At 49.3% G+C, this 68,363-nt stretch overlaps 3 protein-coding genes across 5 annotated transcripts; 2 read left to right on the top strand and 1 right to left on the bottom strand.

Annotated features, from left to right (window-relative positions):
• The first annotated feature begins 718 nt into the window (after window positions 1–718).
• On the top strand, window positions 719–31,303 carry RRP12 (ribosomal RNA processing 12 homolog). Of its 3 annotated transcripts, XR_004972169.1 has the most exons (35): window positions 804–942; window positions 1,477–1,706; window positions 4,034–4,117; window positions 5,195–5,271; window positions 5,807–5,912; window positions 6,068–6,184; window positions 7,282–7,420; window positions 7,511–7,638; window positions 8,846–8,944; window positions 9,526–9,617; window positions 11,291–11,402; window positions 11,608–11,705; window positions 12,672–12,786; window positions 13,917–14,059; window positions 14,292–14,413; window positions 15,488–15,552; window positions 15,644–15,806; window positions 16,489–16,643; window positions 16,907–16,974; window positions 17,493–17,586; window positions 18,512–18,670; window positions 18,787–18,867; window positions 19,081–19,186; window positions 19,309–19,416; window positions 19,836–19,993; window positions 21,389–21,480; window positions 21,673–21,837; window positions 21,932–22,104; window positions 22,326–22,460; window positions 25,321–25,370; window positions 27,344–27,416; window positions 28,116–28,183; window positions 28,457–28,539; window positions 28,887–30,226; window positions 30,887–31,303. XR_004972169.1 is itself a non-coding variant. In XM_036336455.1 (34 exons), exons 1-34 carry the CDS (start codon window positions 804–806, stop codon window positions 28,987–28,989), a joined length of 3,900 nt encoding a protein of 1,299 aa, XP_036192348.1. In that variant the 5' UTR covers window positions 720–803; the 3' UTR covers window positions 28,990–29,340. The 3 variants fall into 3 exon arrangements, 2 of the variants coding, with proteins under 2 accessions (XP_036192349.1, XP_036192348.1); XM_036336455.1 differs by lacking the exon at window positions 30,887–31,303 and having other exon boundaries at window positions 720–942; window positions 28,887–29,340; XM_036336456.1 differs by lacking the exons at window positions 21,932–22,104; window positions 27,344–27,416; window positions 28,116–28,183; ... (1 more) ...; window positions 28,887–30,226; window positions 30,887–31,303 and having other exon boundaries at window positions 719–942.
• Window positions 31,304–41,094: 9,791 nt separating this feature from the next.
• FRAT2 (FRAT regulator of WNT signaling pathway 2) lies at window positions 41,095–44,056 on the top strand. The gene is made up of 2 exons (XM_036336457.1): window positions 41,095–41,126; window positions 41,616–44,056. Exon 2 carries the CDS (start codon window positions 42,013–42,015, stop codon window positions 42,682–42,684), a length of 672 nt encoding a protein of 223 aa, XP_036192350.1. The 5' UTR covers window positions 41,095–41,126; window positions 41,616–42,012; the 3' UTR covers window positions 42,685–44,056.
• Window positions 44,057–52,476: 8,420 nt separating this feature from the next.
• FRAT1 (FRAT regulator of WNT signaling pathway 1) lies at window positions 52,477–54,829 on the bottom strand. The gene has a single exon (XM_036336458.1). It carries the CDS (start codon window positions 54,625–54,627, stop codon window positions 53,794–53,796), a length of 834 nt encoding a protein of 277 aa, XP_036192351.1. The 5' UTR covers window positions 54,628–54,829; the 3' UTR covers window positions 52,477–53,793.
• Between the last annotated feature and the right edge of the window lie 13,534 nt (window positions 54,830–68,363).

Here is a 68,363-nt window from a genome sequence, read left to right on the forward strand (position 1 = left end):
AGGAAATATTTCGCTTTCAGAGAAGAAGAAAAGTAAGTTTATTTGTGATATGCTTATTAATTGGTGCAGTTATTCAGTGTCTGGTAAGTTAATGTTCAAGAACAAAAATTAATTTTTATTAAAATCTTCTATTATTTTATGTTAACAATTACTGTTATTTCTGCCCTTTGTATTCAGCATGTCTCTCATCGAATTAAACCTACATTTCTATGAAAATTGAAGCTTTTGTTTTTTTGCAGCCCACATAAATTTAAACCTTGTTTATTTGGCCCGTGTTAGCCTTTGAGTGTGACATGCTTGGCTTAGCCATTGGGTATCGCCAGTAATAAATGAAAATAGGTAAGCAGGTTTAGAGCATCACTCACGGTTTTTTTCTCTTTTCAGCCAAACTGATTTTTTACTTTCAGGTTTGGCCAGGTTTTGACTCTTTCAAATAATGTTTCTATGCTTAACTTTTGAAATTAGGTTTTAAAAAATATAAATGTAAGTTGGTTTGTTTTTTAACCTGCAAAGGAATTCCAGTTTTATATGGCTCACCGCTGTGTCCAAGAACCGTGGCCCTGGCGTAGGAGTGGAGGGGATTCCTTAGCAACACAACTTCCTGAGCGACAAATCTCCGAGCCCCTCGGATGAATCGGAGTCTGGAGGAAACGTAGAACCGGATGTTGACTGTTTTGCTATGGCAACGGACGCATATCCGGAAGTGACGCCAGAGGAAGAGGAAGCGGAGCGGGCTGAGAACCCACGTGGGTTCTCCGCGTGTAGCTGCGTCCCTGGCAGCCGGTCCTTTAAACTTAGTCGACATGGGTCGTTCCGGGAAGCTGCCCTCCGGAGTCTCGGCCAAGTTGAAACGCTGGAAGAAAGGCCATAGCAGCGACAGCAACCCCGCCATCTGCCGCCACCGCCAGGCCGCCCGCAGCCGTTTCTTCAGCCGGCCCTCAGGTAGCGGAGTCCGCCCCGGGCGCGCCGGCGGCGGGGTTCTGGACGGGCCTGGGGCCGGGTGGGTCTGGCCCCTCTGGCCCAGGCATTGGTCCTGTCATGGACTGTCAGGTCTGTCAGGTCTGGAGCCGGCTGTACAGGCCTATTTAACAGCTGCGTAAACTGAGTCCACAGCAGGGAAATGACTCCAAGGGTGTCGGAGTTGGCGCTCGTGGCTATAATTAATCTGGTGGCTCTTCTCAAAGCGTTTTCACCTTCATTTATATTCCATGCCTCCGAGTGCAGCCCCCAGCCGGTTCCCACCGGCGCTTCTGCCGTCAGGACAGGAAAGCAGAAACTTTCACCAGGAGGGTTCCCTTTTTGGCTTTTCTAAGTTCTAGGCGCACAGTGGGCTGATGAGAAAGACCGGTTCAGAATTCAGCCTCTTGGGTTGGGTTGGGGGCCTGGACTCCACCGGTTCGTTTCTTACAGGTGATGCTTTTTCTCCAGGACAGAAAGGTAGAAGTTGGGGTCTTATTTTGTGCCTCGGGTTTGCAGGAAAGAGTGACTTGACAGTTGATGCGTTGAAGTTGCATAATGAGCTGCAGTCAGGGTCCCTGCGCCCGGACAAGAGCGAAGCCGCGGAGGCGGCTATGGAAGACGAGGAGGCGCCGGCTCTCACGGAGAAGTCCTCGGCCACCTTCCTAAGCGGCCTCTCCGACTGCACTAACGTCACCTTCAGCAAAGTGCAGCGCTTCTGGGAGTCCAACTCGGCCGCCCACAAGGAGGTAGCGGGGAGGGTCAGAGGGCGTGGGATGGGGAAGAGCGGCCAGGCGCCTGCTTGTTATTTCCTTGGTGTCTGGTGACAGCAGCTGGGATTTCTGGATGATGGGTCACCTCTCCGACCCTTGGTGTTCCCTACGTATTACTTCTCCTGGGGCAGGTTCCACTTTCTGCTTTTTCTAACAGCATCTCCCCTGCTCAAGTGTAAAGTCCTTCATGGGAGAAGTATTTCCCATTCTCCTCTTCAACTGTACCTAAACAGGATTTTTTACAAAGAATATTTTTGAGAAACCTTTGTCGAATATTTCATGCCAAGTAACGGGTTGGAAAATGTTGCTTATATAACAACTAAATTTACTATTTTTAGTTTATATTTTCAAATTATGTATATTTATACCTTTTCATTGTTTAAATGAAAAATGGCAGCATGCTCCCCTTCTCGGGAGCATGCTGAGCCTTTCCAGACCCCTTTGGTTTCCATCTCCTAAGCTCCAAGGGCCCTTCTTTTGCTTCTGTAACTTGTTTCCTAAGCTTAAGCAGCCCATCTGGCTCACTTCTATCTTTTTAACTTTCTAAATAAACTTTCTCTTATAATTTAAAAAAAAAAAAAAAAAAAGAGCCCTGGTTGGTTTGAGTTGCAGGTTCAATTCCCAGTCAAGGGCACATACCTGGTTGCAGGTTCTATCCCCAGCCCCGGACAGCCAATTGACGTGTCTCTCACATCGATGTCTCTGTCACTGTCTCTCTCTCTCTCCCTCTCCCTCCCTCCTCCCCTCCCTTACACTCTCTCTAAAAATCAGTGGAAAAAATATCCTTGCGTGAGGATTAAGAAAAAAGAAAGAAAAATGTCAAAATTATAAATGGTACCAAAATGATGTGAGTAGAATGAAATGTGAAAGTTGTTCTACCAACTTCGTGGTGGCTACTGTTAATGGATCATTGTATATCTCCCTAGGCCCCCCTGTCCAACAGAAATGTAATACAAGTTATAAATATAATTTTAATCTCCTAGTGGCCATGTTAAAGAATGTAAAAAGCAGGTGAAATTAATCTTTTCTAAAATCCCCACCTGGGGGTTATGTTCTCACTGATTTTTTTTAGAGAGAGAAGAAGGAATGGAGGGAAGAGAGTGAGGGAAAGAGAGAGAAACATCAGTTGGTTGCTTCATGTACTCAGGGATCGAGCCTGAAACCTTTTGGTGTACGGGACAATGCTCCAACTGACTGAGCCACCCTGCCAGGAAATTAATCTTAATAATATATTTGATTTTACCCAGTATATCCAAAATACCATTTCAGTATATAACCAATATAAAAATAATGAGATGCTTTAAATTTTTATCATACTAAGTCTTCAAAGTCTAGTATGTATTTTACCCTTAAAATCTCCATTTGGGTGCTATATCTTTGTTGGAAATACTTGATTTGTATTTTTTTTTAAATGTATTTTTATTGATTTCAGAGAGGAAGGGAGAGGGAGAGAGAGAGATAGAAATATCAATGATGACAGAGAATCATTGATTGGCTACCTCCTGCATGCCCCCTACTGGGGATTGAGCCCACAACCCGGGCATGTGCCCTTGACTGGAATGGAATCTGTGCTGCAGGCTGATATTCTATCCACTGAGCCAAACCGGCTAGGGCTTGATTTGTATTTAGAGTTTATAGAACTTACAGTTGCAAAAGTAGATTCATGTGTATATACAAGTTCTAAATCTGTTTTCCAATAACTAGATCAAGTACTCGTTTTTACATTTAATTAAAATTTTAAAATTAAAGATTCAGTTCCTCCATTACACTGGCCACATTTCAGATGCACAGTAACCTCTTGTCAATATTACTGTTCTAAAATTTTTTGTATATTTTATCTACATTTTGTTGAGGTTTATATTTTATATGCAGTGATCTGCAACTTTCCCCCTGACTAAACAGTAATGCTGTGTTAATGTACATAGTTGTTCCTTATTCTTTTCAATAGTTACATAGTATTTGAGTCTATCCTTAGTTATTAAGTGATAATAGTATCATATTAAATCCCCTTGGTGGCTGCTTGGTTGTTCTAATTTGTTGCTCGGTAAACACACTTGTACATAAAACGCTCACACATTTGTGCAGGTATTTCTATAAGAGAAGGCATCATAGGGGTGGAATTTTGGCAAATATGTTCTCAGCTTCCTGTGTGCTGGCTCTGTGGTGTGTACCTCTGTCTCTGAATGCTGCTCAACCTCTGGGCTACCCGAAGATTAATCTGTGAAGGAGCAAGGAAACGAGGCGACCGTCGGGTGGGTTAGATGTGGAACAGATGTCACAGGTGCCTTCTCCTCCGTGCGCAGATCTGTGCGGTTCTGGCTGCTGTCACAGAGGTGATTCGCTCCCAGGGCGGGAAGGAGACGGAGACTGAGTACTTTGCAGCTCTGGTGAGTGGGTGTGACTTGGGGGTGGATGTTCAGAGCAGCCAGTTACTCAGGCTCTAAGACGGTGCCCCTGGCATGTGGGGAGCGAAGGACCACCTGAACAGGTGAAAGTACGTCAGTCATTCTCCCGTGGCTTGGAAAGGCTAGTGTTATTTGCTGCATTTTCGTGTAAAACAAAAATTCACTACTTTGGGTTTTATCCCCTTGATCTATGAAGCTGAGTAAGGCCCAGGGGATCCTCTAGAAAAATGCTTCTCAAAGTGTGGTCTGGGGGGTCCCCAAGACCCTTTTGGGGAGTTGACTAGGTCAGAATTATTTCCATAATAATATTAGAACATCATTTATCTCTTTCTCACTCTTGAGTGTACCATGGAGTTTTCCAGAAGTTATGTGATGTCTGATGACATGATTTTGACAGCTAACTGAATTGTGCTTTCATATTCTTGTGGTTTGAAATTTTCTCAGTTTTAATTCTATTATGGCAAATATCAGTAGGTATAACCTACATAAGCAGAACCTTTGGGGAATCCTCAATCATTTTTAGAACCACTACTTTAGAGTGGGCTTGGCAAACTACTGCCCAAAGACGTAATCTGACCCATGGCCTATTTCTTTACAGCCTGAGAGCTAAGAGTGGTTTTTATGTTTCTAAAGGATTGTTAAAACACTCAAAGAAGAATATGCAATAGAAACCGTAAATAGACTGTAAAGCCTAAAATATTTGTTATCTGGCCCTTTACAGAGAAAGCTTGCCAATCTCTGCTCTAGAAAAATTGAGTAAATTACATAGCAGTATAAGGTTTTTATCGTGTGCCAGGCAGGATTCTAATTGTTTCACATGTGTTAATTCAGTTAAGCCTCACAACAACTTTTAAACACTATTATCCCTATTTTATAAATGAGGAAACTGAGTCACAGAAAGGTTGTTTCCAGCCCAAGACAAACAGTAGCATCTCGGGGATTTGAACCTTTGACTGCCTTCTTGGTCATAACTGTTCTGCTGGGCATGGTGCCCCCCAGCACCCAGCTTGCCCAGCATGGCACATTTCTTGCTCACACCCCCTGTGATCCGGTCCTCAGATGACGACAATGGAAGCGGTGGAGTCCCCAGAGTCTCTGGCTGCTGTTGCTTACCTGCTGAACCTTGTCCTGAAGCGGTGAGTCCTGGGTTCTGTCTGGACCCAAGGCTCTTTGTGGAGAGGAGAAGGGAGTGTGGACGGGAGGAGCAGGATCAAGGATTGCTAAACAAAACAAAAGGATACTGGAGTATCGGTGGCATTCTGCATCAGGCTCGGGGGCGGCTCAGGAGCCTATAGACAGAACCTGAGTGTTGGAGCCTGGCAAGGGGCAGCCCTGGTGCAGTCAGTAGGGCAGGAGTGATGGGATGGAATGTTGGTGTCAGGGGCAGGTGGGGAGAGGAATCGCGTGAGTTTATTGGGCCCGTCTAGTGGGTAGTTTAGAGAATGGGTAGTGAAGAAGGCAAGGGGGGCAGGCAGCTCAGGTGCCATGGAGATCTCACTGTCCTGGGTGTCAGGAAGGGTGAGCTCTTGTCTTGACTGTTGCTCACGTGCTGAGTGACAGGCCAGTGCTGCCTCCCTCTGTCCAGCTTCCTCCTTCAGACCAGGGCGGGGCTGTACCAGCTGCTTTCGGAGGCCCCTCTGGAACTCTGACTTTTCCTGTTCTCTCCTGCAGCGTGCCCAGTCCTGTGCTCATTAAGAAGTTTTCGGATACCTCTAAAGCCTTCATGAGTATCCTGTCAGCCCAGGCCAGCAGTGGCTCCACCTCTGCCCTCCGATGGGTTAGTAGTTGGTTCTCGGGTTCTCCGTGACGGGTGTGGGCACTCTGTGGACCCTCGGGTGGATCCCTTTGGGATTGGTGGAGTCGGTGAGAAGCTGGGCTTTTTCCCTGCCTGGCTGAAGAGGGTGGAGCTGAGAGACCTGACTCCTCTTCAAGGTCCTCTCGTGCCTGGCCACCCTTCTGCGGAAGCAGGACCTGGAGGCCTGGGGCTACCCCGTGACCCTGCAGGTGTGCCACGGGCTGCTGAGCTTCACCGTGCACGCCAAGCCCAAGGTGAGACTGCTGGGCCCCCAGAATATGGGAATGGATCGGCCACTCGGGGTGGGCGGGGCAGGGCCAGCTTGTCTGAGTGGGATGGGGAGCGGGCCCAGAAGTTCTGTTTCTTGCCTCTGAGGTCCCATCTGCCAGCTCCCAGCAAGCGAGGGGCAGCTCCTACAGGAGGGATGTTCACTGTCAGGCCCTTCTGAGTTTCTGCCGCCTCACTGGGTGGTGACAGGTTAGTTACAGTGGCAGGAGGGCTGAGGGGGCTTTGGAGTCACACCGAGTTGGATACTGGATTCACCGCTTGTGCTGCAACCTTGGGCAAGTTACTTAATCTCTGAGCCTTGGTTTCCCAGCTGAGAAAGAAGGCTAATAATATTGTCCTTGCTGTGAGGGCGCGGGGAGGCTCCGGTGGTCCTCACAGGCCGGGTGCTCAGTAAGTGCTGGTTGGCCGTCATTTCCTCCTGAAATAAAGGGCAGGAAGCATGTAATAGTGATACCAGTCATAGTCATCGCTCACTGGGCTGAGCTCTGTTATCCCAGGTGGCTCACTCCTCTTTCCGTGGGTATCCGTGTGAACTTGCCATTTCTTCAGGTCTCTGCTACAATGTCACTTTACTGGAGTGACACCTTTCTGACTGTCAGATAAAGATTACTAGCTCTGCTTTGTTGTCTGCAAAGTACTTTTGCCTCCTGGTGTATAGCTGTTTGTTTCTGCCTCCCAAGTAGAACACGAGTTGTGTGCTCTGTTCGCTGCCACGCTGCCAGCACTGGGAACAGTGTAAGAACAGTGCTGGCTTGGGGGACACTCAATGTTGCTGATGACTGAATGATTGAATGGCTCTCTGCTGTAAAGATGAGGACATGGAAGCTCAGAGATTAAGTTGCTTGGCTTGCTTCGGGCTGTGTGGTGAGTTAGGAGGATAGCAGGAATTAGAGCCAGGGTTGGTCTCACTCCATAGCTCAGGTGTCTGTTCTTGAAGCCCAAGGTGTAGCATGGACCATGTGGGTGGTGTGTGATCGCTACTTCTTGGTGGGCGGTTGTGCCGGCCACCCCAGCTGCTGGTTGAATGCTGGCCCTGCCCTCACCCCCTTCTTATACCCCTCAGATCCGGAAGGCTGCCCAGCATGGCGTGTGCTCGGTCATCAAGGGCAGTGAATTCATGTTTGGTGAGAAGGCTCCTGCCCACCACCCTGCTGCCACGTCCACTGCCAAGTTCTGCATCCAGGAGATTGAGAAGTCTGGAGGTAGGAGCCAGGCTGAGGGTGGGGCCTGCGGGGAGGACAGGGCCCGCAGCAGTGAGTGGGCTGGAGTCTCAGCTCCCCTTGCTCTGCCAGGCTCCAAGGAGGCCACCACCACGCTGCACATGCTGACACTGCTGAAGGACCTGCTGCCCTGCTTCCCGGAGGGCCTGGTGAAGAGCTGCAGTGAGGCTCTCCTCAGGGTCATGACCTTGAGCCATGTGGTGAGCTCAGGCTGAGAGCCAGAGGGCAGGGGCACACTGAGGGTGGTCTGAGGGTGGTGGGGGTCTAGCTGCAGACCCCAGGCCCGTGGTGCTAGCTCTCGGGGAACTCCCTGGTCAGGCCAAAGGCAGGGCCTGAGTATCTCCTTGCCCTGGCCCTGCTCTTAGCTACAACCAAGGACTCCATCTCATCCCCAGTGTCAGGCAGGCTGGGCTGGCTTCTGGGTTCTAGTCCAGTTGGGAGCTGGCCTCAGCGATCAGAGCAGAGTGAGCTGGAACTGTGGTGGGGCTGGTCAAGTGTCCGTCCTCTCCCGCCTTGAGCTCTACTCGAACCACAGTCACAGTTATTTCTCTTTTTCCCCCCTAAGTTACTGACGTCTGTGTGATGATGTTAAAGATACATAAGAACGATCCCCTACATTTCTGCCATCCTAGCACAATTCTGTTCATCTTTATGTGTTCTCTTGTAGTGTTTACTCATACACATATTTTAAAGTATTGGTTATAAAAATAGCATGATCACCGTTTAAAAGGGAAAAACCTTTCAGGAATTTATAAAGTAAAAAATACAAGTCTTTGTTTTCCCTTCAACTCTCACTTCCTAAGATAAATAGTGCCAGCAACTTACTATGTATCTTTTCAGACATTTTCTCTTTGGATAAGTTAACATACATGAAATACAGTTGTGATGATGGTATCCAGACCACTCATCACCTGCTCTTTTATCTTTTAGCCCTTTATGTTAAAAATACTTTGTTTATGCCCTAGTCAGTTTGGCTCAGTGGATAGAGTGTTGGCCTGAAGGGTCTCGGGTTCGATTCCGGTCAAGGGCAGTCTTGATCCCCGGCCCCGGTTGGAGTGTGATTGGGAGACAACCAATTGCTGTGTCTCTCTCGCGTCGAGGTTTCTCTCTCTTGTCTCTCCCCTTCCACTTTCTCTAAAAATCAACGGAAATATATCCTCGGATGAGGATTAACAACAAAAAAATACTTTGTTCATGTTTCTAGATTGTCTTTGTTTAAGTCATTTAAAATTTTTTATTGGCTGCCAAGGTTTACTAAAGTGACAGCGCTCTGAGTGTCCAGGTGCGGGGGAGGGGGGCATGTTTGAGGTTCAGGGGTCGAGCCTTCCCCCAGCTCACTGGCTGGAGTGGGAGGTTGAGGAGCCCAGGGCTTGCAGGTTGCTCTCTAAGCTTATGTATCCTCTCCAGCTGGTGACAGCCTGTGCCATGCAGGCCTTTCACAGCCTCTTCCATGCCAAGCCTGGCCCAGGTACCCTGCCTGCAGAGCTCAATGCCCAGATCATCACGGTGAGACTTGGCGATAGGGACGGGCATGGCCGTGTTGGGGTGGGGTGGTCCTGTTACTTGTCTGCAGGGTGAGGTTGAATGGGCTGGGTTGCAGAAGAGTGGTAGACAGGCAGCCAGATGACTCCACCAAAGCCACATCCGTACCCACAGGAGCTGGAGAAGCTGACTCTTGACTTGGTGGTAGTTAATGATTCCAGCAAGGTCTCATGGTGTTTTGAGCAGGGGTTCTCAACCTTAGGGACCTGTGGGTGGATTTGGGGAAGGAGCAGAAACTCCCCCACATTGTTTGCAAAATGTGTGCTCATGTTCATTTTTCCGGAGAAGGGCTCTGTGGCTTTTGTCAGGTTCACAGTGGGTTTTGTGACCCAAGTTATACTCCACTGCTCCTAGAAACTTCTATAGAATCAGAACCGGAAGGGTTCATGGAGCTGGGAGGCTGAGGGGGCGCTGCATTCTGGGGCCGCATGTGTAGGCCTATCAGTGGGACACACTGGGGCCTCGGGATGGAAGGGGTCTTTGTCACTGGGCTGCTGCTGAACGCATTTGCTCAGACACCTGCTTATTTCCTGTCTTGTCTCTAGGCCTTGTATGACTACGTTCCCAGTGAGAATGACTTACAGCCGCTGCTGGCCTGGCTTAAGGTCATGGAGAAAGCTCACATCAACCTGGTCAGGTAAGGTGAGGTGGAGGCGTGGCCCAGGGCCCCCAGCCAGGCTACCTGCCCTGCGGTGCGGATGGGAAGGACATGAGCTGGAAGCTAGAGAGGGTTCAGCTTCCTGGGGATGGTGGCAGTTCCATGTTGAGTGTGTAGCAGCCACCTCCTATTTTATGAGGCACGGGGCTGGGTGGCACAGCCTGTGTTAGCTGGGGCTGATGCCTAAGTGTTGGCCAGCTAGCCACAGGGATGGGTCGAGGGTACTTCTCTCTGGCGGGGCCCAAGTGCCATCCTGATCTGGTCACCCCTGGCTGCATCCTGTGCAGTTGGTTTCCTGCTCAGAGGATATCATCCACTTTGCAGCTCTCTCCCACTCCCCACCGGAGTTCATGGTCCCCTCTTCTGGGACAGTCCTGTGAGCCCAGTTTCTGCTTTGGTCTGTCATAACACTCACAGTTGAACTTGACCATTTAATAGCAGTAGCCTCTTGGCAATTCCACTTTTCACAAGTATGGCTGAGAGGACTCGGTGTGTCAATTGGTGACTTGCATTTTGCCTGGAAGGAGGGTCTCTCAGGCCCCCGAGGCTCCACCTGGGTGTCTGTCCTCCCTCCACTGAAGGGCTCCGTTGGCCTGTTCTCCCCCACCCCCACCCACCCCCGCACTCTGTTTCCCGGCATTGATCACGACCACCCCACGAAGAAGGCCTTAGCCCATTTCATAAACCAGAAACGGAAGCACTGCGAGCAGCTGGTCTTGAGGCTATTCAGGGGCATAGCCAGGTCTGCCAGGCCCATGTCCTTCCTGCACCAGACCCTTCACCTTTCACCTGACGGTGCTTGAAAATGGCAAAATAGCTTTGCGCTTTGCTTCTCAGGATTTATCCCACAGGACTTCCACACTGTGTCGGGATGTTTGTGGTAGCATCGTGGTTAATGGCAAAAAACCTAGAGACAGCCTAACCGTGCCCCGGGGGGGACTGGTGACATATAAACCGTGAAATACGAGGCAGCCGTCAGGGATAATTGAGGTAGATGTGTGCATGCTGATGTGGAAAGACCTTCAAGATACATTGAGAAAAAGCAAGATGCAGAGCAGCGTGCATGCTGTGATTATTTGCACATCCTGGAGCCAAAGTACCAGGGTGTGGGTCCTGACCCGCCCTCCACTACCTGGGTGGCCTTGGGCAAGGTACTTGACTTTTCTGTGCCTCAGTTTCCTCGTCTAGGAAATGTTAAGTGTAATAACGCTTATCTCAGTTTTTGCAAGGCTTCATGTTCTGTGTTTTGTTTGCGGGGGCTTTTGTAGGCTTTAAGTGACTGAATGCAGGTTATGTCAGTACTTGGCATGTGATACATGTTACATAAATTTAGTGATTGTTATTATTGTATACATATAAAAACTTCTGGAGGAGTACTGGAGAAACTTAACTTTGATTTTCCCCTGGGAAGTGCATCTAAGTGTCAGTTGGTAGAAAGGTTTGGTGAGGAAGACATTTATTTCATACTGCGAGCACCTGTTTGGATTTTTTTACCACCTGTAGCTATTTCTTGAATGACAGCACTTTCTAAAATTGCCCACAAGAAGGGCCCTGTAGAGCTCCCCACATCAGTGACTGTCATTGGACCGGAGCCATCCAGTCCCCCAGGCTCAGGGCCAGCCTAGCCCCACGGAAGTGTTTTGTCTTGACAGGCTGCAGCGCAACCTCGGGCTGAGTCACCTCCCTCGCTTTTTTGGAACTGCCACGGCCTGCCTCCTCTCTCCGCACTCACAGGTGGTCACAGCTGCCACCCAGAGCCTCCAGGTACCGCGCCCCCTGAGCCCCAGCTTTAGTGGGGGCAGCAGATTGCACAGGGGTTCTGCCAGTTGCCTCAGGCTCCAACTGCATCCTGGGGGGAGGTTCTCAGGGAGGGATGGCTTCCTAAACGCTTCAGGAAGCATGCCCATAGGAGGGCCCAGTGGCACTGGGGGCTGCCTTGGGCTTAGACAGCTGCGGCCTCTTTTTGCAGGAGATCCTGAAGGAATGTGTCGCTCCCCACATGGCTGACATCGGCTCTGTGACCTCCTCAGCCTCAGGCCCTGCCCAGTGTGTCGCCAAGATGTTCAGGTGAGAGCATAGTATCTGAGATAAGAAGGAATAGGGTGTACCTTGTGGAAAGTTCCTTGTAATGAAAGGTCTCTGCTTGTCACTGACTGGCCATTTGCACAGTGCCAGAGCAGCTGCTTTGATTTGAGCCCTGGCCATGTTCCACGCACCACAGTGTGGTGCTCATGAGTGTGGACTCTCAGGCCAGTCATCTGGGACAAGCTCCTCCACCTCTCGATACCTCAAGGTCATCATCCGTTAAAAGGGGCTAATGCAGGAGAGGATTAGATGAGGTAATATGTGCAAAGTGGTCAGAACAGTACCTGGCGCCCAGTTAGGTGCTCAATAAATAGCAACTACTAGTAGTCCTGGTTCTAGGAGATAGGTACTCACCCCATTTTACAGATGGACAAGCTGAGGTCGCCCAACTAGAATAAAAAGCAAGAATAGAGCTGCCCCACCCCTAGCCCATTCTTTTCCCCACGCTGACCCCTGTTCTATTCTTGCCTAAAACCTCCAGGGGCTACATTTTGGGAGATGGAGCCAAGCAAGGTGTGCACATGCAGGAAGGGGCTGGGCCAGCGCTCCCTAGTGCAGCTTCCGCAACCTGCCTAGACCACCTGGTCTTACCCTGCCGTCCACATTGGGTAGGCCAAGAAAGCATGGGCTTTGGAGGCCCAGTTTGGCCACCAGCAGAGTGACCCTGACAGGTTATTTCGTTTCTCGGAGCCTCAGTTTCACCTTCTGAAGATTGAACAAATAACCTGCCTCACATGTTTTTCTTTAAGCTCAAAGGTTACAGAAATTAAACTCTTAGCACAGGGAGCAGTGTGGGCACTTCATAAATGCTAGGTCTCCCCTTTGGCCTTTCCGGGGGCCCTGCCCTAGCGGCCAGCTGGCGGTCTATAGCTCATGGTATAGCTGTTGACTTCCTGGCCAGCGCTCGGGGGGCATGGCCAGGGCCCTGACTGCCTGCTCCCTTGGCAGGGCAGTGGAGGAGGGCCTCACGTACAAATTCCATGCGGCCTGGAGCTCCGTGTTGCAGCTGCTGTGTGTCTTCTTCGAGGCCTGTGGGAGGCAGGCCCACCCTGTGATGAAGAAGGTAAGTTGGGGGGCTGCTGGGGCCGGGGCAGGAAGTGGCACTTGGGCTTTTGGACTAGAAGGAGCCTGTGTCTCTGTTACCTCTGCACTTTAACTCCGCCCACCACCACAGTGCCCAGAGCAGGTGCCCAGTACTGTGCCCCCAGGAAGGTGACTGGGCCATCATGGGAGGAACAAGAAGAGGGGCAGGACCTCCCCTCCCCCCAATACACACAAACACACACACACACACACACACACACACACACACACACACACTGGTGCTCACTAGTGTTGGCTGGAGTTGATTGTTTTGAATAGGGAACCAGAGTGATTCTCTTCCCGCACCCGTTACCTTTTAATATTTAATTCTTTGAATTTTCTGTAATGAATGAGTACAGTGCTTTAAGCAGCCTTAGGTCTCAGGAAGGTGACTACATGCAGCCCAGAGTAAACCAGCTAAGGGTCAGGGGTCAGCTTTGGGAGAGGGTGAGACCTGAGGACAGGCCGCAGGCACCTTGTCGGCAAGTGGAGCAGCCCCGGCCTCGTGGCACCTTCCTCACTGACCCACTCCCTTCTCCTGGGATGGCAGGCTCCTCGGGGGCTGGCTGGGCTCTAATAGATGAGGTGGGCAGACCTGGCTTCCTCCGAGAGGTCATGAGGGGTGACCTAGGGCAAGCATGTCACACTCGCAGCCGGCATGTTAAATAAACGAGGCATGTGGCCTGCCGGCCGCGAGTATGACATGCTTGACGTAGGGGCTCTGGGCTGTGGTGCACCTGAGGGTGCAGCCCTCCTCGTGGGGCAGCCACCCCTCAGTGCCTGTTCATTTGCTAGTTGTTGACACAGGTCCGCCTTTGCCAGACCTTGTTGTTTTTCAAGATAAACTGGAAATCTACGTGTGTATGTAAAATCTCCTGACTTTTACATGTTATTAAAGAATACAGAATTTTTTAAATCCTGGAACATTGGGGAGGGGTCAGACTGCATCAGTGGGTTACATTTGGTTCCTGGTTTGTGACTTCCGACCCAGAGCTTAACCTGGGCTCACGCTCCTGACCTCATCATCTCAGAGACGTTGGCTCAGACTCAGCCGTGGTGCTTGCTCTGCGAGCACATCTTGATGTATAATCTTTCATCTCTTTGCTCCAGTGTCTCCAGTCCCTGTGTGACCTGCGCCTCTCCCCCCACTTCCCTCACACAGCAGCTCTGGACCAGGCAGTGGGGGCTGCGGTGGCCAGCATGGGGCCTGAGGTGGTTTTACAGGCTGTGCCGCTGGAAATTGATGGTTCTGAGTAAGTGTGACCCTGGTTGGCTTCTGTACGAGCCCTAACAGGGTCAGACGGCTTGCTCTCCCCCAGGAGGGTGTCCACTCCTTCGGGTGAAGTCTCCATGTGCCATGTGGGGGTCAGCGAGAGAGGCCAGAGCAGGCTACATGCTCCCCAGCTCAGCAGGGGGCGCACTGTTGGGGTGCTGCCCTCCAGGCTGTCACCCCTTCCTCACTGGGCCTCTCCTGCCTCCTCTCAGAGAGACTCTGGATTTCCCACGGAGCTGGCTGCTGCCCGTCATCCGGGACCATGTCCGGGAAACGCGACTTGGCTTCTTCACCACCTACTTCTTGCCCCTGGCTACCACCCTGAAGAGCAAAGGTATGGGGCCCACCGCAGTCCAGGAGCTCAGCTGAAGGGGTCAGGAAGGGCTCCTGACCCATCACCCCAGCCCTAGGCCTCCCTCTGCCAAACAGGTGACCCGCCAGTGCTTGTGGGCCTAATTCCATGGGCTGTCCCTCCCCTCTGCTCGAAGGCATGACCTGGCCTTCCCCCCTTGTAGGAGCCTGCTCTCCCACTAATGGAGCAATTAATTACACAAGCACACAGCGGCTTCTACGTATGCAGGGATGTTCTAGCAAAAACCCTAACACAGCCTACATGTCTGTCAGTGGGGTTCCAGTGAAGTTAGTTGTGATAACGCCCACAGTGGGACACAATAGGGTCATTACAAAGAAAGAGACATGGGCGTGCAGATGGCGAGTTGAACAGATCAGATTCAGATCTCGCTCGGCCACGCAGTTGGTTGACTTTGGGCAAGTGTGTTAATTCCTTTGGGTCTGCTCATCTGTAAATGAGAATGATAATTGTGACGTGAAGATTAAGTGAAATAATCATGTAAGTGCCCATTACACAGCTTGTCACACAGAAATTGCCAAGTAAAACAAGGTTTTAGAACAATATATGTATAGTACATCTTGCTTTTGTTTTTGAAGGTGTATGTCTGTTTAAAGAAAAGACCAAAATATGGTGACAGGAGAAGATCTGACTTTGGGTGGTGGGCACGCGGTGCAATACAGAGCTTATAACATAGAAACTATTTTTTATTGATTTTAGAGAGGAAGGGAGAGGGAGAGATAGAAACATCAATGATGAGAGAATCATTGATTGGCTGCCTCCTGCACACTCCCTACTGGGGATGGAGCCTGCAGTCCAAGCATGTGCCCTTGACCGGAATCAAACCCGGGACCCTTCAGTCCGCAGGCCGATGCTCTATCCACTAAGCCAAACTGGTGAGGGCGAGGTCTTAGGTATTTAGAAGGAACAGTTTCATTCTGTGGGGAGGAAGGAATTACTGATATTGACCTCATCACTGGGCTTTTGGTTTTGGTGAAAATGGGGCCTGGAGGGTAGGAGGGTGCCCAGGGTCACACTGTGTGCTTTGTTACACTCCAGCAATGGACCTGGCCCAGGTGGACCGCATGGTGGAGTCCAAGATCTATGACACGCTGCAGTGGCAGGTAAAGGGTCCGTTGGGGGTATGTGGATTGGGTAGTGCAGGGGCGTGGGTTGCTGAACGTCATTCTCGTTTACCATCCCCTCCCTCCCCAGATCTGGACCCTCCTGCCCGGGTTCTGCACGAGGCCCACAGATGTAGCCGCCTCCTTTAAAGGGCTGGCGCGGACACTGGGCACAGCGATCAGTGAGCGTCCAGACCTGAGGGTCACGGTGTGCCAGGCCCTGCGCACTCTCATCACCAAGGGCTGTGAGGCAGGTGCGTGTGGGCTCTGGGGTCCGAGGCTGGTGGGAGGATGGCTGTGATGGCACAAGTCCCCTGACCCCCATCTCCTGGCTTGCTGTGGCTCAGTGCCTGAGCCATGGTTCATCCTTTGCAAGGACCTGGAGCTTCGGCTGGGGATCCAAGGATGCAAAAAACCACCCCTTTTCTCTCTTTATTCCCAATGTGCCAGCACCTGGGGAGTTACCCAGTCAGTGCTGAAGGGTTTCACTGGCCCCCAGGACAGGAGCCGTGGAGAAGCATAGACCATGGTGGCACCTTGTTCTCTTTGCTCTGGTCTCAGCCTCCTCTGTCTCATAGAAGCCCCACATCCATGGTCCTGCCACGGGTCCTCCTAAAGGATGCCTCTGGGCTACAGCATGTGAGGTCAGCTCCAGCCCCTTTTATTTTTATTTATTTATTTTTTTAAATATATTTTTATTGATTTTTTACAGAGAGGAAGGGAGAGAGATAGAGAGTTAGAAACATCGATGAGAGAGGAACATCGATCAGCTGCCTCCTGCACATCTCCTACTGGGGATGTGCCCGCAACCCAGGTACATGCCCTTGACCGGAATCGAACCTGGGACCTTTCAGTCCGCAAGCCGACGCTCTATCCACTGAGCCAAACCGGTTTCGGCTCCAGCCCCTTTTATGCAAACTTTGGTCCTCCTGCCAGAGGCTGACCGTGCCGAAGTAAGCCGTTTTGCCAAGAACTTTCTGCCAATCCTCTTCAACTTGTATGGGCAGCCTGTTGCAGCCGGGGACACACCAGCTCCTCGCCGGGCCGTGCTGGAAACCATCAAAACTTACCTTACTATTACTGACCCTCAGGTGAGCTGATGGACAGGGAGAGTGCTCCCAGGAGGGGAGTGTTGGGTCAGGAGCATTGGAAAGCCCAAGACCCTACCCGGCAGGGCTCACTTGGACCTGTGCCACCTGGAGAACAGGAGACCAGATCCCAGCGATGATGGTGGGGCCAGGCGTGGGCTTGAGGCTTCTAAACGAGAGGGCAAGGAGGTCTAGTTCTGTGACCTGCTGCTGCTCTGTATTTCTCTATTAAACACCTTCCTCCTTCTCATCCCGGGGGCTGCCAGTTGGTAAATGGTTTCCTGGAAAAAGCCAGTGAGAAGGTGCTGGACCCTGCTAGCTCGGACTTCACCAGGTAAAATCCCCCACTTGAGCTGGGGTAGCCCAGGGAGCTGGAGGGTGTGGATTCTCTTGGGTAACTTAGGAAAGGCTTGAGATCTTAAATGTCTCAGTTCCACTGCAAGGCTTGAGTGACTCCTTTCTGGAAGGCAGCATTGCCCACTAGGGAAGGAGGGGGATCCTGGAAACTCACTGTCTGGGTTCAGATCCCAGCTCCACCACTTACGGGCTGTGTGACTTGGACACGTTACCCATTCTTTGCCTCTTTGCCCTGATCTACAATGGAGAAGCTAATGGTACCTGCAGCAGGGTTTCTGTGAGAATTGGAGGGGTTAACACTGCAGTAGTGCCTGGTACCTGGTGAATACTCCATTAGATGCAAGCCATGATTATCATTCATGGGCTGCTTCAAGCGCCTGGTCCTCATCCTGACTTCTCCCATCTGCCCCTCACACCGTGGGTGTAAGGACAGTGTTAGTCTGTGCCCTTTTCCAGCCCTCACTAAGCCCCTCCTTGGTCTCCTGCCCTGAGCAGATTGTCTGTCCTGGACCTGGTTGTGGCCTTGGCTCCCCACGCTGATGAAGCTGCCATTAGCAAGCTGTACTCCACCATCCGGCCCTACCTGGAGGTGAGCCTGGGGCTCACTTGGGGAGGAGTGGGCTCCTTGGAAAGGGGGGGGGGGGGCCTGTCTTCTTTTCTTCATCTCTTGCTGGTGCCCAAGATCATCTGCTTTCTTGTGTGACTGTCCTTTGTACCCTGTCTAGTCCATCTGTCACATAGATGCCAAAGTGACTAAAACGCACAGCCGTGCTCAGACCTCACCTGCTGAGGTGTCTGGTAGAAACACGGCCATACTCCTTTGCCTGGATCGCTCACTGGGCCATCTCAGCCCAGCCTGATCTTCATTCTAATCACTCTCATCTCCCCTTGTCCGTCCTCATCCCACCACCATTTGGCCTCATTAAACTGTTTTAAGTGTTGCAGATATAAGGGACCCCTCTGTGCCTTTGCACATGCTAGGTCCTCTGCCTGACATGCTGTGGCAAGCCACCAGGCGGAACTCAGGCCCGCAGTGACCTCCTGAAAGCCACCGCCACTGCGACAGTTAACAGGCAGTTAGCCAACACTGAGAAGTGCTCTGGGTGGAACATGCAGGCAGACCCAGAAGTCCAGGCAGGACAGAGTGCCCTGGGAACCGTAAGGGGTCAGGCAAAGGAGAGACAGCAGAAAGATGAGCAGGCCTGGCAGGCTGGTGCGTTCCTGGCACTGCAAGTCCATGCTGCTGGCGCGAACATCACTGAGGGGGTCAGTGGAGTGAACTGGAAGGCTGGGTTGGCTTCTTTCCCACAGCATCTCTGCCTGGCGCGGAGGTAGCCTCCTGCCGTCTATACTCTGCTGGTCCTCATTGTTGGATCTCATGAGCTCCAAAGGGCAGGGCCAGCTTCTCTGAATCCCCTCCAGTGCTGGCTTGTTAATGGTGACTGCTCTGTGAATGTCATCACATGGGTGGTGGACCTCCAGTCCCCCCTCTTCATCCATCTGTGTCCTCCCAGAGCAAGGCCCATGGGGTGCAGAAGAAGGCCTACCGCGTGCTGGAGGAGGTGTGTGCCAGCCCCCAGGGCCCCGGGGCCCGCTTCGTGCAGAGCCACCTGGATGACCTGAAGAAGACCCTGCTGGACTCGCTGCGGACCACTTCCTCTCCTGCCAAGAGGGTGAGGATTCAGGGCAGCCCCACTGTGCCCGAGGGAGGACGGGACACCACGAGAGGACCACATCGGGCTGGGGTGGCATTGTGGGGGGGCCTGACCATTGTCCCTCTGCCCTGCAGCCCCGTTTGAAGTGCCTCATACATATCGTGAAGAAGCTCACAGCCGAGCACGAGGAGTTCATTACTGCCCTTGTCCCGGAGGTGAGTGCGTAGGAGGGGGTGTATATGGGTTTTGGGGATTCCTTGGAGTGTGGCTCCTAAAGGCCTGTCAGGATCAGGGGAGGGTAGTATTGGGGGTGGGGGTGGGCTCGACTCACTGGGAGTGTGGGTGCCTCTACCTGCTCACTCTGCTTCAGGCCACCGGCCTCAGGGTGGCCAGCTCGGGAGAGCGCGCTTACGGGGCTGTCTGGGCAGGTGATCCTGTGTACCAAGGAGGTGTCGGTGGGCGCGCGGAAGAATGCTTTCGCCCTGCTGGTGGAGATGGGCCACGCTTTCCTTCGGTTTGGCCCGAGCCAGGAAGGTGAGGCCTTGGTGACTCAGGGCTGGGGTGGACGCTCTGCTCCCAGACCCAGTGGGCCTGAGATGCAGCATGAGCGCTGGGCTCTGCCCTGGTGCAACTTGTCCTGCTTTCCGCCCTCCCAGAGGCCCTGCAGCGCTACCTCGTCCTGATCTACCCCGGCCTCGTGGGCGCCGTCACCATGGTCAGCTGCAGCATCCTGGCCCTGACCCACCTCCTTTTTGAGTTTAAAGGTACATGTATTTCCTGAAGGCCTGGCAAGCCCTCAGAGTAGGAAACTACCCAGGAGGTCAGGATCGGGTGGCTACCAGGCAGGGGAAAAGTCAAGGGAGGGTGGAAGAAAAGCTACAGCCAAGCCCGGCCGCCTCCCATCTCCTCTGCTGCCTCTCATCCCATTCTCAGAGTGGATGGGAGCAGGGGGTCCCGATTTTAGTCCTGGTTCTACAATCCTGGAGCCTGACTCTCCCCTCTAAAATGGAGGAGGAAAGCAGCCCCTCCTCCTGTGGGGGCTGAAGGATCACAGGAGACACTCCTTGGAGGGTGACCAGAACCAAGCCAGGCACATGGAAGTCCCTCAGTGTTGGCTCTCGCTCTTGTGACCGGGCAGGGTCTGGGTCTGGGTGTCTCTGACAGTGGCCTTCTGGCCCCCCAGGCCTGATGGGGACCAGTACGGTGGAGCAGCTGCTGGAGAACGTGTGTCTGCTCCTGGCCTCCCGCACGCGTGACGTGGTCAAATCGGCGCTGGGCTTCATCAAGGTGGCCGTGGTGGTCATGGACGTGGCACACCTGGCCAAGCACGTGCAGCTCGTGGTAAGTGCCCCATTTCCCCTCTGTGGGTGGCGACATGGCTGGGCTGCCGTCATGGGACCAGGGAGCCTCAAGGCCAGCAAGTTTCAAGCGTTCTTTTAGCTACCGCAGCCTTGTGCAACAGGTCATGCCGAGCCCTGGAAGGGACCGGTTGGGGAATGGCGGCCTGGTGGAGGAAGGGGCACAGCACCCAGGCTGCTGCTTGTCACCCCCACCTCTTTGGCCCCTCCACAGAAGCAAGGGCTCTACAGGGCAAAGGTCAGTGGGCAGGGCCATCCCTCATTTTACAGACGGGGATACTGAGCTCAGAGACAGCCCCAGGTCACACTGCTGGTGAGAGCAGCCCTGGGAACAGAACCCAGAGCTCAGGACTGAGACTCTGGGCTCCCCCAGCAGGGCCCTCATCTCCTTTTTTTTGTCTCTTGCATTTTGGTCTTTGGGTTTGAGGCTCCTCTGGACACCCCTGCTGGGCTGTAGAAGGGCCTGAAGAACCTTCTGGTATTGGGCCCTCTAGCCCCTTCTGGCCGCTCATAAGGCATGTAGCAGGCTGGGACTGTCAGATCCTCTTTCTGCTATTCGCACTGCCTCAGTTTCCCTCTTCAGCTGGTTGAGTTGCATCAGACCTCCAGGGGGATCTTTGTTGTCTTCGTATCTGACCTTGGGTCAAGGCGAGAAGGGGCAGATGAGAGTCAGGGTAGCCTGCTCCCGCTGTCCAAAGCCTACAGCCTAACCGGAGACCAATGATGGGAGAACAGCCACAGCGGGCAGTTATCTGTTCTGCAGTTATTAGAATGGATAAAGCCCTTCAGAGGATCGATGGGGCTCTATCCCCCAGCCCATTGAGAGACACTGGATATTATTTGCCACCCACACGTTTCCCAAACCAGCCCATGTGAAGGCTTAAGAGCAGTCCAGCCAGACATGAGCTCGAGGATATGAAGGGACATATGGAACCAAGAGAAACCTGGTGGTGTTGGGGGCAAAGTATGAGCCATGGGATTAGATCTGGGCTGACTTCTTCCTCTGTGGCCACTTAACAGCCACATGACTCCCTGTGCCCCAGTTTCCTCACCTGTAAATTGGGGATGATGATAATATCTGCCTCACTGGGTTCTAAGGATTCCTTGCGATGATGCATGTCAGGTGCTGAACACTGTTCAGAAGACTCTCAAGCTGTAATCTTGGCAGGGTGGTCGGGAATATGAAGGTGGTTTAGGGGGAAGGTGGGGTCTGCCCAGACTGGAGCCTCTTTGGAGCAAGGGCTGAGCCAGGAACAGGGCCACTCTTGCCCTCACCTCTTAGCCAGCCCTGGTCCTCTTCTCTAGTCTGGACAGCGGGGTGGGGACAGGCAGGGTGGGAGGCGCCCTCCCCCTGAAACCCTGGTGCCCTGCCCTGCAGATGGAGGCCATCGGGAAACTGTCCGATGACATGCGGCGGCACTTCCGCATGAAGCTTCGCAACCTGTTCACCAAGTTCATCCGCAAGTTTGGGTCTGTGCACTGAGTGGGGCGTTGCGGGAGGAGTTGAGGGGTTTTCCTCCCACCAGGGACCTTGCAGAAAAGGGACTGGGCTGGGGGACCAGTCTCTTCCCTGTCATTGGAAGGGCTCTGGCTGCACACCTGCTGCTTCTGGGTGGCACACTCTGGCCAGTGCACCTCACCTGCCCTTCTCTGCCCCCTCAGGTTTGAGCTGGTGAAGGGGCTGCTGCCCGAGGAGTATCACAAAGTCCTGGTCAACATCCGGAAAGCTGAGGCGCGGGCCAAGAGGCACCGTGCTCTGAGCCAGGCTGCTGAGGAAGAAGAGGAAGAGGAGGAGGAGGAGGAGCCTGCCCAGGGCAAGGGTGACAGGTGAGAACATGGTGGTGTCCCAGCAGCCTGGTCCCCCCCAACCCGGGGCCTGCCCAGGCAGTGCCCAGCTGGCCCTGCCTTTCCCTGGCTTTAGCATTGAGGAGATTTTGGCCGACTCCGAGGACGAGGACAGTGAGGAGGAAGAAAGGAGCCGGGGCAAGGAGCAGCGGAGGCTGAGCCGGCAGAGGAGCCAGGCGTGGCTGAAGGAGGGTGGAGGGGATGAGCCCCTCAACTTCCTCGACCCCAAGGTGGCCCAGCGAGTCCTAGGTAAGCAAGAATCAGCTGGCCCCTGAGCTCAGAAAGCAGGCTTACCTGTTCAGGGTGGGGGTGACTTGCATAGAGGCCAGTGGGAACCCCTCATCCTGACACATGCACACTGTTGTGCTGTGGGCACCCATCTGCGGCACAGACCTGGTCTTACTGGTTATAATGAGGGTGTGAGAGGGTTAGGTCTTCCACCTCCTCACTGCCGAACTCTGCCATGCCAGCCACACAGCCTGGGACTGGCCGGGGCAAGAAGAAGGACCATGGCTTCAAAGTGAGCGCCGATGGCCGGCTGATCATCCGGGAGGAAGAGGAGGATGCTGCCACCACCAAGATGGAGGAAGAGGAAGGCTCTAAAGGTGGGGCCGCCTGCCCAGTCTGGGAATGCAGCTGCTTCTGGCCTGGGCCAGGGCTGTGCACGGCTGTTCATTCGTTTATTCATTAATTTGTTCATTCAGACCATTTGTCGTCGGAGCAAAGGTAACAGATTGCATCTGAGGCAACTTTCTCAAACTCGTTGAGTTTCTCAAACTTTTTTGGCCAAATTAAGAAATCTTTCTGTGTTGTAATGCAGCCATTTATACAATTCTATAAGTCACACAAAACTTTCAAAACACAGTACTTCCCCTTACCATGTGCGGTACCCTCTCTTGGTCTCTCGTCTACTCTGTTCTGTTTCTTTCCTTCTCTTCCTCCTTTTTTTTTTTATTTCAAAAGTATAAAATATAAACTTGGCTGAGGCCCAAAATCTCACTGAGAGGTAGAAAGAGCCACACTCAGACACTCTCACGTGCCTGAATCCATTGTCTCCTGTTGTCCAGGAGCCCCTCGGGTGTAACATCTTCAAGTACTGTGCGTCTTTCCTGATCCCTCTGTGCACATATCATCCATTAGATCACAAAAGCTTAGATCTCCTAAAATAGATCTGTCTTCCTCTTTTTGTTTTGGTTCACACTTCCATGATCCGTGGGCACGTGACTCACGGCATCCTTTTAACCAGTGTTCTCCCGCTGTCCCTACCCTTAGCTTACCAGTGGTGTGACTGGACTTTATTTAACCTCTCTGTGCCAAAATGGGCATAATGCCAGTACCTGCTTCAGAGGGCTGTTGCGACGACGAAATGGGCAACCTGAATAGCACATGTACGTGCAAGGGATAAATGTGACGGCACTATTTCCTGATCTGGTCTCTCACCCTTGGTAATTCCCATCTCTTTCCCCTGCTTGTGCACGATCCCGATGCTGGAAATGCCCCTCCCCTCTCCTGCCTTCACACACCCTCCGCCCTTTAAGGTCCCGCTCAGTCCTTCTTTAAGGCCTTTCCCCAGCCCTTCCGCCCTCCTGCCCAGTCTTCAACACTTGGTCACATGCTCTCTTGTGGCGGCATTGGATTGTTGATTGACTTTATTTGAGTTTGTCTTCCCTCCATCTGGTTAATTTCATACTTTTAAAAAAATATTACTGATAGCTTTTTTATTTTTTGGTATGAAGTGTTTATTTGATAGCTTTTTAAAATCATGGTAAGATATATACATAACATAAAATTTACCATCTTAGCCGAAACCGGTTTGGCTCAGTGGATAGAGCGTCGGCCTGCGGACTGAAAGGTCCCAGGTTCGATTCCGGTCAAGGGCATGTACCTGGGTTGCGGGCATATCCCCAGTAGGAGATGTGCAGGAGGCAGCTGATCGATGTTTCTCTCTCATCGATGTTTCTAACTCTCTATCTCTCTCCCTTCCTCTCTGTAAAAAATCAATAAAAAATATATAAAAAAAAAAAAAAAAATTTACCATCTTAACCATTTTTAAGCACACAAGTCAGTATAGTTCAGTAGTGTTAAGTATATTCACATTGATGTACAACTCATCTCCAGGACTTTTTTAATCTGGCAAAACTGAAACTCTATGCATTAAACACTAACTCCCCATTTCCCCCTCCCCTCATCCCCTGACAACCACCATTCTACTATCTATGAATTTGAGTATGAATCTAAGTACCTCATTAAGTGTAATTATTCAGCATTTGTCTTTTTCTGGCTGGCTTATTTCACTTAGCGTAATGTCCTCAAGGTTCATCCATGTTGTAGCATATGTCAGAATTTCCTTCCTTCTTAAGGCTGGCCTTATTCTCTTGTGTGTATACACCACATTTTGTTTATCCATTCATCTGTTGGACACTTGGGTGGGTTGCTTCTACTTTTTGACTATTGTGAATAATGCTGCTGTGTACAAATATCTCTTCAAGTTCCTACTTCCGTTCTTTTGAGTATATACCCAGAGGTGAAATTGCCGAATCACATTCTGATTCTGTGTTTAATTTTTTGAGGAACTGCCACAGCCACACTGTTTTCCACAGTAGCTGCACCATTTTACATTCCCACCATCAGGACGCCAGGGTTTCAATTTCTCCACATCCTTGTCAACACTTGTTATTTTCTGTTTTTGTTTGTTTATTTTTATAGTAGTCGTCCTAATGGTGGTAAAGTAGTATCTCATGGTGGTTTTGATTTGCATTTCCTTAATGATTAATGATGTGTAGCATCTTATTATGTTTGCCATGCTTTTATATGTCTTTTTGGGAAAATGTCTACTGAAGTCCTTTTGCCCTTTTTAAAAAATATATATATATTTTTTTTATTGATTTCAGAGAGGAAGGGAGAGGGGGAGAGAGAGAGAAACATCCATGATGAGAGAGAATCATTGATCGGCTGCCTCCTGATGCCCCCCTCCGGGGAATCTAGCCCACAACCTGGGCATGTGCCCTTGACCAGAATTGAACCCGGGACCTTTCAGTCCACAGGCCGATGCTCTATCCACTGAGCCAAACCGGCTGGGGCCCTTTTGCCCATTTTTTAATTGGGTTTTAAGTTCTCAGGTAGGAGAATAAAGCAGTCCTCCCAGCAAAGTGAAGTAGGGGGCTTGCAGGGGTGCCTGGCTCCCTAGAAGACCTGGGTTTACCTTAGAGTTGCAGAGAAAACTGTATTTACCTCAGAAATGGGGTCACCACTTCCTTAAAGGGCTGTTGTCCCTGGGACCTAGGATGGGAAGGAGAAAGGGTCCGTGTTCAGGAGTCTCGACTCCCACAGGACACAGGGTTCCTGGGAGGTAGTCGGCAGTTCCCCCAGCCTGATGAGACAAGAGAAGGCAGGATGAAATGTGGGGGGGGCTCTGGGAAAGCGGGGCCTCCTGAGCTCACAGGCTTCTCTTCCTTTCGGCTCCAGGGGAGGATGAAGAGATGGCTGACCTGATGGAAGACGTGGGCGTCAGGAGTGTGAGTAATTCCTGTGGACGGAGGGCGGGCCCTCAGACCTAAGCCTTGGCCTGGCAGCTTCTTGCGGTCTCACCTGTGCTTCCTGCTGCTCAATGGAGCCCCAGGGATGTGCGCAGCGGGCTGTGCCTGGGTGTGGTGTGCGTCTTCCACAGCAGTGTCATGGCTGACCATTCTGTGGGGTTTGGGGGTGGGGGGCTTCTTTCATTGTGGGCTGGGTTGTGCAGCTGGAGGAAGAAAGAGAGAACCCCGTCTCCATGTGAGGGGTGCTGTATAGGCTGCAAGAGTATCCGCTGGCCTGCATGCTCCAAGGGGCAGCTCCCGCATGCGGTGGGGGCACCCACCATTGAGGGATGCTGAGAGCCCCACAATCACTATTTATCACCCCCATTTCCAGAGGGGCTCACAGAAGATAAGTACCCTGCCCAAGGTTACTGCCTGAACCTAAGTCCTGGCTTATATGTAAAGTGCGTGGCACTAAGTGATGCTAAATAAGTGGTGACTGTTCTTACTGTTATTGCATTTTTCCTGGAAATCTTGACTGGCCAAAGCCTCCCTGGTTGCTGCGGTGCATGGTCACACGTGGCTTTGCAGTCCTTCCACAGCCTGGAGAGCAGGAGCTGACCACACCCTCTGGGGGGGCCCCACGGTTCAGCGCAGCAGGACTGGGCTCCTTGTCTCAAGGCACCGAGAAGGACCTGGGTGGCCGCACTCCACAGTTGGCTCATGGCAAATCATCACCTGCCATCGAGATCCCAGGGGCTTTATTGAATGGCAGTTGCTAAACCCCACTCCTCTGTCTGCAGTTATGACATCAGTAAAATGCTGGGGGACAAGTGACAACCGCAGCTGCCAGTGGCATAGCTGTGGCCAGGTGCCAGCTGAACCAAGAACAAGCTGAGCTGTCACCCTCTGATGCAGCTAGAGTCCCATTTCCAGCCAGTTTCTGTTTCTCCTCTAGGAGTCCACTCTACTGTGCCCATGTTGCCAGACACACCCTGTGTGTGCTGCAGCCTGTTCCCTTTACCTGGCACACCCTCCACTCTGCCTGGCCCTTAAGCCAGTGAGTGCTCCTCAGAGGAGGGGCCTGAAGCCCTCCTGCCTGGGGATCCCCTGGGGAGCTTGAGCCCCAGGAATCTGTAGTTTGAAGAGGCTTCCCGGGCATTGTGGCCCAGACCACAGCATGGCTGCTAGCCCACTGATCTGAGGTCTCCTGCACAACATGCCTCTGCCTGGCCTCGTTGTCATTTTCTAGGCTCAGACCTCCTGCTGGGCTGTGCTGGGCTGCTGTCAGGCCCACCTCTCCCCTTGCAGCACCTAATCTGGTGCTGGCATGTAGTAAGTGCTGAGTCACTTCCTGTTGGATATAATTGGGTGAACTGAGCTGTCCTGTTGCTCCATGCTCACAGCTCCTGGGATGGCAGCATTGTTGAGGGACAGTGATAACTGGTATGAGCAGGGGTTTCCCACCTGCTAAGATTCCCTGGACCGTGAGGAGGTGGTCCTGTGCCCTGCGTCCCCAGGGCCTGGCACTTAGTAGGGGATCAGTGAGTGAGTGACTCCTGGGGAGAGGAGTGAAGTTCGTGTGAGGCTAAGGACTGGTAAAGCTGTTCTCTCCAAAGAGGCTGAGGACCCCATTTACCTGCTAGGAAGACTGGGGCTAAGCTGAGGTCAAAGTACCCAGAAGGGCCCTGTGGGGGAACTTCAATGTGGAGGGCAGAGCAGTGGAGAAGCCAAGACAAGCTCAGGCTCAGCAGTGAGGCCCTGAGCTGGAACCTTGCTTCTGTCCTGCCTAGCTGTGTGATCTTAGACAGGTACTTGCCCTCTCTGAGCCTTAGTGTCCTCATCTGTAAGTAAGGGATCAAGTGCTTGGCAGAGGCCTTTCTTGCTAATGCGGGTTATGATTGCTTTTACTGTTACCACTGGCGAGGATGACCACATCCCCTTGTTCATGAACTTCGCTTACCCCTTTGTAGAAAAAACACCAGAAGCTCAAGCGTCAGAAAGAGGCTGATGATGAGGAGCTAGAGATGCCTCCTCAGTATCAAGGTGAGGCTTCCACTCTTTTTTTGAAACTCTGTTCTCTGTCACGGGTATTCGGCAGGGTGTATTGCAGGCAGAGCCATGAGGTTGTGCGGCCAGGTTGCACTCAGTTGCCACCAGCAAAGATTGGCTGATACTTTGGCAATCCTCCCAAGTTAGCATTGCAGGATTTCATCCACAACTGTGTTGAAGTGTAGGCTGGAAATGACACTGATCTTGGAAGTATATGGGTTCCTTTAAGCATAGCTTTCACATCTGTACGATGGACTAAGAGTTGCCGTTCTGTCTCACGGGGTTGGTGTGAGAGAAGGCCTGTAGTGCCTCATTTTACAGATGAAGTGAAGAGGCTCCAGAAAGTTAAGAGACTTGCCTGAGGTTCGAGCTTGGAGTTGAACCTGGGTCTGTCTGACTTCCAAGCCGGTGTCCTTTCTCCTAGAACAAATGGAGCAGATTAGCTTTGGAGAGTGGGGGTATTTTATGTTAGTGGAGAATATATGTTCCCTGGGTTCGAGTCAGTCTGAGGAGCCCTGTGGTCTATCAAGTCAGTGGACAGGCCTTCTCAAGAAAGGTATTTGTCCTCGGTTGTTGGGGGACAGAGCCAGGTTCCCGGCCGTGACCCATCTCCCCGACAGTTCTCTGAAGAGGTGTTCATTACCTCTCGGAGGAGGCTGCCCTGGCTTAGTCTGACCTCTGTTCCCCCTCTAGCTGGAGGCTCTGGCATCCATCGCCCTGTGGGCAAGAAGGCTACACCCGGGGCCGAATACAAGGCCAAGGTAAGAGCTGTTGGTGGCGGCAGAGCGTCTGGGGAAGGGCGGGCAGCTGTGCTGTCCTGGGGAGGCACCTGTGGAGCCAGACGGAGGGCCACAGGGAGGTCTTGTTAGCATCTAAAGTCCAGACCTTGGGTTGGCTTCCAGAGCCATGAAAAGTCTTTGGCGCCACCTAAGGCACAGAATGAAGGGCAGGGAGGACGCAGGGTTAGGTAAATCGGGAGGGGGAAGAAGGGGAACCCTGCACTCCTAGCTGACTTTGTTTCTCTGGGTGAGCAGAAAGCAAAGGGTGACGTGAAGAAGAAAGGTCGGCTCGATCCCTATGCTTACATCCCCCTCAACAGAACCAAGCTCAACCGCAGGTATGATGCTGTGTGGGGTGGGGGGGAGGGGCGAGCTGAAGCTGTGCTCTGGGGGGCCTTATTCTCATTAAGCTCTCAGTTCAATTGCTCAAGTCTCTTCCAGTGTTTTAGTTTTACTTTTTCACATCCATCTTCATGTGGTTGGTGCCTACATGTATTGTTCACTTGAACTGCCCCTTTGAACATGATGGGTAGCTCATGGCCTGCCCAGACCATGGCCTGCCACTTCCGGCAGCACTCCCGCTACTCCTCTATTCCTGCTGGTGGGGGAGCCATCTTTTGACATTATGGGAAGGAGGGCCCCCTGTTCTCAGTGAGATGTGACCCTTCTGTTCCTGTCCCTGCAGGAAGAAGGTGAAGCTGCAGGGACAGTTCAAAGGCCTGGTGAAAGCTGCCCAGCGGGGATCTCAGGTGGGACACAAGCTCCGCAGAAAGGCTCGTCAGCCCTGAACCCCAGGCCCCAGGGCTGCTCTGCGGCCCAGGCTGTGGCACCGCCAGGACTCAGAATGAACTGTAGGAATCAGGGCTTGGTTCCCAGAGGCACAGGATTTGGGGAATTCCAAACGGGAATCGCCTTTTAGAGATGTCCTTGGGACCTGGAGGTGGGGACGTGCCTCAGTGCCTGTGCATAGGCCAGCGAGGCGCCGGTGCCTTCTGCCTGGAGTGGCCTGTGCAGCAGAGCGGACGATCTTCCATTCGCTCCAGCTGCTCACGCCACAGGGCACTCTCAGCCCAGCTGTCGTCCAGGTGTGTGAGGTTTGCTGTGACCGACATAGAATAAACCTGCATCGCCACGCATTATCCCTACAAACATTGTGTTTCATCACCTGCCTCCTTCGGGGACAAGAACAGTGTCTGATCATTGGCAACAGTGTCTTGACCCCTTCCTCTCAATCCTGGCATCCAGTCCAGGGCATAGGGTGATAGCTCAGGGACACCCACCTGGTTGAGCACCACACTCAGACTAGAAAGGGAACTACAGCGTGGCTGCCTCTGAGCTCAAGTTTCTCCCAGCCACTTTGTTCACTGATTCAGCAGTGTTTCCAAGGCCCTCCGTCTGCCAAGCACCTGTCTGATCCTCACCTCCTCTTTTTTCCAGACCAGTGGGTCAGGTTGTGGTACCCAGCAGAGTGAATCCTGCTGCTCAGCTTGTTGGTCTGGAGCAGAGAAGATGCAGACCCCCCTCGCTCCTCAGGTCACTTGTCCATCAGGGTTCTCCTTGTGTGTCGGTTCCCAGCAGGCATCAAGAAGCAAAGACCCCAGGGCTACCGCCACCCCCAAATATGAGGGTTTATGCTTTAGCCCCTGGCATTTGATTGACAGCTTTCCTCATCTCAGAACCTTTCTGTTTGAGATGAGATCAAACACATATGCAAACGTTACTTAATCATTTCCATCCCGTTTTATGCCCTTGGCTCTGATGAAGCTCCCAGGAGACCCTGTGCACTTTCCCACTCATCCTCTGTGGGCACTCAAGTCTTGACCCCAAATTAGGACGTTTCCTCCTGCTGATTTTGGGCTAGGAAGCGTGAAGGAACTACACTTCGCCCAGAGGTGGCGCTGTGCACATGCCTTGTTCACAGTCTGGAATGGGACAGCAGCAAGAAAGGTCGTCAAAAGAAGTGGTGTTAAAGATTTGCAAAGGTGGTCCAACCGTGACCCCCATCGTTACACTTCTGGGTACAAGGTGGGTCAAATTAAGCCTATCCAGCCTTTATTATTTTTCTCAGGAAATATATCCAGAGGTGGTAGGGGCTTCATGTAAGTAGATGCAGGTATGAGCTAATTGCCCAGTATTGATGTCTTTTTAAAAAGTTTGAAGCCAACTTGCTTATTATAGCGTATTTTCTAAGGAGCTTTGTTTTCTTTCAAAGGTGGGAGGGGCAGGTAACCAAGAAAGGTTGTTGTTAGTGATGTGCTGAACTTAATATTCTCTTGGAAGTAGACTTGAAGTGTGAATTATCTTGATGCAGAGGCAAGAATTAATCTGCCCCATAAATTTCAGGTGTTTGAAACATCTCTGATGAAAGTCGATACTGCTTTTGTTTCTTTCCCTTTTTTTAAAATATATTTTTATTGGTTTCAGAGAGAGGAAGGGAGAGAGAGATAGAAACTTCAATGATGAGAGAGAATCACTGATTGGCTGCCTCCTGCATGCCCCCTACTGAGTATTGAGTCGAGCCCACAACTAGGGCATGTGCCCTGACCGGGAATCGAACTAGGACCTCCTAGTTCATAGGTTGACACTCAACCACTGAGCCACCCTGGTTGGCAATACTGCTTTTGTTTTAATAATAGAGGTACAGGGGAATCAGGAGTGTTCAACACAAGGCTTGTTCAATTTCAGGGCAACTACAATGGTTGAGGGCCTCCACCAAGATCCAGATTTGCCACTTTAACTCCATTGTGCTTTTGGCAATGCCAGACTCAGAGACTTCTTCAGGCTCTTTTCTGGGGTCAATCCTCTACTCATTCACAGAAATGGAAGACAGAATACCCCACCTGACTGCACCAAAACAGCAACCTTTGTATTGGCATGGGATTTGGTCAGGCAGTTTGCTCATGACACGTCTGGACACAGGAGGATCAAGTTAAGCCAAGCCTACCCCAGGCACCAGTTTACTAGTATTCCTGACAGTGGCTGTCATGTTAGGTCTATGGTCTTATTTGCAAGCCTGCCTCAGTCCACATGCTTGGTCATGTTTTTCTGTATTGTTTGCAACATGTGAGAAAATTAAGACATTAAAGTAGTCTGTTTTCATTATTTTTGGTTGCATATGCTTCTTCAAAGGGTAACTTAGAAAATTAGAATGTATTCTCTATTTCACTATTAAGGTAATAAAGATTGCCCTAGCCAGTTTGGCTCAGTGGATAGAGCGTTGGCCTATGGTCTGAGGGGTCCCAGGTTTGATTCCAGTCAAGGGCACATGCCCAGGTTAGGAACTCGATCCCTGGTAGGGGGTATGCAGGAGGCAGCCGATCAATGATTCTCTCTCATTATTGATGTTTCTATCTCCCTCTCCCTTCCTCTCTGAAATCAATAAAAATATTTTTTTTAAAAAATAAAAATGATAATAAAGATTCACAGAAAATTTGGAAAAAAACGGGCTAGAATCATTCCACCAACTTCTGTTAACCCCAGTATGTTTCATCCCTATTTTCTTTTTCTATACACAGGGCATTTGGGGATACAAATACAGTGTTAAAATACAAGTTTATATTCTAAATTTGCGTTTGACTATCACAAAGTTTTTACTTACCAATGTACACACTTCGTAAACGTTTTCAATGACCTGGCTGAAGCCCCTGCCCTGTGGACCTGGCTCAGTTCATTTACGAAGGATCTTTGAGTCCGTAAGTGTTTTGCTCCTTGATGTACACAGGAATTTAACGCCATCACTCGATCCTGCTCATGTGCAAAGCAATATTTAGGAAATGACATGACGACTGCTCTTTGTTCTATTTTTGGTATATGATAGTATGAATAGGTAACTGTGCTCCAGAAAATAACCCTGAATAGGGGCCGTGTAAGCTGGCATGCCGTTTCCTGAAATCATACTTACTGTAGCTGCTGCCATTAGAAACATTTACCAAGCTGTTAGCGGCTAGCTGGGCCATCCAGGGCCATGGCTGCAGTGGCAGAAGGTTTTCTCCCAAGTCCCGTTGATTGGTCATGAAGGGCCTAGCACAGGATTTGAAGGCTGTGGTCAATTATCAGTAGATGTTAAGAATGAGGTGAAGGGTGTGGCCCCCTGCCACTATGTACAAAGGCTACACAGTCATTTCTGGTTGGTCTGGACATCAACTTTGCAAATCTAAAATCAGAACTGGTCAGGTTTAGAGACGAAGAAACTGACTTCCAAGAGGCCTAGTCAAAATGGCAATTTATTCATTTGTATTGAGAATATAACCACTAAGGGGCCCAAGAGTTGGTGTCATGGTGACTGCTCTGTACACATTCTCTCCTGTGGAGCAAGTTAAAATCCAAGGCTTTAGTGAGCATGAAGCAGGGCAAAGGGAATCAGACGGCGATATGTTAAAAATATCATGGAGGCCCTGTTCCTCCGCGCAGCTCAGTGTGGAGGGTGTTGTCCTAATATGCTAAGGTTGCAGGTTCAGTCCCCAGGTAGAGCCCGTACAAGAATCAACCAATGAATGCATAAGTAAGTAGAACAACAAATTGATGTTTCTCTCCCCAAATCAATAAATACATTTTTTTTTAAATATATTTTTTATTGATTCTTTACAGAGAGGAAGGGAGAGAGACAGAGAGTCAGAAACATCGATGAGAGAGAAACATCGACCAGCCGCCTCCTGCACATCCCCCACCGGGGATGTGCCCGCAACCCAGGCACATGCCCCTGACCGGAATCGAACCTCGGACCCTTCAGTCCGCAGGCCGACGCTCTATCCACTGAGCCAAACCGGTCTCGGCAATAAATACATTTTTAAAAATGTCTTTGAGGTAGAATGGCTCTCCGGGTAGGTGGGACACACCTGCACACTGGGTCCCCCTCTGTTCTGGTTAGTGCTGCAGAACCTGCCAGGTCCTTCCTCTCTGGTGTCTTCTAGAGCCACTTACCTGCTGTTCATAAGCTGTTCTGAGATTTCACTTGGCTCCTGCTTCCTTTGCATGCAGGCATGCCTGGATCGAATTTCCAAGCCCTGCCCTTCTGGCTTTCACCAGGGATATGTCCTCTCCCTCTGGGACCTTGTACAGATAACTTATCCTGTCCATCATGTGTGGGCTTGCAGGGTTTAACTTGGAGAGGGCAGCTTGATTTCCAGATTCCAGGGTGTCACCCGTAGACCCATAGGTGCCAGTGACAGAGCTGATACGATTTTAGATCAGAATTCCAGGGAGGATCTGAGGCACTGATGACAGGCAGATGGATTTGTGAATGGTGCCAGGAATGGCCTGTACAGTCCTTATGGCTCCTCTGCAGGTTCTGCAAGCTCTTGGAAAGTCTTGCTTTGAACCAGAACAGTTGCTACACCATACATCTTGGACTTGAGGCCACTGAGCCTGAAGTATGTACCAAGCCGATAACCTGAGACCAGCCCTCAGTTGTAAATATGCTCATAAAAATGACGAGGTGCAGTGTTACCTGAGCAGATTTTACACGGCCGCATACATTGATTGGATGGTTGTGTGATAATACTTATCTTAAATGTCTCCCTCAATCATTCCAGGAGCTAGTTCAATTCCCTGCAAGTAGGTGGGGTACACCTCCAAAGCAAATAATAATCAGGATTATTACCTGTTAAAGCTGAGCTGACATCCAGTATTTATTCTAAGAAAATCCTTTCCTACCCACACGAGGACAATCAGGGCTCACGTGGACCCCTCAGGACTTCACACAGGGGTGCAGTCCTACCTGATCCACACCTGTCAGATTCGAATCTCCTGTGTAGCAATAACAACTTGGGCTATACAGAGCCCTCCAATTTACCAAACACAGTCACATGCATCATCTCTTGATCCTGCAACAGTCACATTATGATTGTGGTTCTTATGAACATGATCCCACTTCACAGCTGAGAACCCAAAGGCAAAGTTAAGCAGGTGCCATAAGGTAGCTCCCAGGCTTCCAGAGTTCACGCCCATGTGGTTGCCACCCTAGGTAACAGCCCTGGAGAACACAGTGTTGCAAAGAGACTTGACTGAATTTCAGAATACTTGGTGCCGTTGGGACACCAGAGTCTGTTCCCTTTCCCGCTCATCACCTTGTAGGCCCTGCAACAGGCACTAAAACCAAGTTTGGAGCCGGTTTCTTCACCCTTGGTGAGAAGAGGGAGGAGTTGTCCCAGGATTGACTTTCTTGAGGACTCTGAGTGGCTGGGCAGAAACCTAGGGCAGGGTAGGGCAGGATCGGGTGGGGTTGCTTGCTGGGTATTGCTTCCTCTTCCATTTCAAGGAGGGGGATGGAGCTGGCTAGCAAGTCTTTCTGCCTTTTCTTCCTTTCTGCCATTTTCTTCTTCCACATTCCTAGTCTCCCCTACCCTGCACGTACACACACACTTGCGTGATGCATTTATTCTGAGCAAAGAACTTCCTTCCAAAAAAAAACAACAACAAACATTTTGTGAGGCATGGGACATACAGTAGTAAGCAAATCCGACAGGATCTTTGCCTTCACAAAGGTTACGAGGAGGGGACAGATAAAACACATGATTGGAAAAGTGCTTGGTGTCTAAGTGCAGATGCCATGCAGGAACCTGACTTAGATGAGGGGCCATGGTGGGAGGGCCTCTAGGAGTGACTGATGTTTGTCTACCACTAGAAGGGTGAGCAGGCTTTAGGTTAGGTTGTTCGCCTAAACAACCAAGACTCCAAAATTACCCAATCCCTAAGGGCCTAAGGGCAATGATCTGGTTGGAAAGTGGGTTCCATTAGGGACCTGTCTTGAGGCCCTGTTGCATACCAAGCTCCTCCCTGTTTTTACTTAGATTGTGTGTGTGTGTGTCTCGGTGGGAAGGTGGGTGTCAGGAATGGTGGGGGTGGCACTGTTAAAGCTCCTCTCACCCACTTTTGGGCCATGTTCCGGAGTAAGGAGTAGCATGTGTAGGTGCCTTGGAGCCCAAAGAGTTTAGCCTTTCCAAAGAACTGTTGGAAGGCTCAGTACATGCATGTAATAACTACAAATAAATGTTAGGTGGCCCTAACTGATTTGGCTCAGTGGATAGAGCATCGGCCTGTGGACTGAGGGGTCCCAGGTTTGATTCCGATCAAGGGCACATTGCCCGGGTTTCAGACTTGATCCCCAGTAGTGGGCCTGCAGGTGGCAGCCAGTCAATGATTCTCATCATTGATGTTTATCTCTCTCCCTTCCCTTCCTCCCTGAAATCAATAAAAACATATATTTTTAAAAGTTAGGTATAATTACCTAAATTCTTATCTAATTGAATATCACAGGGTGTATTTGTTCTTTGGAGGAGTCAGGAGTTTTTATTTATTTAAATGCATAGTCCAGCCCTGGCTGGTTTGGCTCAGTGGATAAAGCATCGGCCTGCGGCCTGAGGGGTCTCAGGTTCGATTCTGGTTGGGGGTACATGCCTGGGTTGCGGGCTCAGTCCCCAGTGGGGGGCGTGCAGGAGGCAGCCGATCAGTAATTCTCTCTCATCATTGATGTTTCTATCTCTCTCTCCCTCTCCCTTCCTCTCTGAGGTCAATAAAAATATATTTTAAAAAAATAAAAATAAATGCATAGTCCATCTACATTCACAAATTTATATAATAAAAGCCAAATATACAGCAAAACTGCTGGAAGAGAAAATATTATACCCACATAGTAGAAGAGAGAAGAGTGAGCCCCCAAACCAAGACTCAGAAGATTCTAGAAGTGGGCTTTGGGGGGGGGGGGGGGGGCTGGAGTAAGAGGCGGAGCATGGTGCACTTGGGGCAGGGCCCTGCTGAGAGTAAGTCTCCCTGTCCTCTTGTCGGCTATTTTGGGTCTGGTCATCCTAATTGTGTGAGAGGAATGTTAGGAAGGGCTAGAAATGACAGGCCTGGATGTAACAGTCAAGCTGTTCACCCAGCATCTTAGAGCCAGGGCAACCTTCAGGGCAGCTTTGCAAATGGGAATACTGAGGCCCAGAACGGGGACCGCAGGTCCCAGCATCAATGACCTGCATTGGAAGCATGGTGAAGACATAATTACTTCACATCAGCAAATAGATGATGGTCGCAATTACAAAGAAAGAAAGAACTAGCCCTAGCCAGTTTGGCTCAGTGGATAGAGACTTGGACTGCAGAATGAAGGGGCCCTGGTTTGATTCCGGTCAAAGGCACATACCTCAGCTGCAGGTTCGATCCCGGGACCTGGTTGGAGTGTGTGTGGGAAGCAACCAATTGATGTATCTCTCTTCCATCGATGTTTCTCGCTCTGTGTCTCTCGCCCTCCCTTCCACTCTCTCTAAAAATCAATGGAAAAATATTCTCGGGTGAGGATTTACAAAAAGAAAAAACAAAACAAAAAATCAACAAGAAAGCAAAAAAGAAAGAAATAGATCAAATACCAGACATAACATAGTACTTCTTATTGAGGTGAAATTCACATAACACAAACTAGCCATTTTAAAATGTACAATTCAGTGGCATTTAGTACACCCACCTCTAAGAAGTTCCAAACATTTCAACACTCCCCCAAAAATACCTCATTCCCATTAGCAGTTACTTCCCCTGTCCAGGCCCCCAGACCTAAGCAAATACTGATCTGCTTTCTGTCTCTTTGGATGTACCTATTCTGGATCGTTCATATGAATGGAATACATGGCCTTTTGTGTCTGGCTTCTTTCAATAAGCATAATGTTTCTGAGCATGATGTAGTGCACCAACACTTCATCCCTTTTTTATTTTTTAATTATATTTTATTGATTTTTTACAGAGAGGAAGGGAGAGGGATAGAGTCAGAAACATAGATGAGAGAGAAACATCGACCAGCTGCCTCCTGCACACTCCCCATTGGGTATGTGCCTGCAACCAAGGTACATGCCCCTGACCAGAATCGAACCTGGGACCCTTGAGTCCATAGGCCGATGCTCTATCCACTGAGCCAAACCAGTCAGGGCTTCATCCCTTTTTTAAAAAAAAAATATTTTCATTGATTTCACAGAGGAAGGAAGAGGGAGAGAGAGAGAGAAACATCAGTGATGAGAGAGAAACATCAATGGTGAGAGAGAATCATTGATCCGCTGCCTCCTGCACGCCCCTTACTGGAGATGGAGCCTGCAACCTGGGCATATGCCCTTGACCACAATCGAACCCGGGACCCTTGAGTCCATAGGCCGATGCTCTATCCACTGAGCCAAACCGACCAGGGCTCATCCCTTTTTTATGACTAATATTCCTGTGGATGGGTATACCACAGTTTATTTATACACTCATCCACCAATGGACCACAACATAGAATTTGCATATTTTTGGACTTGAACATCATCACTAAGACTATTTCTACTCCCTAAAACCTAACTCTAATATCACTCCCCCACGGGTCATGTGATAAGCCTTCCCATACAAGTTCTCAGGTAATATCACAATTTTGCAAAGAAGTGATTATCACACACACACACACACACACACACACACACACACACACACACCCCATCTTTTCACAGATTCGGAATCTGAGGCACAAAACGATGAAGTGACTGGATCCAGGTGGGATTCCAAGCCTCGTGTCCACCCCTCCCCACCCCCACTGGTGTCTCTGATTGTGGGTAATTGAAAACAAAGTCCATGTGGAAAGCAAACTCCTTGGGAAGGATTTCAACGCAGTGTAAACGAATGCAGAAAATCCATGAGTTCTGTGTCCTTCTGAACACCCTCTGTGTCTCTTTCCAGGCAGGCAGCCAGCCTGCCAGGCACACAGCTCTCATCGCTTCCCTTTTTGATACTCCCTCATTACTTTTAATTGCATCTGAGCCTCTGTAGCATCTTGTATTTTGATTCCTAATCCAGGGCATTTCTCTGCCTCCCACTGGTCCAACACGGCATTCTCTCTCGTAGCTCTCTAGAGGAGTGCCCCCGAAAATGGAATTGGTCTTCTGTAATGAATTCATCTCTATAATGAATAGTATAACATCCAAGTTCCGAGCATATTTACATAGCAATCTCCATACACAAGCAACATTACAAAGGGAATGTTTTTTAAAAGAATGCCATCTCAAAGCTCCATTTCCTATAGTACTAAGAACACTATGGGAATTACCATGACAAGAAGACAAAAGTGACTTCCAGGGATGCTGGATAGAGACAATAACACCAGCCCTATTAATGTTTAAAGCCAATGGAGCATAAAACTGCTTTTCTCTACTTACAGGCAGGCATCATCTTATAGCGAGGAGGGAAAAAAATTACCATTTAACTCTGCTGAAATCCATAAGCTCTCCCCTAATTTTCATTCCCCTTGAAATTCTCCAGTTAAAACCATCAGAATGAAAATGAGAATCACTCTGGGGGAAATGGCTTCCAATCCTCCTCAGTAAAGGTGTGAAGAGCCCTCCACGGAGATGAAGGAGGAAGGCTGCCTGTCAGTCACCAAAACCTGCAGAACTAGTGTGGTGACACTCTGGGATTTGGGAGCCTCTGGGCTGACTTCACGAGGGCTTTAAACAATCCCAGGTCTGGGTAGATGTGAGGGAGACAGAATACAAGGACTGGGCAAGTTCAAGGCAGTCATGCCTGTGGGGTGTGTTTTACTTAGTGGGCTGCAAGGGGGAACATCATTACTATATTAGCTGTTTCCCTGGGGGGATCGCTGGAATGGAGCCAGGCCTCTGTTAGTAAACCATTGGACCTGATCCCACATTACATTTGTGTAATGCCTGACAAAGCCTGTTCCCCTTTATCTCATTTGATCCTGAAAACAATCCTCAGAGGGAGGCAGGGCAGGGATTATTTTTTCCATTTTACAACTGAAAACACTTGTAAACTGATTTGCCAGGAGCCACAACACCCCAGACATGGCAGGAATGAGACTTGAATCTAGGTCTTTGTACAACCTGTTCAGGGTTCTTTTGACTGCACACCGCAGACTGATCAAAATATTTCCAGCCCCACCCAGTCCTCACATTCATCAGCTTAACAGCAACTGGGAGCTCACCACCACAGAGGCTGTGTTTATACTGCTCACACACCTCTGTCCTAAAGAAAAAATACTGCCCTGATTGGCAAGCTATCTGAGGGGAAAAAAAGAAAAAGAAAAACATTAGTTCATACCATCTCCCTGCACCAAAGCAAAATTAATCCAGATGGCTTTGAAAAAAATGAAGGCATTAGGAAAATCTAGGGAAATTTTAACTGAGTAATAATTTTTCTGGAGGCAATAAGACTTTAAATTTAGCACTATGTTAGAAGTCTCAAAGAAAGGGATATTTTAGATTTGACTACATTTGTTACATTTAGTAGGGGAGAAAAAGACTGTATAGGGCCAACAAAAAAACTGAAGATATATTCGTACCAAAAAATGAAAGAAAATGCCCTACCTTGTTTGGCTCAGTGGATAGAGTGTAGGCCTGCGGACTGAAGGGTCCCAGGTTTGATTCCAGTCAAGGGCACATGCCCAGGGTTGCAGGCTCAATCCCTAGTTGGGGGCATGCAGGAGGCAGCCAATCAATGATTCTCATCATTGATGTTTCTGTCTCTTTCTCCCTCTCTCTTCTTCTCTGAAATCAATAAAAATATACTTTTAAAAAAATGAAAGAGCCCTAACCAGTTTGGCTCAGTGGATAGAGCATCGGCCTGCGGACTCAAGGGTCCCAGGTTCAATTCCGGTCAAGGGCATGTACCTTGGTTGCGGACACATCTCCAGTGGGGAGTGTGCAGGAGGCAGCTGATCGATGTTTCTCTCTCATCGATGTTTCTAACTCTCTATCCCTCTCCCTTCCTCTCTGTAAAAAATCAATAAAATATATATTTTTTTAAAAAAATGAAAGAGTTAACTTCTGGGATGTAGGAGTCATGCAAATTAAGAAAAATTCAATAGGAAAAACTTATTAGGGAACAAGTCACAAAAAAGGGAAGTACAGTTGGTTAACATTTATTTATTTAAAAATATGTATCTTTTTTTATTGATTTCAGAGAGGAAGGGAGAGGGGGGGAGAGAGAGAATTATCAATGATGAGAGAGAATCACTCATGATTGGTTGCCTCCTGCACACCCCACACTGGGGATATCCCAGGGCCCACAACCCAGGCATGGTCTCTGACAGGGAATCCAGCCATGACCTCCTGGTTCAGAGGTCTATGCTCAATCACTGAGCCACGCCAGCCCGTCAGTTGGTTAACATTTAGAAAACTAGTGTACCTGAGTAAAATCAAAGAAATGAAAACTGCAAGGAGTTATCAATTTCACCTGTGAAATCCACAAAAATTTAACTAAAATACTCAGATACTAGTGAAGGTGCAATGAGTAATGTATGCTCACCCAATGATGGGAGAGGAAATTCACCCACCTGGAAAGCAATTTGGCACATTTATCAGAAACCTTAAAATATCCATATCCTTTGACCTAAAATTCCATCCCTGGAAATACATTCTTAGGAAAGACTCATCAACATGGAAAGTGCTATGCACAAAAATGTCAGTCACAAGCTTATTTACAACGGTGGAATTAGGCAGACAGTAAACATGAAAGGAATTGTTTAATAATTTATGGAACAGCCACTTGATGGGAACTTACATAATCATTGTATGTTCTCAAAGTACACGCAATAACACTAACCGTTTATGGTGTAATACCAAGTGAAAAGTGTACAACATTGTATATGTGGCTGTTTGTATAACACTTTAATAGAAAAGGCCAGAAAGGGGGCGGGGGAGGAAATGTCTTAATGTGAACCATGTTTGAGTCCTATGATTATTAGAGGATTTTTCATCGTCCTATATTCTATTGGAATCTTTTATGTTATTTATGTATGTATTTATTTATTTATGTTTAACCCTCACCTGAAGATATTTTTCCATTGATTTTTTTTTTTTTTTTTTTTTTAGAAAGTGTAAGAGAGGAAAAGACGGAGAGACACATCAATAGGTTGCCTCCTGCACGCGCCCTGACCAGGGCCGGGCGGGGAGGAGCCTGCAACAAGGTACATGCCCTTGACCTTAATCGAACCAGGACCCTTCAATCCGCAGGCCCACGCTCTATGCACCGAGCCAGACCTGCTAGGGCTGAATCGTTTATTTTTTAATGAACAAAGTCAACTCTTGGTTAGCCATGCGGTGGCGCGTCCTCCTCGCCCTGTGCTAGAGGACTGGGAGTAGGGGGGAAGCTCAGAAATGCTCCCTCGCGTCGATTCAGGCCCCCTTGCTGAGGGCCCCTCAGCACCCCCAATTCTCTCTCCCTTTCCCCGCCCCCACCTTTCAGAAGCCGGACCTGAGCCCACCCCTCCCCCACCCCTCCCCAGTCTGCGGGGGGTGGGGATGGCGGGTGCGCGGGGGAGGAGCGGGGCGGTCCCAAGCGTTGAAGACACGTGGGGAGGGAGCCAGCGTCTGAGGAGGAGGGTTAGGCGTGTGGGTGGGTGTGTCTGCGAGTGGGAGAAACCAACCCAGGTCGCTCAGAGGCTCCCTTGTCTTAGGCCGCTCATCCGCCCGGAGACCTACTAAGGTCTCCCCACGTCCAGGATCCCGTTCAAGGTGGACACCGAGCGCAGATGGGAGAAGACGCCTGCCCCTGCCCTGCGCGGTCCCCGACGCCCCGCGACGCGAAGCCTCCTCGCACGTCTCCCCCCGCCCCGGGCATTGGTAGGGCCCCGCGGCGACGTCACCCATTGTTTACAAATCAACCAGAGCCGGTAGGATTCCTGCTGCCGCGGCTGCTGCGCGCGGCTCGGGTGCCTGCCGCTCTCCCGCTTCGCGTCCGCCCCGGCCTCGGCCCCGGCCCCGGCTTCGGCCCCAGCACCGCACCCGGCTCCGCCGCGGCCCACCGAGCCGCCAGCGACGCCCGCAGAGCTCCCGGTTCCGGGGCGGGGGGCCATGCCGTGCCGGAGGGAAGAGGAAGAGGAAGCCGGCGAGGAAGCGGAGGAGGAGGAAGAGGAGGAGCAGGGCAGCTTCCTCCTGCTGGAGCAGTCGGTGACGCTGGGCGGCTCGGGCGAGGTGGACCGCCTGGTGGCCCAGATCGGCGAGACGCTGCAGCTGGACGCGGGGCAGGACAGCCCGGCTTCCCCGTGCGCGCCCCCCGGGCCGCCGCTGCAGCCCCCGCGGCCCCCGGCGGCGGTGCTGGCGGACAAGGCCCGGCCCCCCGACCGGCCGCTGCTGCTGCCGCCCGCGCCGGCCGCGGCGGTGAACCCGGCGCCGCCGGGGGCCCTTCGCTGCGCCCTCGGGGACCGCGGCCGCGTGCGAGGCCGGGCTGCGCCCTACTTTGTGGCCGAGCTCGCCGCAGGCCCCAGCGCGCTGCCCGGACCGTGCCGGCGGGGATGGTTGCGGAGCGCCGTCGCCTCCCGTCGCCTGCAGCAGCGACGATGGCCCCCGCCCGGGGCGCGCGCCCGCGACGACGACCCGCACCGGCTCCTGCAGCAGCTCGTGCTCTCGGGGAACCTCATCAAGGAGGCCGTGCGGAGGCTCCAGCGAGCTGTCGCCGCGGTTGCAGCCACAGGCCCGGTGGGACCGGACCACGTCGCCCGGCAGCCCTCGGGCGCCTGGCACTGACCCGGGGCCCCAGGAGGAGGAAGAGGAGGCCGCTGCGCAGACCCATCAGCGTCCTGCCCTCACCAGCCCTGAGCTGAAGCCGCCTCGGCAGCAGGGAGGCGTGTGGGGGAAACCTCGGGCCGTGAAGTTACCGCCCCGGCGAGGGTGGGAGAAAACTTGAACGTGGAGAAATGCACGGGCCAGGACAAGTCCGTGCCGCGTGAGAATTCCTCCGGCCACCTTGGTGCCAAGGAGCTGGGATAAACTGGGAGAACTATGGCAGCTACTTTTACTGACTAGTACCTGACCGAACCCTTGGGGGCGTCGTGTGCTTGGATTGTTTAAAGATAGGGCCCCAAGGGGCGGGAATCGTGAGGGCTTTATAACAATACTTGAAAAACTGAATGACAGGAATACATTTTCTTTATTTTCCGGTGGAGGAGCTTAGTGAAAATGGTGCTACAATTGTGCAAAGAAATTCCGGGGGGAAGAAGAAGTGCAGAAGCTTGGTGGGGGGTGGAGGGGTGTATGACCCCCCCTTCTCCCACCGAATCGGCAGCTCCCCGAGGTGGGAGATGTGAACGTCAGTGAGAGGGTGGGAGGGAGGTGGAGAATTTTGAAGGTGGGTAAAGTTGAATTTGGATTTTTAAAGGAATTGACCTTGCCACCTGTAGTCCAAGGTCACGGTTTGCTGTCTGTGGGAGGCTGTGGGGTTCCTGGGAGAGCGAACTCACCCCCCCGTCCTTTCTCTTCCTCCAAGAAGAGCCCTGTCTGTGCTCTCCTACCTTTTGGGAGTCCCCAGAAAAGACATAGGTGGAGAGGGACATGTGGGGAGAGTTGCTTGTTTTTTTTTCTGTGCTTTCCTTTCCAGAACGCCTCCTCCTCCTCCCATGAGGCCACTCTTGGCCATGCCCTGCGCTTTCTCAGAAACGGTCATAAACAATCTCTTGGATCTCCAGTCCTCCCATTCTGCTTTTGTCAATCCACCTGTTCCGGTGTCTGCACTGGTAGATGAGACCCCGGCTCTTTTTCTGCTCTGTTCTGGCCTCTCTGTGGATCCGTGGGTCCTCACCCCTCACAGTTTCCTCCTGCCACCAGCCCTTCTTTGTGAGTGACTGAAACCATTTTTAAAATGTGATTCTCTGAAAGGAGAAACCGCGGGCTTTATCTTTGTGAAACTTGATGGCGCTTTAAGCAAGGTGCCACCCTCCCCCCACCCGACTTTAAGGTAGCTAAACCCATTTTTAAAAAAAAGATTCAATGGCTTTTTCATCCTTCAGATGTAGCTATTGAGGTACACTTCGCACCGGAGTGTCTGAAATTGTGGTGGTCCTGATTTATAGGATTTCTTAATTAAAATGTCTGCTGAATAAATTTGTTTTTTTGTTTTGGAGCGTGGTTTGGCTTTTTGGTGGGAGGTGGAGGAAAGAAGAGAACTTGGGGATACATTTAATAATGAAGAATGCACTTGGGGAGACCCAGGCCCAGCACAGAATGCTGGTAGCCCTGCAGGACTTGTGTGCTTCTCTTCTGGTTGATGGTCCACAAGATCAGAAAATTAAACTGAGCTTTTGTTGTTAATCCTGACCCGAGGATATTTTTTTCCTCTGGTTTTTAGAGAGAGTGGAGGGAAGGGAAGGAGGGGGAGTCAGAGAAACATCGATTGGTTGCCTCTGGTACTCCACCCGACAGGGACAGCCGACAGGCAGGGATCAAACCTGCAACCCAGATACATGCTCTGGACGGGGAATGGAACCTGAGACCCTTCAGTGCTCAGGCCGACACGCTAACCACTGAGTGACACCAGCCAGGCCATTAAAATTTTGTGGAGTCCCTTCCTACTGGCTCCCTTGCCCTTTTTAAGAAAGCCTTTCTTGGCAAAGCCCTGAGCTGGAGCTTCAGGGGAAGTGACTCAGTTTGAGTCAGCCTGCTGCTCACCAGCTATGTCATATGGGGCAAGTCACTGTTCTGTGCTTTTTTTCCCTTTTCTCATTTATCAAACAATAATACTTGCTGTGCAGATTTGTTGGGACAAATTGAATAGTAACATCTATAAAGCAATATTTTTTAGGAAAAAAAATAAAGCAATAATACTTAAGGTAGTTGGAGGGTCATGTGAGGATTTGAGGTGTCTGGGATATTTGAGTGCTAATTCTTGACATCACCATTGGGCCTTCCTCGTTCAGGCAGCCCATATCTGTCTACGCAATGTGCCCCACTAACACTTCAGCCACCCCTTCTCTTCCACCGTGAGCACAAGCAGGTTTCTTCCTCTTTTGCTTCGTAAGTTCCTTTTCCTGAACTCCTTCCAGCGGGCCATCTCCACACACCTTCCAAACAGCCTGTCTCTGCTTTCATCATTGGGGCTGGGGGTGGGGGGTGGTAGTGTTTGCTGTGCCACTTACTGTTCTGGGTGCTTTAAATAATTAGAGATTATATTATGTCATGGCTTTATTTGCCATAATTATTTTATAGATTAGGACACAGGCCCAGGAGATTAAGTGATTTGTCTGAAGTTACCACCTTTTTAAAAAAATATATATTTTTACTGATTTCAGAGAGGAAGGAAAGGGAGAGAGAGAGAGAGAAACATCAATGATGAGAGAATTATTGATCGGCTTCCCCCTGCACACCCCCACTGGGGATCAAGCCTGCAACCCAGGCATGTGCCCTTGACCAGAATTGAACCTGGGACCCTTCAGTCTGCAAGCAGATGCTCTATCCACTGAGCCAAACCAGAGTTACCACCTTTTAAGTGGTGAAGCTGGGATTTTATCCCAGGCAGTCTGGCTGTAGGATCTCCTTCCCTCAACCACATCTTTGAATCATCCTGTACCACCCACATGAGACTTTCTTGACACCATATTCTCTCATGTTGGCTTTATTAAAGTTCTCAAGAGTATCCTACAAACTTGACCCACTAAATACCTCAACACAATAGCATCATTATTCTCAAACTCTTCTTGTATACCAGCCTCCTAGTGGGAGGTGCCGGGGACCTGGGATCAGGCAGGGTTTCAGACATCCTGGAAGAACCCACAAGCAGGTTTTGGGCCAAGACCTTCACATAAGGTAATAGGAATTGCATAAGAGAAGCACAGATAATCAATGGTATATGGCTGCTGCTTTTAGACCCTCAACTCCTCTGTAAGATGTGGACATAGGGCCAAGATGGTAAGGTCTCACCCAGTGCAGATGTCCTGTGAGTCTGCAGGATGGCCAGCACAGCATTCAGGGGTGACGCTAGCATGGTGACAAGGAGGGAAGATCTGGACCTGAGAAGCAAGGGAAAGGGAACGGAGAGCCCTGTTCTAGGCAAGCGCTCTGCAGGCACATTTCACAAGATGTTGCTTTTAAAAAAATATATTTGATTTCGGAGAGGGAGGGAGAGAGAGAGAGAAACATCAATGGTGAGAGAGAGTCATTAATCGGCTGCCTCCTGCACACCCCACACTGGGGATTGAGCCCGCAACCCAGGCATGTGCCTGACCAGGAATCAAGCCATGACCTCCTGGTTCATAGGTCAACAACCACTGAGCCATGCCAGCTGGGCAATTTGTTGCCTTTCAAAGGGGAAAGGTAGGAATTATTGGTGCTAGAGCAGGATCTGAACTCATGGCTCTTAGGGTGACCCTCTTGCCACCTGGCTGAGCCTATGTACACCTTTCTTCCTTTACCCCAGCCCATGCTACTGATCAGCCACTTACAGAGGCTGTAGAGAGCCTAGTCCTGGGCCTGGGCTTGAGAAAGTGTCTCTGTACCAAGGAGGCAATGGTCCTTCCCAAGGTGTTGAAGTTTGGGATAGCATATTCCTAATAACACTTGGCCCAGGAATGATTATGGCTCGGATCTTTAACCCCGTGGAATGGATAGGCTCAGAACTAGGGGCATGGGCATAGGCAGAGCTGAGTCAACTCCATCTTCTGAAGGGGCTGAGGCCTGGTTTCCCTGGTAACATTCTGCAAGTCTTGAGTCCAGAAGGACCAGAACAATAGGGAAGTGGTAAGGAGAGGCTGATTGTGTGTATGCGGCAGAGGGGTGGTGGGGGTTGATTAGGAGTTTCACGTGGTAAGTGATAGGGACAGCAGCCTGGTGCTTCATAAATGCCTATAAATTGGAGAGAGATCAGGGTTGGAGATGAAAGATTTGGCATTTAGAGCTAAGAGGGGTGGGTTGAGCCTGGGAGATGCTATCAGTTGGGAAGAAATAACACTAGCTAATGTGCAGAGTGCATACCTTGTGCCAGGATCTGTTCTAAGTACCTTACAAATACCAGCTCATCAAACCTATGTGGGAGGAAGAAGAGTAAACAAAAGGATTAGAAAGAAAGTGAGAGCAGAGAAACCAAGGGAGGCTAGAAGGTAAACGGGATGGTGGGTATGTGAGTGTATCTCCACACACACGGGCACAAACATAGAGCTATATCCATCTGTATTATCTCTTCATGTGTCCTCTGTGGCGAGGTCCAGGGTATTTAAAATCAGATCTTGCTCAGTCTTTCATCGTTCTTTTTTAAAAAGATAAGTTTTTATGGACTTTTTTTGTTGTTTTTTTAGAGAGAGGAAGGAAGAGGGACAGAGAGATAGAGAAACATTTATATGGGCTGCCTCCTGCACGCCCCTGCTGGTGATCAAGCCCCCAACCTGGGCATGTTCCCTGACTGGGAATTGAACTGGCAACCTTTTGGTGGATGATGCTCTAACTAACTGAGCCACACTGGCCAGGGATCCATTGTCTTTTTTGAACCCTGAAGTTATTCAACTTCCCTTTACTGGCACCATTAAATGGTGTGTTTTGAACATCTGCACTCTTGAGTTCTCCCCTCCTTAATACACCTGAAGAAAAGTACAATTTAGGGTGCATCTGAAGAAAGGTGATTTTTACTCCTATGTCTGGAGAAGATGTTCAGGAAAACCTAAGAAACCATTTTTCACCCATATTACGCTATGGAATCTGATTCAGACTAAAAAAGAAACGGGCAAAAGGCAGGGCAAAGGTAACATGATGAGATAATCAGCTTGTGACTTTTTTTTAACCCACCCAAATCAATAAGTCAAACAAACTGCCTGAATAGCTTATCAGTTGGGGGTTGTGAGTTTTATCTCCTATGAGTCAGTTAATTGATAAGGGGAAGCAGTTAAAAAGTTCCTTGGTATCATATTTAGTTTTTATCCTATTGTAGCATAAGGTACAGAGAAGGATTCATTTGCACAATAACAACGAAACATAGCTATCCTAGGCAAGAAGGGTTATGCAAGGTTGTTTCAATAGCCAATCCTCAGGTCCCAGGCCTTGCCTTGGTATGACAGTTTGTGACATAATATAGACATCAAACCCTACGATCCCTCTGAACCCTGCCTTTCAAACCTGTCCTGCCCAGGGAACCCCATCCCTTCCTGCCTCCAGGAGCCTTGTCCTTTAGCATCTTCCCTTCCGTTTCTCATCCACAGTCAGACAAGAATAAATTCTGCCATTGGCCCTACTTTCCCTTTTTACCTGCCGTCCCTCCTTTTCCATCGTCTTTGAACTTCTAGGCACCACAACTCATCATCTCTGCCCCAAGCACCACACACACACCCTTAGCTTCCACAACTCTGTTGAAATTGCCCAATTTGTTTGCTCTGCAAATATTTATTAGATACCAATACCCAGCGTTGTTACTAAATGCAGCTACCTTTCAGGCAGTGACCTAAGCATTTTTACTAGAATTAGCTCAATGAATCTTCACAACCCTATGAGACAGGGACTTTATTATCAAACTTCATGGATGAGGAACTCGAGGTTAGACAGATGAAGTGACCTGCCCAGCGTCATAGGAAAGAGCTTTAACGGAAAGAGCCAGGATTGTGACTGGGGCAGTCTGGCTCCAGAGCATTTTGAACTATACTGAGGCCTACAGTTTTCTTTTCAGAATGTGTATCTTAAATTTTCCTCTTTCTCCCCGCCTGCCCACCCCCAGGCCCTTATCACCTGGTGCCTGGATGTTTTAAAAGCCATCCACCTGATCTAGCTGACCATAAAGGTTTATCCTTAACCTTTGTCCCTCCCCCATGCTGTGTCCCCTGATAATCTGCCTAAAACATCCTTTTCATTTTGTCACTCCTCTGCCATCAAAGAATATGTAATCTCTTTGGGAAAAGGAGACACTCACATATGAGCTCCTGAGATAAACCTATAAAGACTGTAAATAAAATGAAGAGTGAGAACAAAATGAATTTGAAGATCCCTTCCTGCGAAGACATTGCATGACTTTCACAGTACAAATTATAGATGGGAGTGGCCAGGGCAGGCATGCAGAACTTCAGGTGAGCACTGAATTTGAATTAGAAGGGGATGGGTTTTCGGAGGGGAAAGAGAGGAGCTAAGAGCTGTGGCTCCAGGCTATCCTCCCCACACACCCTCCCCTTTGTAACATCCCTGCTGCCTCTCCTCTACCAGTCCCAGTCCTGAGCTGCTTTCAAGGTTTGGCTTGAAGGGGACCGCCATCCTTTTGTGATTAAACCTTTTCTAAACTGACTGACTATTCCCTTCCTATGCACTCTCCTGAGTGCTTACCTATACAACAGGTAAGCACCAGTTTCTTTTCTCAAGAAACTGGTCTGATCTTCAGAGGAAACAGATTGAAGAATTCATTAACAGGCAGGACTTAAAGTATAATAGCTTCCAGGAATGATGTTTTATTATTTGAATGTTTGTTTGCTATTTGTTTCCCATACATTATCTAATTTGACATTATCTAATTTAATCTTCACCCAATTCTTCAAGGTAGGCTGTATTATTTTTTTTCTTAGAAAATTATATATATACACACACATATATTTTTATTGATTTCAAAGTGGAAGTGAGAGGGAGAGAGAGAAACATCAATGATGAGAGAGAATCATCAATCGCTGTCCCTTGTACACCCCCCACCGAGGATAGAGTCCACAACCTGGGCATGTGCCCTGACAGGGAATAGAACTGGCAGCCTCTGGATGCCTGAGATGATGCTCAACCCCTGAGCCACACCGGCCGGGTAGTTACTTCTTGCATGTGCCTTGACCAGGATTGAACCCTCAATCTTGACGATGTTCTAACCAACTGAGCTACCTGGTCAGGGCGGTAGGCTTTATTTTTATTCCCCATATTGCAGATGAGTTCATTGGGATTACTGAGGTGAAGGACCCTGTGCTAAATCACTGGGCTAGCAATGGAGGGCTGCCTGCAGCGTCTACACCCATCTATTATGCCTCCTGGGAAACACTGTTATGGGCAGGTCACCTGTTCTCCCTTTAGTTATGGATGGAAAACCAGGAGGAAGTGCCGCATGGGAGAGTTTTTGCCCCTTTGCCTGCCCCAGCCTTCACGGCGTTCAAATGGAGTGCACCTCAGTGTGGAAACATCTACCTCTGGGCTTCCATCTCTAAATGAGGCGGTAGCACTAGACCACTGAAGGCTGCACTCTCCCAGGGCTGATATTCTGTGATTACTGAGCATTGGTGGAAGAGGGGGGAGCTAATTGAGTGAGTTAGTAATTTGGTTGCCAGGGTAACTCTTTCCTGATTGGAAGGAAGGGATCACAGGGTTCAATACAGAATTTGCTGCATAGGAAAGTGGCGTCTGATCGTCACTCCATGTTTCTGCTTCTGAGCTGGAAAAGGAGAGAGCAAAAAAGGGTAAAAACTGAATCCAAATATTGTAGCATTTACGCCTAATTTAGAGTGAAATCCTGGGGTAGCAGGCTCTGGAGTTCTCTGTGAAGTGTGGCATTCTTTTCTCCAAATCCCTTGTTATTTGCTAGTTTGTTTGTTTATTTTGTATGCTTTTCATGGAGTTTATATCTTTGGCCTTTTATCTCACCCAGCCATTTTCTGTGGCCAACTGTCTTCATAGGATGCTGAACATGTTGAAAGAAAATGGTTACAGCTTTCCTAGCTCAGCCTATGGGTCTGGGGCCGTGGTTGGCAAACCGCAGCTTGCAAGCCACATGCAGCTCTTTGGCCCCTTCAGTGTGGCTCTTCCACAAAATACCACGTGCGGGCGTGCACATACAGTGCGACTGAAACTTCATGGCCCAGGCGCAAAAGTTGGTATTATGTGGAAGAGCCACACTCAAGGGGCCAAAGAGTCGCATGTGGCTCGCGAGCCGCGGTTTGCCGACCACTGGTCTGGGGCATGGTTTTCCATGGTTCTTTTCTTTCTTTTTTTTTTTTTTTAATTATATTTTATTGATTTTTTACAGAGAGGAAGGGAGAGAGATAGAGAGTTAGAAACATCGATGAGAGAGAAACATCAATCAGCTGCCTCCCGCACATCTCCCACTGGGGATATGCCCGCAACCCAGGTACATGCCCTTGACCGGAATCGAACCTGGGACCTTTCAGTCCGCAGGCCGACGCTCTATCCACTGAGCCAAACCGGTTTCGGCTCCATGGTTCTAATGGCAGGGCCACCATGTTGGACAACTGCAGGGGTGTCATTCACATTGTAGTGTATGTGTGGAGTAGTGCAGCGAACGACATTGAACTATGTATGATGATATCAGGCTATTGGAAAGAGGCTTGGGGTTCCAGACTCTGAATGACTTCAGAGAGGCATCAAATCATGGCCAGTTTGGCTCTGGATTGCTCCTAACCCATTGGCCTCTGGGAAATCCCACCCCAGCTAAGAAGCAGGCCAAGGACCTCAGGGCTACTCCAACGCCAGGGCATGCCAGCACCTGACCACTTGCCCCTGCTGCTCAGTGCCCAGAGGTGATAGACCAACGCACTGTGGGAAGCCCTCTTCCTCAGTTTGTTAGAGCCACAGAATCACCCTTCCCTTGCTGGACAGCACTGGACTGAGCCCCCTACAGCTCTTTCTGGGCAAGTCGTGGGAAATGGCTGGCTTGGTGTGTTCTGGAGGCACTTCTCAGAGACCCTCAGGGTCTGTGTATTTGAGAGAATGGGAAAGTATAGACAACAGGCACTGAGTGCAAAACAAGTTAGGAAGGATTCTAATGGATCCAGAAAGAACTTTTGGGATCATGGCATGACCTTGTTTCATGAGAAACAGAGGATCCCTTAGCCACTTAGGGAGTGTCCTGGGAAAAAAGGGTAGGGACTAACGACTGTTTATCTCCAGTATGTGCCAGTCACCATGAACCCTTTTCCTCAGCTCACTTCTCATCTGTTGCACAGGTGAGGAAATGGAAGCCCACAGTTGAGCAACTTGTCCAAGGTCCCCACGGAATAAGGGAACTTGAACCTTCCTTTAGGAAACAGACTTAGGTAACTCAAGACTGGAGGGACAGAGGTGGGCTATTATGTCACTTCTTGGGGAGAGAAGGGCGGCAAACACGCTCAGCGCAGAGAGAGCAATACTTGAATCCACTCTCAGCCAGCTTTCCCACCACAGGCTTGCCCCCTGAGCAACCCCTGTCCAAGAGCTGCTCAAACTTCCCGGAACAAGTCCGCGTAATGAATGGCCCCAGTAGAAAGAAAAAAAAAGTGATAAGCCTCCCCACCTGCAGTGACTGATCTTTGCTAAAACAGTCAGAAGCAGCTTCATAAAACATCTCCATCGCGGGTTAGTAATCCAAAGGCTCTAGGGTTTTGGTGAAAGGGCTTGGTCCAAACCTGACCTCACTTTCATTTAATTTCGTGCCAGCACCAATACACACCCAGGCGTGCAGACCCTGTCTAACGAGTGAGCTGTTCCAGCACAAAGGCACTCTAATTACCATCCGCAAACGAGGCTGACAAAGATTTCAAGTGTTTTCATGTTTATGAAGAACAGAGAAATGTGTTCTGTGCATCTTTCCTGCCGACAGAAAGTATAAAATAAAACCAGACAAGAAATGCAACACATTTATTACAAATAGATATTTCAGTTAAGTTAAAATCCTATAATCAGGATAGCAACAACTCCAGACACTCCGGTGCGAAGTGTAGATATGTCAACAGCCACATCTGCATGATGCACAAGCCATTGAATCTTACAAAACTAAAACACCAGCTAAACAGTCTTAAATCCCTCAGAGTGAGCGAACAGTATGTTACAAACATTTCACCACGGTTCACACTGGCAAAGCCTGCAGCTTCTCCATTTGGAGGGTCACATTTTCTACTCGGTTTCCTTCACTTACAAAAGCGATCTGGCATGGCTGGGGGAGGGGCAGAGGGAGGACATCAACTTCATCTACCCAGGGAATTGCAGCTGTTATTACAAATGGCCCCAGAGAGCCCATTATAAGCTGCTGTGTGAGGCTGAGTGCCGCTGGAGTGCCCGTCACGTGGCGTCTCCCAGCCCCCAGCCCGGGCCTCGGGGAGCACCAGTACGGCCCTCTCGAATAGGACAGCAGAACGGAGGGGGAGAGGAGGGACCCGAGGCCACGTCTCTGGAAAGTTTCCATAAAAGCCAGGCTTGCGGCGTCCCGGCCTCCCTACACCCGCGGTGGCGGCGGTGCGCTTGTCCTCAGGAGACTCCAGCACTTCACCACCTGCCTCCGCCTCCTATCCCCACCCTGGGCACATCGCGGCTTTCCCTTCCACTCGGGGAATGCAGCCAGCTGCAAAGCGGGGGCAGAGAAAAGGCCCTTTCATGGTACCGTGTGTTTTAAGAATCAGCACCCCAACAGACAGAAAATGTTTTGTTTTTTAAATGTGATAAATTTTCAAGTCTGGCAGCTTGAGGTACTCCCTGAAATGATCGTCTATTCTTGTTCCCCTCCCCCAGAGTGAATCAGGAACCAACCCTTAAAAGGTAAAACAAGTCACTGGTATCATCCGCATCCTCAGGGCGAGAGGCGATCCTGAGATGCATGAACTGTGGCCACATAGTCGCTGGGATGGCGGGTCAGGGGAGGTCTGCATGGATCTGCACGCGGTGCCTCCAAGAATGGTCACCCCCAAAATAAAAAGTCCAACGGACTGTGAGCTTGGGTGCGTTCTGTAACCTGCCTGAAATAGGGCCAACCGAGTCCTGTTTTTTAACAGGGCCTTGACCTCAGTTCCCCACGAAAACATTCGCGACTTTTCGATGCCTCGTCTTGATTAGCTTATTTTGCCGCTTCCGAAAGCGCGAGTTCACCAGTCTGATTAGAGATGCAGCCCTCTGGGGGAACCCCTTGTCCTCCGGGCAAAGGCTGGCCCAGTGACCACTCCCCGGGTATTAGCTGCCAGGCACCGGGACGCCGTCGCCAGATCCGAGCTGCGCCCTCCTTCCCGTCGCGCCAGGGTTGCTGCAGGCCGCGCGCGGGCTGCGGGGCGAAGGGGGCTTGTGCCCTGCAGCCGTCGGCGGCCGCAGGAGCGGGCGTTGCGGACGCTTTGCGTGCAGCTGCAGCCGTCGCGAATGAAGCCTCCGCACGGCCTCCTTGATGAGGTTCCCGGAGAGCACCAGCTGCTGCAGGAGCCGGTGCGGGTCGTCGTCGCCGGTGCGGACTTCCGGCTGGGGCGCGCGCCGCTGCTGCAGGCGGCGGGAGGCGGCGGCACCCCGCAGCCATCCTCGCCGGCACGGTCCCGACAGAGGTTTGGGGGCGCCCCGCTTGTCGGCTCTCGAAGGCCCATCTAGGCTGGGCTGTGGGGACAGGGCGCTGGGGCCTGCGGCGAGCTCGGCCACAAAGTAGGGCGCAGCCCGGCCTCGCACGCGGCTGCGGTCCCCGAGGGCGCAGCGAAGGGCCCCCGGCGGCGCCGGGTTCACCGCCGCGGCCGGCGCGGGCGGCAGCAGCAGCGGCCGGTCGGGGGGCCGGGCCTTGTCCGCCAGCACCGCCGCCGGGGGCCGCGGGGGCTGCAGCGGCGGCCCGGGGGGCGCGCACGGGGAAGCCGGGCTGTCCTGCCCCGCGTCCAGCTGCAGCGTCTCGCCGATCTGGGCCACCAGGCGGTCCACCTCGCCCGAGCCGCCCAGCGTCACCGACTGCTCCAGCAGGAGGAAGCTGCCCTGCTCCTCCTCTTCCTCCCCCTCCGCTTCCTCGCCGGCTTCCTCTTCCTCTTCCCTCCGGCACGGCATGGCCCCCCGCCCCGGCACCGGGAGCCCTGCGGGCGTCGCTGGCGGCTCTGTGGGCCGCGGCGGAGCCGGGCGCGGTGCTGGGGCCGAAGCTGGGCAGGGGCCCGGGCTAGGGGCCGGGGTGGACAAGGAAGCCGGGGACCCACGGGCACTCGTGCCGCGCGTTGCACCGCGGCAGCCAGAATCCTACCGGCTCTGGTTGATTTGTAAACAATGGGTGACGTCGCCGCGGGGCCCTACCACCGTGCCGGGCGGGGGGGTGCCGTACTGTTGGGGGCCGGGGCGCCCCTTGGGTCCAGGCCCAGGGTGGAGCCTTGCTCCGTCTGAGCTTCACAATCCTGAATGCTGTCTGCAGGGGCGCAGTGGGGAGCCGATCCTCGCTCTCTTAGGAGGGCGTAATTGGCATTTCCGGCAGATGGACACCGGGGTGGGCTGTTGGTTTCTTCCACACACAACACCTACACTTACACGCCCACACACTCCCCTGCCCTAGCACGTCAACTGCTCTGGTTTTGGCATTTGCGCTTTTGAGGTCCCTGGTGCCACCAACATCTGGGCAGTGATGACCGGGCGAGTTAGGCGAGGATGGAAAGGAGGACTCAGGTTAGGAATTTGTCTAGAGGTTAGGCAAACGAGGCTGACAGGAAAGGAGGAAGGGGGCCCCGTGGTGCAGATGGGGGTGGCAGAGTTGGAATTGGCAAAGAAAGACCACACATTAATGTTTCTTGATCAGGAGCATGGGTACGTGGGGACTTGGAATGTGGCTGGCATTACTGTAGAGGACAAAGTTGCTAGCTCTGAGCTAGAAAGTGGCTTTAAGAAGAATGCCTCAACCCAGTAGGGGAGTATTCTATTTAAGAGGGTGGCAGGAGAGGAAAATGGTGAGCTGTTTGGATGGAAGCGGAGATATAGGCCACCTTAACCCTCCAAGATATCCTGATTGGTTTAATGATTAACCAAGATTCGTTTTCATTTATTTTTATTGATTTTTTTAAGAGAGAGAGGAAGGAAGAGGGAGAGAGAAACATAGATGGGAGAGCGAAGCATCCACGGACCGCCCCCAGCATGCCACCCACCTGGGATCTAGTCTGCAACTGAAGCCCGCAACCTGGACTTCATGTTGTAAAAGGGAGAAGGGCAGAAAATCAATTCTTTCGCGTTGCCTGGAGGTTTGACACCTTTATTCAGAACCCCAAACCTCTCAGGCCCAACTCTAAACACCACACTCGTGGGTAGGCTTTTGGTGGACCGGCCTGTACAAGCCAACCAGGGGAGGGATCTTAGCAGAGTGATGAAAATATTCAAAATTGCATTGTGGTGATGGTTGGACAACTCAGTAAATTTACTAAAAATCTGAATGTTCACTTAAAATGAGTGACTTTTTATGTAAATTGTACCTTAATAAAGTTGTCTTTAAAATTAGCCACAGCCCAGCTGGAGTGGCTTAGTGACTGAGCATTGACCTATGAACCAGGAGGTCACGGTTTGTGTGGGGCATGCAGGAGGCAGCTGATCAATGATTCTCACAGAAGCCAGGTAGTAGGGAGGTGTTTTAAAATACTGAGCAGGAGAGCAGCGTGATTTAGAAGGGAGTGCAGGAGGAAGAAGCTGGAACCTGGGGAATCCAGAGAAGTAGGAACAGGGGTCTTGGTGGGTAGGTCCAAAGATGATAATTACTGGAGCAAAACTTTAGGGAGGGATGGAATACCTGGGAAGTTATTTAAAATAAAAGGGAGTTGGCCTGTTTTTGCCATGAGTGGAGGGAAAAAAATGTGAGAATAAAGAGACAGTTTGAAGAAAGCCATTGAATTTTTGGAAATCTTGGAAACAGATTTCTATTGGGTGTCATAAAATTTACATTTCACTTTAGTGGATCCCTTAGCATTTTCTCCGTATATAATTATGTCATCTGCAAATAGACATAATTTTACTCATTTTAAAATCGGGATGTCTTTTATTTTTCTTGCCTAATTGCCCACGCTAGAGCTTCTAGAACAGTGGTTCTCAATCTTCCTAATGCCGTGACCCTTTAATGCAGTTCCTCATGTTGTGGTGACCCCCAACCATAAAATTATTTTTGTTGCTACTTCATAACTGTAATTTTGCTACTGTTATGAATCGTAATGTAAATATCTGATATGCAGGATGTATTTTCATTTACAAATTGAACATAATTAAAGCATAGTGATTAATCACAAAAACAATATGTAATTATATATGTGTTTTCCGATGGTCTTAGGCGACCCCTGTGAAAGGGTCATTCGACCCCCAAAGGGGTCGCGACCCACAGGTTGGGAACCGCTGCTCTAGAACAATATTGAATAGAAGTGGTGAAGGCAAATGTCCATGTCTTGTTCCTGTTCTTAGAGAAAAGCATTCAGTCTTTTACCATGAAGTATGCTGTTGGCTATGAGTTTTCATAAGATGGCTTTTATCAGATTGAGGCCATTTCCTCCTATTCCTGTGTTTTTTGAACATTTTTTTTTTTTTTTTATCGTGAAAGTGTCATCTCCTCATTTTAAATAATTGTTCATTTGAAAGTGTGGTCATGGCAACTGTTTATTAGCTAGAATATTCTGAACCTAATTATTTAAACATTTCAGATGAAAATAATTAAAGCAGTTTGTGTTTTTATTCTTTGGCTCAAAATCTGTAAACCTCATACATTGTGTGGGAATGAAAAATGATACAACTGCTTCAGAACAAGATGTGGCAGTTTCTTACAAAACTAAACATACACCTCTCCTATGATTCAGTTCCATTCCGAGATATTTACCTAAGAGAAATAAAAACATAGATGTACATCAAGGCCTACAGGCAGATCATTGTAACAGCTGTATTCATAAAAGCCATAAACTGGAAACAGCTCAAGTCTTTATCAATAGGTGAATGAATAAACTATGGCACATCCATAATATCATAATATGATAATACTCTTTCGCAACAAAAAGAATGGAAGTATTGCTGCATGCAATGCCATGGATGAATCTCAAAAACAGTGCTCTAAGAAAGGGAAGCCAGAGGGAAAAAAAAGTACCTACCATATGATTCTGTTCATATGAAATTCCAGAACAGAAAACATTAATTTACAGTGGGGAAAAAATCAGAAGACTGAGATTGCTTTTGGAGAGGGTGGAGTCAGGGCAAGGACTGAGAACAGGCCTGAGGGAAGTTTAGGGGTAGTGGTAATGTTCTATATCTTGGTAGCTTTCATTTGGGTTTCACGTGTGTATGCATGTGTTAAAACACATTTTATTTATTGTATATAACTTTTACATGAAAAGAAAGAACTGTAAACAAATATTAAATTCTGGTTAATAGACATGCTAATGAATTTAGGAGTATAATTTATTCTCAAGTGCACAAAAATGAGATGGATTAATATATGGATAGAAGGATGGGTAAGAAAGGTAGATCTATGATAAAACATGCATAATAAAGTGTTAATGTTGCCTGGCCAGCGTGGCTCAGTGGTTGTGTCCACCTATGAATCAGGAGGTCAGGGTTCGATTCCCTGTCAGGGCATATGCTTGGGTTGCGGGCTCGATCCCCAGTGGGAGTCATGCAGGAGGCAGCTGATTAATGATTCTCTCTCATCATTGATGTTTCTATCTCATCTCTCTCTACTCCCTTTCTCTCTGAAATCAATAAAAATATGTTAAAAAAAATAAAGTCATGCCCTAACTGGTTTGGCTCAGTGGCTAGAGCGTCGGCCTGCGGACTCAAGGGTCCTGGGTTTGATTCCAGTCGGGGGCATGTGCCTTGGTTACTGGCACATTCCCAGTGGGGAGTGTGCAGGAGGCAGCTGATCGATGTTTCTCTCTCATCGATGTTTCTGGCTCTCTATCCCTCTCCCTTCCTCTCAATAAAATATATTAAAAAAAAAATAAAGTCATTAAAAAAAGAAAGTAAATTTAATGTTATGTGAAGTATATCTCAATTTTTAAATGCTAAAACATTAATTAATAGTTGGATCTAGGTGTTGGGGAATAGGGTAGTTCACTGTCAAATTCTTTCAATTTTGTTTGAAAATGTTGAGAATAGCATATATTTTTTAAAAGCTCTAAAAAAGGAGCCATTCGTTTTGTGACTTCCTTTAGAATTGCCCAGGGCATGTGGGGGCTGAGGGCTGTCTAGTGGGAAAGAAGGGAGGAAGTGCTCACCCTGCTGGCCAGTTGACAGGGGAATTGTGTGGACTCATTCTCTGGTGTTGAAAGGATGTGGACAGTCGGCTATGGGTTGACTAAATTCTTGCCCACTGTGGAAGATTTCACACTGTATGGCAGCAATGGGGCTTGACACCTTTAGAGGTTAGCAGCCATCCCTGAGTGATGGGCCTGGCTCCTTTACTAATTCCTTCATTGCCTCCCAGCCCCAGATAGCGAGGCTGTGGGAGCTGGGCTGGTTGGGGAGGAGGGATTTGTACTGAGAATTTTGAAGAGATTAGGGGACTCACACTGAGATGCAAGGAGGTGCTAATGGGGTATTAAACACTCCTCCGTAGAGTAACAGGTGAAAGCTGGAAACCTAAAGGCAGAAGCTGAAAATGTATTGAGCTGTTGATAGGATGGAAAAGGTAACAGGGTTAAACAGGGTTTTAGGAATAGGTGGGTCTGTAGCTGGTAAGTTCCAGCTTTGGGCTAACACTGATGCAACAGTGTGGAATATTTGCTACTTATAAAAGTAGAAAGGACTCAATACTGGGGAGTACGTTTAGAGCAAGCATGTCAAACTCAAAGGCTAACACAGGACAAATAAACAAGGTTTAAGTTTATGTGGGCCGCAAAAAAACCAAAAGCTTCAATTTTCATAGAAACATAGGTTTATTTATAAAAGTATAGTATATAAAAAAAAGAACAAGAGCAATGATAAAATTAATGTTTTCTTCCTGACCTTTGGCATCTCTTCTCTGCTACTATCTTTCCTACTTTGGGAGAAATGTGTTTGCAGTGATTGTTTCAAAATTGACCCAAGGTGAATGTCAGTAATTCTGGACCTGACAGGAGACTTATTTCCTTTCATAATTGTAAGTAACTGCTCACAGCATTATACTGGCTGGGCCGCAAAAAATATTTGTTGTGGGCCGCGAGTTTGACATGCTTGAGGAATGCTGTCCCAGAGGTGGAGACTTGAGTAGTGCACTGAGTTGAATAGGTTCCCCTCTAAATTCATGTCCACAGGGAACCTGTAAATGCGACCTTATTTGGAAATAGGGTCTCTGCAGATATGATCACGTTAAGATGAGGTCAAACTGGATTAGGGTGGGTGGGCCCTAATGCAGCCACTGACATCCTTTTATAAAAAGAAGGAAAGTTGGACACAGATACATACAGGGAGGATGCCACGTCTGCCAGACAGAGGCAGAGATTGGAGTGATGCTGCCACAAGCCATGGGTGGCCAGCAATCACCAGAGGCTGAGCGCACGGAGCAGCGTCTCCCGCAGACTCCCCACGAAGGAACAAACCCTGCTAAGTCTGGCACTTTGATATCAGACTTCTGGCCTCCAAAACTGTGAGAGAATAAATGCCCGTTGCTTTAAAGCACTGAGTTGGTGGTAATTTGTTATAGCAGCATTAGGAAACTAGTGCTCGTTTCCAAGGATTGTTTGAAATGTGTAAGGCGTGGAGGAATTTATTGGATGTTCTGGGGTAGTTCGGAGAATCAGTGGAAAAAGTGAAGGGTTGAGAGCCTCTCTGATTGCCATGCTAGATCCAGTCAGATCTACCATTAAAGAAGAAAGAGATGAAAAAACAAGGGGCCAGTAAAGCTTTGTTGATCACAGGTGAAAAATGGCTATGTCAGTAAGACATCTTTGCAGGGGCTATTAGGATGACCCTTTTAGGCTGAGATAGTTAGTGTTCCCATTTCTGGGGCTGCAGAAATGACTGTACTGCCCTTGCGAAATGGCGGCAGTGGGAATGGAAAGGTAGATGCTCAAACTTGCATGGTGATTGGGGTGTCAAGGGAAGGCAGCTGCAGATCTGCAGAGGCCTGTGTTGTCTGGATTTCCTGGGACAGCGGTGGTGTCAACAGAACTGGAACTTAGGAGACACATGGTCAGAGGCTATAATTCAGCATGTTAAAAGAAGATCCTAGTTTTATTTATTTGAATAGACATACAGCCAAATGGTTCAAAATTCTAAAGGTCAAAATGAGTAATATGGAAGTCCTCCCGTATTTCTGTCCCTAGCCACCCAGGGTCCCTCCCTGGAAGCAAACTATAACATCATTTCCTGTGTATTCTTTTCAAAGATATCTTATGCATTTACATATTTTTTGTATTCTACCTCCTTTTTTTAAAAAAAACAAACAATTTTTTGTTTTCCAATTATAGTTGACATACAATATTATATTAGCTTTAGGTGTACACCCCAGGTATTCTGCTTCCCTTTGTTAAAGAGTAGCTATAACAGAGGTTGCTGTTTGCCTCCCAATTACCAGTCTCCCCTTCAATAAATCCCAAGTTGTAGCAGCTTGAGAGCCATAGGACCACAATTCTCAGCTTCTCTTGCAGCTAGATAGGGCCATGAGATTAAGTTCTGGCCAGTAAAATCTAAGTGGGAAGTGTTGTGTGGTATTTTTGAAAAGTCTCCCCCTATTACAGTGATGGCGAACCTTTTGAGCTCAGCGTGTAAGCATTTTGAAAAACCCTAACTTAACTCTGGTGCTGTGTCACATATAGGAATTTTTTGATATTTGCAACCATAGTAAAACAGACTTATATTTTTGATATTTATTTTATATATTTGAATGCCATTTAACAAAGAAAAATCAAAAAAATGAGTTCGTGTGTCACCTCTGACACGCGTGTCATAGGTTCGCCATCACTGCCCTTTTGGGAAGGGGGCCAAGCTCTCTTTTTCTGTCATCTTGTTACCTGAAATGTAGATGTGATAATTAGAGCTCTAGAAGCCATATTGAACTAAGAGCAGTGGATTTCCAATGATGTCAGAAGACACAAATACAGCCCAGGACTGCCTACCTCTAGGCTTTTTTTTAAAAAGTTTTTTGTTGTTAATCTTCACGTGAGGATATTTATTCCATTTTTAGAAAGAGTGGAAGGGAAGGGGGAGAGACACAAAGAGAGAAACATCAATGTGAGAGAGACACATTGATTGGTTGCCTCCTGCACGCACCCCAACCTAGGTCCAGGATTGAGCCTGCCACCGAAGTATGTGCCTTTGACTCGAATCAAACATGGGATCCTTGTCTGAGGGCTGATGGCCTATCCACTGAGCCAAACCGGCTAGAGCTCTAGGCTCTTTTATGTGAGAAAGAAATAACACTCTGTCTTGTTTATGCGAACCAGGAACTTTTAAAAGACAATGCTAATATAATCAGAAAATCCACAGTGATGTCTTGGAGAGCTATGCCAGTCAAGGCCTATGAGAAATATTCAGATCAGAAAGTGAAGCAAATAATAATAGTACCTACCACATAATGATTATATTTAAAAACTATTTTGTTGAGATATAATTTACATATTATAAAGTGCAGCCATTTAAAATATACAATTCAACAGTTTTCCGTATATTTACAGAGTTGTGCAACCATCACCATAATCTAATTTCAGAACATTTGGCCCTAGCCAGTTTGGCTCAGTGGATGGAGCGTCGGCCTGGGGATTGAGGGGTCCCAGGTTTGATTCCGGCTGGGGGCACATGCCTGGGTTGCGGGCTCGATCCCCAGTGGGGGGTGTGCAGGAGGCGGCCGGTCAATGATTCTCTCTCATCATTGATGTTTCTCTCTCTCTCTCCCTCTCCCTTCCTCTCTGAAATCAATAAAGAAATATATATATATATATATATATTTTTTAAAAAAGAACATTTGCATAATTCCTCCCAAAAACTTGTACCCATTAACTACACTGAGTTTTTAACTCTATGCTTGGTCCCCTGAAACATGCTTTACAGGTATCACTTCCCTTAGTTTTTCCAATAATCTCTGAGTTATTATCCCCTTACATGGATAAGAAAACCAAGGCTCAGAGATGAGAGAACTTGCCCACGATTACACAAATTACCAGTGCCAGAGCCAGGATTCAAAATCCAGTTTTGCTTGATGTCAAAACCTGCCCTTCTCAAAACACTGCCCTGACGTTATTACCCAGGCTTTGCAGTCTGCTCTTTGAACTCTGCCTCGTTCTTATTCCCCAAGGCCTGTTGATTCTTCCCTTCAGTGCCTCTGCCAGTAGTCATGCCCTATTTCTGGTCCCATTGCCAATGCCCTTCATGTTTCCTTGGCTGGGCTCCTGCAATTTGTGTCTGGGCCCTCGCCTCTTTCCCTCTAATCCGCTCTTCTGGCAGATCAGCTTCCTAACTCCCAGCCCTGCTCAGATTACCTACCACCCCCACTCTGAATAGGTCCGCCAGAATGCTCAGGAACCTGGCCCTGGCCCACTCTTCCAACTTTATCTTGTCCTGCACCCCCACAGAGGCTCTTTGCTCCTGTGAGATGGGCCAGCTCCCAAACACATCTTACATGTCCCTGTCTCCCCATGTTTGGTCCTGTGCTTTGTGCAGAGAATGTCTCCACTCATAGAAATCTTAGTCCAGCTACACACCTCCTCCATGAAGCTGTCTCTGCTCTCCCCAGGAGGCAGTGGTTTCTCTGGTCCTCTGCCCTCCCACCCCATTCAGTTTCCCCGGTGGGGCTCTTGCTGCATGCTTCCTTTCTATAGTTTTACTTGGACTAGTTTAGACTGTAAGATGCTTGCTTCCAGAGGGTCCTCTGATTGGCCAGGCCTGAGTTGTGTGCCCACTCCTATCGCCAGAGATAGGGTAAGTCCCACCCAAAACATACAGACTCAGGAAAGGGGAGCAGAGGATCCCTAAAGAGATGCTGGATGCATGAAAACAAAATCCTATAGAGGCAGGAGATATATATATATATATAAAGATGTTTTTCATTGATTTCAGAGAAAGGAAGGGAGAGGGAGAGAGAGAGAGAAATGTCAACGATTAAAGAGATTCATTGATTGGCTGCCTCCTGCACACCCTCTACTGGGATTGAGCCTGCAACCTGGGAATGTGCCCTGACTGGGAATTGAACTGCAACTTCCTGGTTCATGGGTCGATGCTCAACCACTGAGCCACACCCGCTGGGCAGGATATAGTTTTTTATAAGACCCATGTAACCGCATTGTTTCACTTATTCTTTGATTTATTTGATTCATTTGTTTCTTTATTCATTCAACAAATAGTTAAGCAAAACCAAATATAGTCCTTAACCCACGCAGCCTACAATTTAGTGGGAGAAGCCAACACGTAATAAAAAAAAATTATGCCAACAAATCCAGACATGCAGCCGATGTAAACCGGTAACCTGAGACACAATTGTTGACTCCCCAGAAGGTTTTCAAGTTTCCCAATATAAACGACTATGTGAAATTAGTTTAACTGGGTGACAAGCTGTTTATTTCACAATCAGAAGTAGTCCTTTGGATCTGTATTCCAGAAGATGCACCCTTGGATTTAATGCACAGGGAAGTGTGAGTGAATGAGCAAAGCAGCTCTCACTTCCTACGTTCTTTGTTGTTAATCTTCTCTGGAGGATACCCTTTCCATTGTTTTTAGAGAGAGTAGAAGGGAGGGGGAGAGACATAGAGCGAGAAACATAGATGTGAGAGAGACACATCGATTTGTTGCCTCCCACATGGGCCCTGACCAGGGCCGGGGATTGAGCCTGCAACAAGGTATGTGCCCTTGACCAGAATCAAACCGGGGACCCTTCCGTTCACAGGCTGATGCTCTATCCATTGAGCCAAACTGGCTAGGGCACGCCTTAACATTCTTTTTTTCTTTTTTAAATATATTTTTATTGATTTCAGAGAGGAAGGGAGAGGGGGAGAGAGATAGAAACATCAATGATGAGAGAGAATCATTGATCGGCTGCCTCCTGCACGCCCCCACCTGGGGATCGAGCCCACAACACAGGCATGTGCCCTTGACTGGAATCGGATCCTGGACCTTTCAGTCCGCAGGCTGACACTCTATCCACTGAGCCAAACCAGCTAGGGCACTCCTGACATTCTTGAAAGACCATGGATCCTATGGGTGGGGATGACTAGAGGCCTACAAGGGGCTAAGGGACAATGCCCTTTACTTTCTGGTTTTGAATGGGGGACTCTCCGAAGCTGACTCTGAAGGGCACCCCCCCCCTCCCCCCGTGTAGAGGATAGAGAGGTAGGTAGGGGAAGGCTTGGGGCCTTTCCTGACTTTCGCCCTACTTCCCAATAGCTATAGAGACTTATGTGCAGTATTTCCCTTCATACCAAAACACTCTCTGTGAGAATGGGTTATAGTGGCAGAAAGAAATATAGGTTTATCCAGGCTTCAGCTCCCATGGCCATGAAGATAGCACTCCACACAGCGAGTTCATTATGGACTGCTCATTTCTGAACATCACATATGTGTTACTGCTTTGAAACTTATCAGCACCTGGGGCCTCCTGACCTGAGGCCTGGGGTGTTTCTGATTAGAGGAACAGAGAGATTCCAGTCTAAATGCCTCGGTGGGTTTGCGGGCCTTCCCACCCACCCTCTAAGACTGAGGACCGCCCTCTGCCCCCCTCAGACCCAGCAACCACGCCAGGCCTGGCTGCTTGAAGTACCTTTGGGTTTTCAGAGAATTTGGTCCTTGCCTCTGTTGCAGTCCAGGCTGCCTGGCGCTCTGGCCCTCCAGCTACAGTCTCAGTTTTCTGAGGGTCGGACACAGGGTTCATTCAACGCGCTAGTCCCAACACTGAGCTCGGTGCCTGACAGATGGTGAATCCCACTCACAAATGCGCGGCGACTTGCGCGTGCAGTCCTTCCTTCTCTCTGCCAGCCTCTTGCTGGTGACCTGGCTGCTTCCCGCTTGTCCTCCGGGCTGGGGAAAATGATCCCGAGTTCTTCCTGGGGTTCCAGCTCTGAACTCTGTTGTTTTTAGCCTCACAGGATTGGTTCTTCTTCCCTTGGCCTCGTTGGGTTCTCCCCCCCACTCTCTCACACTGTTTTTTTTTTTTTAAAGATATGACTTAAATTTTTTTTTTTTTTTTTTAAATTGATTTCAGCCGAAACCGGTTGGCTTAGTGGATAGAGTGTCGGCCTGCGGAGTGAAGGGTCCCAGGTTCGAGTCCGGTCAAGGGCATGTACCTTGGTTGCGGGCACATCCCCAGTGGGAGATGTGCAGGAGGCAGCTGATCGATGTTTCTCTCTCATTGATGTTTCTGACTATCTCTCTCCCTTCCTCTCTGTAAAAAATCAATAAAATATATTTTAAAAAAAATCAATAAAACATATTAAAAAAAATTGATTTCAGAGAGGAAGGGAGAGGGAGAATGAGATCAAAACATCAATGATGAGAGAGAATCATTGATCGGCTGCCTCTTGCACACTCCCTACTGGGGATCAAGCCAGCAACCCGGGGAAGATGCTCTGAACTGGAATTGAACCCTTCAGTCTGCAGGCTGACGCTCTAGCAGTATCCACTGTGCCACACCGGCTAGGGGGTATGGCCAATCTTGAAGATAATTCCACAGCAAAGCAGAAGACTGTTTTCTTTTTTTGGGCCAATGGAATAATGTAGACGTTAGTTTTTGGTGTATCTGAAAGAGACTGAAGGGTTAAGCTGTGCCCCAGGAAGCAAAAAAATTAGGAATGATTTGTACTACACATTTGTCCTTTAATTTTTCCCCACTTTGGGGGGTAATTTTCCACTTTGGTGGGAGACAGGGTTTTCCTCCTGGCAAAAGGGGGAAGGCACACTATCTAGGCTCAGCCAATCAGATGTTCTCACCCATGATTCTACCTCCCCAGGGTGTGACTCAGAGGCCCAAGGACAGATGGGAAATCAGCAGAGGGGTAACTGTGCTGAAAGTCAAGTGACAATGAATGGCATGACCTTGGCTGGGATTCTGGGTCTCTAACCCCCTTTCTTTCTGCCAGTTCTTCAGCCTAGGACAGTGATGGCGAACCTATGACACGTGTGTCAGAAGTGACACGCGAACTCATTTTTTTGGTTGATTTTTCTTTGTTAAATGGCATTTAAATATATAAAATAAATATCAAAAATATAAGTCTTTGTTTTACTATGGTTGCAAATATCAAAAAATTTCTATATGTGACACGGCACCAGAGTTAAGTTAGGGTTTTTCAAAATGCTGACACGCCGAGCTCAAAAGGTTCGCCATCACTTGCCTAGGATCTTTTCAACAAGTCCAGTTTCTGTTAGTTAGCCAAAGTCGGTTTCCAGTGCTTGCCACCCAGATTGACATAAACCTAAATGTGCAACTGGAGGGGAATGATTACATAAACCAGGAAATATTTCTAATGTGGAATATTACACAGCAGTTCAAAAGAACAATGGCTATTTGTGTTCTGACATAGGAAGATCTCTGAGACCCCCATATAAGGATAATATGTATAATGTATCACTTATCTAAAAACAAAAGCAAAATAATGTTCTTCTTTTTGTATATGTTACCATTAGAATGTAATGTCACAAGAGATGCCACAAGAGGGGGACTTTGTTCTGTTTATGCCTAATAATCTCTAGGCTTAGAACAGTGCCTGGTACGTACGTAGTAGGCATTCAATAAGTATTTGTTAAATAAATGTATGTTATAGAAAATGATCTAGAAAGGCACATATCAAACTGAAAATAGTGGCGTCTTAGAGGAGGGACTAGAATGTAGGGGTGGTAGGCTAGGATTTTACCTGTATTTGAAATTTCCGTACAAGGAAAATGTCTTCATGTGTTACTTGTGTAATTAAACGATATAAACAGAGAAGAGCTAAATATTAACAGACGATGAGAAAGTCATTAAAGTGATGCTTGCAAAGACTTTATCATGGCAAATAGAAGTTGGTTGGCAAAGAAAGGGGGGAAGTGGATATTACACAAGAGCAAGTGATATTTTGGTGGGGCTGTTGGCCATTTGACAAGATAACGAACGGTTAAATTTTTAGTCTTTTTTTTTTTATATGGTCAGTAGGCACCCTCACCCATCCCTAATCAATCTCAAGGCTCAGAAATGTTCATTGTGCCTGCCGAAACCGGTTTGGCTCAGTGGGTAGAGCGTCGGCCTGTGGACTGAGAGGTCCCAGGTTCGATTCCCGTCAAGGGCATGTGCCTGGGTTGCGGGCATATCCCCAGTGGGAGATGTGCAGGAGGCAGCTGATCGATGATTCTCTCTCATCGATGTTTCTAACTCTCTATCTCTCTCCCTTCCTCTCTGTAAAAAATCAATAAAATATATTAAAAAAAAGAGAAATGTTCATTGTGCCCATGCTACTTTTATTTATATATATATTTGTTAATCCTCACCCGAGGATATTTATCTATTGATTTTTAGGGAGCGTGGAAGAGAGAGGGAAAGACACAGAGAAACATTGATGTGAGAGAAACACATTGAATGGTTGCCTCCTGCACGAGCCCCGACTGAGGCCAGAGGAGCCTGTAACCCAGGTATGTGCCCTTGACTGAAACCGAACCTGGGACCCTTTGGTCCGCAGGCCGACGCTCTATCCACTGAGCCAAACCAGCTAGGGCTACTTTTATATTTTGATGTGGGCATCATCATATACTGTTTTAATTTAAGCAGAGAAAACAGGAAAAAAAGAGTGGAAAACAAAGTTTCATTGGGACTGTAAGTCACTTGCATTGTTGGAGGGTGCGGTTACAGGTGGGGGTGTGGAAAGGGCGATGTCGGGGTGGGGGTCGTGGGCAGATCCTCCTTCTGTCTTTCTTTGTCAACT

Source organism: Myotis myotis, unplaced genomic scaffold (genome assembly GCF_014108235.1).
Source record: "Myotis myotis isolate mMyoMyo1 unplaced genomic scaffold, mMyoMyo1.p scaffold_m19_p_15, whole genome shotgun sequence".
NCBI classification, from domain to species: domain Eukaryota; kingdom Metazoa; phylum Chordata; class Mammalia; order Chiroptera; family Vespertilionidae; genus Myotis; species Myotis myotis.

Excerpts from the sequence above, each read along its gene's own strand:
- FRAT1 (XM_036336458.1), bottom strand. The coding sequence starts at position 54,627 with ATGCCGTGCCGGAGGGAAGAGGAAGAGGAAGCCGGCGAGGAAGCGGAG.
- RRP12 (XM_036336455.1), top strand. The coding sequence starts at position 804 with ATGGGTCGTTCCGGGAAGCTGCCCTCCGGAGTCTCGGCCAAGTTGAAA. Across the intron at positions 1,707-4,033 it reads ACTCGGCCGCCCACAAGGAG|ATCTGTGCGGTTCTGGCTGC; the intron begins GTAGCGGGGAGG and ends CTCCGTGCGCAG. Across the intron at positions 16,975-17,492 it reads GCTAGCTCGGACTTCACCAG|ATTGTCTGTCCTGGACCTGG; the intron begins GTAAAATCCCCC and ends TGCCCTGAGCAG.
- FRAT2 (XM_036336457.1), top strand. The coding sequence starts at position 42,013 with ATGCCGTGCCGGAGGGAAGAGGAAGAGGAAGCCGGCGAGGAAGCGGAG.